This window comes from Salvelinus fontinalis, chromosome 10 (assembly GCF_029448725.1).
Source record: "Salvelinus fontinalis isolate EN_2023a chromosome 10, ASM2944872v1, whole genome shotgun sequence".
In the NCBI taxonomy this organism is placed as follows: Eukaryota; Metazoa; Chordata; class Actinopteri; order Salmoniformes; family Salmonidae; genus Salvelinus; species Salvelinus fontinalis.
In genome coordinates this window covers 28,882,310-28,953,041 of record NC_074674.1, presented here as the reverse complement: position 1 = coordinate 28,953,041, position 70,732 = coordinate 28,882,310, and the positions used below count along the sequence as shown (strand labels likewise).

General features: G+C 43.1%; 6 protein-coding genes across 7 annotated transcripts in view; 4 read left to right on the top strand and 2 right to left on the bottom strand.

Annotated features, from left to right (window-relative positions):
* The window catches only part of LOC129863937 (neutral alpha-glucosidase AB-like), a 9,713-nt gene extending 7,038 nt beyond the window's left edge, over nt 1–2,675 (bottom strand). The window contains exons 1-7 of one of the 2 annotated variants that reach the window (XM_055936394.1): nt 2,426–2,675; nt 2,065–2,166; nt 1,802–1,910; nt 1,504–1,631; nt 1,173–1,352; nt 800–865; nt 13–79 (exon numbers count right to left, since the gene is read on the bottom strand). In XM_055936394.1, the coding sequence (XP_055792369.1) occupies nt 13–79; nt 800–865; nt 1,173–1,352; nt 1,504–1,631; nt 1,802–1,910; nt 2,065–2,166; nt 2,426–2,445 (672 nt within the window). In that variant the 5' untranslated portion in view covers nt 2,446–2,675. The remainder of the gene's footprint in view (nt 1–12; nt 80–799; nt 866–1,172; nt 1,353–1,503; nt 1,632–1,801; nt 1,911–2,064; nt 2,167–2,425) is intronic. The other variant, XM_055936395.1, reaches the window with a different exon arrangement.
* A 3,474-nt stretch (nt 2,676–6,149) lies between these two features.
* Nucleotides 6,150–7,773, top strand: LOC129863270 (phospholipase A and acyltransferase 3-like). The gene is made up of 4 exons (XM_055935165.1): nt 6,150–6,203; nt 6,378–6,474; nt 6,728–6,996; nt 7,660–7,773. Exons 1-4 carry the CDS (start codon nt 6,150–6,152, stop codon nt 7,771–7,773), a joined length of 534 nt encoding a protein of 177 aa, XP_055791140.1.
* A 4,265-nt stretch (nt 7,774–12,038) lies between these two features.
* Nucleotides 12,039–15,818, bottom strand: LOC129863936 (zinc finger protein-like 1). The gene is made up of 8 exons (XM_055936392.1): nt 15,672–15,818; nt 15,289–15,405; nt 15,061–15,172; nt 14,760–14,953; nt 14,424–14,499; nt 14,011–14,217; nt 13,057–13,180; nt 12,039–12,854 (listed from the first exon to the last, which is right to left on the bottom strand). Exons 2-8 carry the CDS (start codon nt 15,388–15,390, stop codon nt 12,668–12,670), a joined length of 1,002 nt encoding a protein of 333 aa, XP_055792367.1. The 5' UTR covers nt 15,391–15,405; nt 15,672–15,818; the 3' UTR covers nt 12,039–12,667.
* Nucleotides 15,819–18,795: 2,977 nt separating this feature from the next.
* On the top strand, nt 18,796–24,099 carry LOC129863935 (sororin-B-like). The gene is made up of 5 exons (XM_055936391.1): nt 18,796–19,121; nt 19,557–19,624; nt 19,760–19,828; nt 19,932–20,450; nt 21,608–24,099. Exons 1-5 carry the CDS (start codon nt 19,088–19,090, stop codon nt 21,725–21,727), a joined length of 810 nt encoding a protein of 269 aa, XP_055792366.1. The 5' UTR covers nt 18,796–19,087; the 3' UTR covers nt 21,728–24,099.
* Nucleotides 24,100–39,436: 15,337 nt separating this feature from the next.
* LOC129863232 (RDS/peripherin-like protein xRDS35) lies at nt 39,437–41,960 on the top strand. Its single transcript, XM_055935142.1, has 4 exons — nt 39,437–39,586; nt 40,707–41,137; nt 41,319–41,565; nt 41,769–41,960. Exons 1-4 carry the CDS (start codon nt 39,437–39,439, stop codon nt 41,958–41,960), a joined length of 1,020 nt encoding a protein of 339 aa, XP_055791117.1.
* A 1,775-nt stretch (nt 41,961–43,735) lies between these two features.
* On the top strand, nt 43,736–63,870 carry LOC129863934 (ribosomal protein S6 kinase alpha-4-like). The gene is made up of 18 exons (XM_055936390.1): nt 43,736–44,741; nt 45,338–45,409; nt 45,617–45,684; nt 45,790–45,940; nt 46,105–46,220; nt 46,390–46,497; nt 46,745–46,825; nt 46,959–47,062; nt 47,418–47,568; nt 47,684–47,845; nt 52,352–52,477; nt 54,267–54,400; nt 55,130–55,223; nt 58,381–58,551; nt 58,902–59,093; nt 59,189–59,357; nt 60,826–60,989; nt 61,680–63,870. Exons 1-18 carry the CDS (start codon nt 44,648–44,650, stop codon nt 61,902–61,904), a joined length of 2,382 nt encoding a protein of 793 aa, XP_055792365.1. The 5' UTR covers nt 43,736–44,647; the 3' UTR covers nt 61,905–63,870.
* The last annotated feature ends 6,862 nt before the right edge of the window (nt 63,871–70,732 follow it).

Sequence of the window (70,732 nt, the reverse complement as noted above, 5' to 3'; positions counted from 1 at the left end):
AACACCACACACCTTTTCCTTGTCATGCTTCTCTGTGTCCTCTTTCTCCCCAGCTTCCTCTGTGTCTGTTTGGCTTTTGCTGCGTCACACAATAATACATATCAATGTCAAAAGAGTGGTTGATTACTATAGAAACCACATGGAGAAATGTGAAGGACAAGTAAAGCAATATAAACTGCATCTCATCACCTGGATTGACATGTTGTTAGTGATCGAATAAAGGACAAACTCTTTCAATTTGATAATTGTCATTGAGTTAAACATGCATTATGTACTGGCATCTTGTTGACATAGCAGTTCATCTTAACTTATGTTTGCATTGATCTTAATATGGGGGTTGCACAAAAATGTGCAGATTTTAAGTTAGGATTCAGCCCATAGAAAATGATTTGGTAATGGGTACAGATATACCCACATTTCTAAACTTTGCAGGACAATGATTCAGAAGATTTTTTATTTGTTAATAATTATCAATGGGTAAACCAATCAAATCACTGAACAATAAAATATGACATGCAATAATTTGTTTAGTTTAGAGGGTGGTGGGAAGCTTAGTAAATATATGTACACTACACTGAGCAGTAGAGGCTGTACAGACTTATGGAGAAATTGCACACAGTAACATGTTTACATATATTTATTGTTGCTCTGGTAAAGTTAAGATCAAAAGTAAAAATCTGTTGACTTCATTTTTGACTTGTGGCATTTCTACTATAAGACAATACAGCCACAAGCTATTTCAGTAGTTCAACTCAGGTCACACAAACATTACATCAAGAGGCAAGCTAAGACCAGTTACCTAGAGAAAACGCTCTTGATCTTATCCCACATGCTACCGACTGTGCTACTTATTTTGTGGGAAATACTGGAGGACATGGTGAGAAACAGGAGGGAAAGGAAAGGAACAGAATAGGATGGGATGGGAAAACAGATCAGTACAGCACAGCTAAGTGCATTTTAGAAAACCTTTGAGACAATTATCAAATTCAGCAGGAGAGCACAAGTGGAAGCCTTCATTAAAAGCCTTCCATGAAATTACACAACATATATTACACGGCAATATTCCGTCAAAGTCCATCACAGGTCTAGTATACGCATTCAATTGCATTGTTCCATGTGATATAAATGCATGGTTTCGTTCCTGTACATGCAAGACTGCATAAGCGACTCACGTGTCCTTGCGTATGCGGAGCTGCTCGAAGGCTAGCAGGCCCCGGGAGTTGAGGGACAGCAGCACCTGTGGGCCCTCCATGATGTCCAGGCGGAAGGGCTGGGCACTGAGGATGAGCCTCCAGTCCTCCCCACCCAGAGACAGCACCACCCTGTGCTCATCCTGGGCCACCACTGACATACTGCATTGGAGAGAAACAGCCATCACACCCATGCCAACACACCCACTATGGACCTTCTCTATACTTTACATCCGTTACAAAACCGCCCCAGAATGTGAGACATCAATAGTGGGCTGATATTGACATGTATAAAATAAATGGACAAACTCACAGTTCAGTGGGAGGGTCAGTGATGAGAACATCAGGCACCTCATATCGAGGCTTGATGGGCTTCAGCTCATTGATCTTCACTCTGGTCATGTTCCCCTGAAGGCGATACAGCTCGAGCAGCAAGAGCACCTGAACACAGGCAATGAAATGATCACACGGTTTGCACGATGTGGAAGAACAAAGTGTATGGTGGGTTTCCATTGTGTGCCATCCAAGTATTCCATTATCAAAGCGAAGTAATTTCACCCAATCTCCATGACAACTTATTTACGTGTGCAGCAGGTCTTGTTCATTCTGACCTTATTATTGTTATTCAGGAGCTGCACTGTGAGGTGGGAGTCACTGAGTTCCAGGGTCTCCAGTAAGGCTGTGTATGATGACTGGCCTGGCTTCATTGCCCTTTGACGACTACACACACACACATTATATACTTGTATTAGCTGACACACAAATTACATTACACAATAACGTTATTTCGTTTTGGTCTCAAAATGCCCATCTAGGTAACGTTATTGTTGTTACACATTTTTCTACAAGTGAATTGATGGTAGGCAGCCATCACCTGCAGAAGGCACTCTGGTCACATGTTTTGAAGTTACTACGATCCACAGCTTGAGTGATGCTCAGGAAAACAGACAGCACGAGCACAAGATATAGGCACATCCTAGGGAAGAATGGAAATAAACAGTGATGTAACTACGTTTGCAATTATCATATTCCAGCTAGCTAAGTCATGTTGCTGCTGAACTGATTAGTTAGTTAGGTCGTTTTCCTCTAGGTAGCAAGCTATCCGTGACAAAAGACAACTGACCAAATGCGGCATTTATAGATAATATCCACAAAGACTGATGCAATAGTATACATGTTTTCTGTTGTAATGGCTAGCTAGCAGGCTAACTGAACCTGAATTCTGAAATAACTACCGTTCAATGAAGCTCGCCATCTTGATTCAGCTTGCTTAGCTCTCAAGCCTCGCCCCTTCAAATCATGTGCACGCAGATGATTTGACAAATATAAAGTATAGATGCCTGTAAGCAACAAAATGTGTTATTTGGGGGACAGTCAGAGCCAACCCTGTCCATCTTGTAGATGTTATTGCCTTAACTTGAAATGGTAGTGGGATGCTATAATAATAAACGCTCTAAACATGGTGCTTTCTGTTAACCGTGGCTTAGCGTTTCGATCTTGAATGCGCTCCACATTGCCGCGAGTCATTCAATGATTGGTCAGTTCATTTTGACGAGGGAGGCGCGTGAGCATAGCAAAGGCGAGTTAAACACGTTGGGGTTTTGGAACGTTCAGATAGAAATATACTATGTAGAATAGGAAGCACGTCGGCTCTATTCGTTCATGTCATTTCTACTTGCAACGTTCGGCGAATGAAAGTAGCCAGGAGTCCATCCCAAATTAATGGAAAAGATGGGTATGGTACTGTCTAAAATTAAATGAGAAAAATGGCACGTGGCATGGACTCAACATTAGACAATTTCTGAAGTTTGACAAACTTTGGAGTGTGTTATCATGGAAAGCAGGAAAGCAAAGGCTGGCTTTTTCAAACAGAATCTGCATCCACTAGCTCTAACTCCCCAAAGTTTTGGGACACTGTAAAGTCCACAGAGAACAAGGGCACCTCCTCCCAGCTGCCCACTGCACTGTGGCTAGGTAACACTGTCCCCACCGATAAATCCATGATAATCGAGAATTTCAATTTCTACGGCTGGCCATGCTTTCCTCCTGGCTACCCCAACCCCGGCCAACAGTTTCCGCACCCCCCGCAGCTACTTGCCCAAGCCTCCCAGCTTCTCCTTCACCCAAATCCAGATAGCAGATGTTCTGAAAGAGCTGAAAAACCTTTACCCATACAAATCAGCTGGGCTAGACAATCTGGACCCTCTCTTTCTAAAATGATCTGCCGCCAACCCCTATTACCAGTCTGTTCAACCTCTCTTTCGTCTCGTCCGAGATCCCTAAAGATTGGAAAGCTGCCGCGGTCATCCCCCTCTTCAAAGGGGGTGACACTCTAGGCCCAAACTGTTATAGACCTATATCCATCCTGCCCTGCCTTTCTAAAGTCTTCGAAAGCCAAGTTAATAAACAGATCACTGACCATTTCGAATGCCACCGTACCTTCTCCGCTGATCAATCCGATTTCTAAGCTGGTCACGGGTGCACCTCAGCCACGCTCAAGGTACTAAACGATATCATAACCGCCATTGATAAAAGATTGTACTGTGCAGCCGTCTTCATCGACCTGGCCAAGGCTTTCGACTCTGTCAATCACCGTATTCTTATCGGCAGACCAACAGCCTTGGTTTCTCAAATGACTGCCTCGCCTGGTTCACCAACTACTTCTCAGACAGATTTCAGCGTGTCAAATCGGAGGGCCTGTTGTCCGGACCTCTGGCAGTCTCTATAGGGGTACCAGAGGGTTCAATTCTCGGGCCGATTCTTAAACGCTAGTAAAAATAAATGCATGCTTTTCAACCGTTCGCTGCCCGCACCTGCCCGCCCAACTAGCATCACTATTCTGGACGGTTCTGACTTAGAATATGTGGACAACTACAAATACCTAGGTGTCTGGCTAGACTGTAAACTCTCCTTCCAGACTCATATTAAACATCTCCAATCCAAAATTAAATCTAGAATCAGCTTCCGATTTCGGACAAAACAAAGCCTCCTTCACTCACGCCGCCAAACATACCCTTGTAAAACTGCCTATCCTACCGATCCTCGACTTTGGCGATGTCATTTACCAAATAGCCTCCAACACTCTACTCGGCAAACTGGATGCAGTCTATCACAGTGACATCCGTTTTGTCACCAAAGCCCCATAAACCACCACCACTGCGACCTGTATGCTCTAGTCGGCTGGCCCTCGCTACATATTCGTCGCCAGACCCACTGGCTCCAGATCATCTATAAGTCTTTGCTCGGTAAAGCCCCGCCTTATCTCAGCTCAATGGTCACGATAACAACACTCACCCGTAGCACGCGCTCCAGCAGGTATATCTCACTGGTCATCCCCAAAGCCAACACCTCATTTGGCCGCCTTTCCTTCCAGTTCTCTGCTGCCAATGACTGGAACGAATTGCAAAAATCACTGAAGCTGGAGACTTATATTTCCCTCACTAACTTTAAACATCAGCTATCAGCTAAACATGAGCAAGCAATCTGAGCAGCTAACCGATCGCTGGTTTTAGCCCATCTGTAAATAGCCCATCCAATCTACTTACCTCATCCCCATATTATTTTTATTTACTTTTCTGCTCTTTTGCACATCAGTATTTCTACTTGCACATCATCATCTGCACATCTATCACTCCAGTGTTAATTTGCTAAATTGTAATTACTCCGCTACTATGGCCTATTTATTGCCTTACCTCCTCATGCCATTTGCACACATTGTATATATACTTTTTAATTAAAAAAAATAATATTGTGTTATTGACTGTACGTTTGTTTATGCCATGTGTAACTCTGTATTGTTGTTTGTTTCGCACTGCTTTGCTTTATCTTGGCCAGGTTGCAGTTGTAAATGAGAACTTGTTCTCAACTAGCATACCTGGTTTAAATAAAGGTGAAATATATATATATACATATTTTTTAAAGATTGTTGTATAATGGCATTTTATTATGGTTAATTGAATTCCTTCTACTATTGGATAGCCATTAGCAACATTATGAGCATACATTGTATAGGAAGGCTTTCAGGTTTGAAACTCGTTGTGAGTATAGGCTTCCGAGTGGCTCAGCGGTCTAAGGCACTACATCTCAATGCTAGCGGTGTCACTACAGACCCTGGTTTGATTCCAGGCTGTATTACAACCGGCCGTGATTGGGAGTCCCATAGGACAGCGCACAATTGGCCAAGAGTTGCTTGGGTTAGTGTTTGACCGGGGTAAGCCATCATTGTAAATGAGAATTTGTTCTTAATTAAGTGACTTGCCTAGTTAAATAAAGGTTAAAGAAAAAATAAAGTTGAACTATAGTTGATATAACTGTATTTGCTTTCCAAATTCAGGTCGGAACATTTTCATTATATATTTAAAAAATACTAATTTTAAAAATCTTATTGTTGTGAATTTATATATACAATTGTCATTAGTATTGCAGCGCTTAAATCGTTGCTGCTTCCTTCTTGCCTGGTATGGATTGTTGTTACTTTTATGATCACTTTATAAACAATCCTTAACAGGCAAGAAGAAAGTTTCATAAAAGAAGCCAACCATAACACACCAGACATGTTACATAATTTCAATCCCAAACCTGATCTAACAGTGGAATCTGATGGTCCCAAGAAGGCACCAATCACTCATTACCATTAAACATTTACATAGATTATCTCATTGACAAAGGAAACTCTAGTTTAAGGCCGTCCATATTTTGAGAGGTCAGCTCTGCATATTTTGAGAGGTCGGCTCGACACAACTCACAAGTACTACTCCAACAGTCAGAGATCAGTGTTTACTACCCAAAATAGACTGTGAAAATCCAATTAATGGCTTGATCCACTGTAGCCTAAACAACACACAGTAGCCTTTAAGTTAGCATGTCTGTTTTAATCAACAGAGGAGCATATTGCAAGTATGAACTTTTTTCGCATGCTGGATAAATACAGTATACGCAAGAACAAATCAAAACCTGGATATGTTATGTTTTTGCCACAATCTTATCAAAAGGAATGACATTGTCCCAATAATGGTAAGACAGTAACAACGTGCAGTGTATTTGACTTGACAGACCTGCTTTGGTATTTTTGTTGTGCTTGTGGGTTAATCTTTGTCAAATACTGACTTAACATTGAATATAGACTTGTGTACTAATTGCCAGTTGTAATGTAAAAATCTGATATTGTGTTGTCAATATCAAACAAAGCCTCAACCTGGGGACCTGATTGAGATATTCCGGGGGACCTATCAGCACTGGGCCTTGTATGTTGGAGAAGGTTACATCGTCCACCTCTGTCCCCCCAGTAAGTACAATTTGCTCCTGATCTTTAATACTGGATGTCATGACATAGAGAAGCCTATAAAGTACATGTATAAGGGATTCATGGACCTATAAAAAATATGCTTATGATTATGTTTATAAAATCGTATACAAACTCTATCAGAAAAACATAGTACACACCACTGATCTGATTCTGATACCCCCCTAAGATTTTCCTATCTGCTCTTTCCGCCACTCTCACGTGCCCCTGCCTCACCCCACTGATCCTACCTAAGCTGAGGCAGCTGGGGCTGGTGCCTACAGCCTAGTGTCTGTGTTGTGTGACACAGCCGTTGTGACCAAGGAGAGCCTGGAGGAGATAGTTGGGAAGGACAGGTTCCTTGTCAACAACCTGCTGGATGGCAAACACAAACCCCGGAGTGTTTATGACATACTGAGGGATGCCCGCAGCCTGCTGGGCCTGGAGATGCCTTACTGCATCCTGAGGGGAAACTGTGAACACTTTGTCACAGAGCTGAGATATGGGAAGGGAGAGTCCCGGCAGGTGTGTGTGCTGACAATCATGATATCCTTCTAAGGATATCATGACATATCCTGTGATGTTGGTAAAGCAATACTTTTGGTCTATGCCTTTGTTTATTGTTTGTGCCAGTTGCCAAGCTGGACTAATGGGCTCCCAAGTGGCACAGCGGTCTAAGGCACTGCATCTCAGTGTAAGAGGTGTCACTACAGACACCCTGGTTTGAATCCAGGCTGTATCACAACCGGCCGTGATTGGGAGTCCCATAGGGCGGCGCACAATTGGCCCAGCGTCGTCCGGGTTTGGCCAGTGTAGGCTGTCATTGTAAATAATAATTTGTTCTTAACTGACTTGCCTGGTTAAATAAAAATGTATTCAGTTTAGGAACAGTTGACCTGACCAAGGAGACTAGTTGGATAACCAGACACTACCTTGTAAAATGGGAGATGCATGTTACATATTAAAGCCCACATGGCTGCGTTTAGACAGGCAGCCCAATTCTAATATTTTTTCCACTAATCACATCAGATATTTACCCATCAGGGCTGATCTATTAGTGGGGAAAAAATTCAGAATCATTCTGTTTAGGACATGAGTTCTCTGTTTGCATTTTAAAACAAGATTATTTGGGGATAGGTGTTTCTCATCGGTTAGTGGTTACTGTTATGATCTAATCTCTTTTTGCAGGTATATTATGCTCTGGGCGTAGGTGTTAGAGCAGTGGCGATTGGCATGAAGGTCCTGAATGCAGCGTCAAACATCTCTTGTGTGAAGTCAAAACAAAAGAGGGTACTACTTTGAACCTTCGAGTCACCCTCCTCTTTCTACCTCTGGGGTGAATGCAGAGACAGCGGAACATTTTTTTTTGACAGGGGGTATAATTCCCGACATTTGGTAGGCTATTTGTAAGTCAATTAGTCTAAAATTAGACACATGCATTTTCTTTTCTGCCCTTCGCCTACTAGTTGCCCCTAGAACAGGGTTTCCCAAACTTGGTCCTGGGGCCTCCCCTGGGTGCACATTTTGGTTTTTGCCCTAGCACTACACAGCTGATTCAAATAATCAAAGCTTGATTATGAGTTGATTATTTGAACCAGCTTTGTAGTGCTAGGGGAAAAAACAAAACGTGCACCCGGGGGAGGGGGGCACTAGGACCACATTTGGGAAACCCTGCTCACCAGGATAATGTCATAAATTTATAGAACTAATGCATACATTTCTAGTTGGCAGTGTGCCTCTTGTCAAAGATACAATATTGTACTTGCTAATCTTATTGATTGGCCCTCTTTAGGAAAACTACAGCTTTTCAGAACAATAAGGAGATTGAGTGCCTATCCTGTTGTCCTATGTATTGTTACACAGACAGTGCGTAGGCCTAAATATGTGGTGTGATTCCATGCATGATTGTTGACAGATTGCACATGATGAATTTCTTAATGTTTGTTTAATTGACACATGAAAAGGTAGCTTTTTGTCTAATCACATTAAACTGTATGATGGTGAATCAAATGTCATTTTCATTCTTCTGATTGGTGAGTCTTCAATTTTGTTAATTAAAAACTACACCTGTGGTATGACTACAGTACATATTTCTAATTTAGAGGACCCTTCACTACACACATTATAGCCGATGATGTGGATGTGGATTAAGGCAGCCCCCCGCACCTCTCTGATTCAGAGGGGTTGGGTTAAATGCGGAAGACACATTTAAATTGAACGCATTCAGTTGTACAACTGACTAGGTATCCCCCTTTCCATGCCCAGAGCCTTCTATTTATTTGTAAATAGGCTTGTGTTCATTCCAATGAAAAGATTCAAGGCAAAAATGTTTATTTTGGTCTAATATTTAGAATCTTGGTTCTTGACGTTTCTGTGATGTCATAGCTGGAGAATATGAACATTCTATTACCTTCAGACAGATCCACACTTCATCACAGTAGGTGTGCTGCCAAATTACAAGTTGGAACAATTTTATCCAGTACAAGAATCTGTATCATTGTGCAAGTGTCAGTCTAGGTCTCAAGAGTGGACCACCAGTAGTCTGTGACATGGCAGAAAGTGGTGACCTCTTCGAGAATGTAAACTATGTTCTGTTTATCCTTTTACACACAAATCAATGCACAAATACATAAATAGTAAATGTCTTACAATCTGCTGGACAAAGACGATGCTTTACAAATCTAATCATATAATGATATGTATGATATTTATCCTAGATCCAGTTACTCATGATCCTTATTTTATATTCAAATACAGAAAATGCTTGTTCTCATCTCATCCATTTTGTGAGCAGGGCAACACCTCCGCTTTGATGGCATGGCTGTTTTCCCTGTCTGTGTCAAAGAGAGGGCTGTACACAACCATGTCGCTGCTCCTCTGCATCTTTCAGCTAGGCCTACTGGTCACTGATGTCATCCTGCACTTTGTTATCAAGGACAACAGCTTTCCAAGCCAGCACCACACAGAGGCCATACTGGTGGCTACTTCTCACTTGATAATTATCATTGATAGAGGTTATATGAAAATGGAGATATTTTGTCTGGGTATTGATATCAGGTTGATATTAAGACAATCCCTGATATATATTTTTTACTCAGTTGTTTCAGGTGGTGAGTTTCTACTGGGCACTGTTGGGCTCAGTGTATTCACTCCAAGAAGGAAATCGCAAGATGGGCTTCATTGCCCTACTGTCAGTCTGTGAGTCAATCAATGTCTGCATGCTCTTCACTTCTAACTTTTGAGATACAGAGCTTATTTGTTTTGCATGCCCCAGTTACTGTTTGACATGAGCGCCTTCATTTCTCTCTTTTTTCTAGTTTTTAACTTGGTCATTTTCATCACTCGCTTCTGTTATGAGTTATTTATGATCCAGTACAGAAGAGAGGAGTTCTGAGATACCAATAAATGAATCACCTTAACCTCAGGAAACAGAGACCACTTGCAAGGGTCATCATTATTTCTCAGAGGACATGTTGCCATGTGAAAATTATCAGTATGACATGATAAGGTCTACAAGTATGTGTTCATAGATTAATGAAGTATTTAATTGAGAAATATGTGAATAGTATAGAAAAACATAATGGGTGTTTTTTTTGTATGTCTGCTTTATCAAAATCACATATTCCTCAAAAATGACATATTGTTACACTGACAGAATCTCTCAGCAAGAGAGATGTTTGTTCCTCAAATAATTTAACATGTTTAATGTCACTTGGAGAAAAGTGCAGAGATATATAATAACAGCAGACTACATAGGTGGTGTAGAAATTTGATTTCAATACAGAAATGTCACTCCTCAAACATATATAGTGCATTCGGAAACTATTCAGATCCCTTGTCTTTTTCCACATTTTGTTACATTACAGCTTTATTCTGAAATTGGTTAAATAAAAACAATTCCTCAATCTACACACAATAGCCCATAATGACAAAGTCTAAACCATTTAGAATTCTTTGGTAATTTATTAAAAATATAAAAAACAAATACCTTATTTACACAAGTATTCAGACCTTTTGCTGAGACTCGAAATTGAGCTCCGGTGCATCCTGTTTCCATTGATCATCCTTGAGATGTTTCTAGAACTTGAGTGGAGTCCACCTGTGGTAAATTAAAATGATTGGACAAGATTTAGAAAGGCACACACCGGTCTATATAAGGTCCCACAGTTGACAGTGCACGTCAGAGCAAAAACCAAGCATTGAGGTCGAAGTTATTGTCCGTAAAGCTCCGAGACAGAATTGTGTCGAGGCACAGATCTGGGGAAGGGTACCAAAAAAGTTCTGCAGCATTGAAGGTACCCAAGAACACAGTGGCCTCCCTCATTCTTAATTGGAAGAAGTTTGGAACCACCAAGACTCTTACCAGAGCTGGCCGCCCAGCCAAACTGAGCAATCGGGGGAGAAGGACCTTGGTCAGGGAGGTGACCAAGAACCCAAGGATCACTCTGACGGAGCTCCAGAGTTCCTCTGTGGAGATGGTAGTCCTTCTGGAATATTCTCCCATCTCGGCAGCACTCCCCCAATCAGGCCTTTATGGTAGAGTGGCCAGAAGGAAGCCAATCTTCAGTAAAAAATGCACATGACAGCCCACTTGGAGTTTGTCAAAAAGGAACCTAAAGGACTCTGACCATGAGAAATAAGATTCTCTGGTCTGACGAAACCAAGATTGAACTCTTTGACCTCAATGCCAAGCGTCACATCTGGAGGAAACCTGGCACCATCCCTATGGTGAAGCATGGTGGTGGCAACATAATTTTGAGCGGCAGGGACTGGGAGACTCATCAGGATCTAGGGAAAGATGAACAGAGAAAAGTACAGAGAGATCCTTGATGAAAACCTCAGACTGGGGTGACGGTTCACCTTCCAACAGAACAACGACCCAAAGCACACAGCCAAGACAATGCACAACTGGCTTCAGGACAAGTCTCTGAATGTCCTTGAGTGGCCCAGCCAGAGCCCGGACCGATGAAACATCTCTGGAGAGACCTGAAAATAACTATGCAGCGACACCCCCCCATCCAACCGGGACAGAGCTTGAGAAGAGATGAATGGAAGAAACTCCCCAAATACAGGTGTGCCAAGCCTGTACCCAAGAAGACTCAAGGTTGTAATCACTGCCAAAGGTCCTTCAAACTACAGAGTAAAGGGTCTGAAATACATATGTAAATTTGATATTAGTTTTTTTAATACATTTGCAAAAATGTCTAAAAACCTGTTTTGGCTTTGTCATTATGGGGTATTGTGTGTAGATTGGAAAAAAATAAAAAAATAATGTAATCCTTTTAAAATAAGTCTAACATAAGTTGAGGGGTCTGAATACTGTCCGAATGCACTGTACTTATTTTAGAGGTCCCATCAACACACCTTTCGTAGCACTTCAAACTCATGAGAAAGTAGATCACTCTATCAAAGAGTGTCTGAGCACAGGGCACTTGTGGATTTAAGACTGCATTTGCCATTTTAATGCTAAACCAAGACCAATGGGTTAACCACTACTTGAATATCCTCACAGTATCTGTTGTACATTTTGTTTATCCACAAAATATGAACGTATATTGCATACAGAATTTGAGAATTGGTTAAACATTTATTCCAGTTCAACACAAAACACACACACCATCATCTCATTCAATTTATATATTTACAGACTCATTTAATCACCATACAATACAGTGTGTGAATGTCAGACGTAGCATTCTTCCAATTCAACACAAACATCACTCAGTCAATTAACTTATTGATGCACACTTCAAAAATGTGTTTTAGCAGATGTTGCAAAAAGCCATGTGTGTCATAGAATACAGTATTTCTGTTGTGAATCTGTTTCCCCCATCACCATTCACTCCAACATTGCAATCTCATTTGATGTGGAGTGGATCAAAATATATATAAATTCATTGTACATCTAAAAGCAACGTAAATAATAAATTTGAAAGTGTGTACACACACAAGTCAGTTATATATCCTATTAGTTCTGAGAAGTAGATGCTTAGGAAATCTGCACCTGCCTATCCCAAAGTAGGAAAAAGGGTGTAAGATTGCCATCATTTCCAGGACAAAATGCACCATCCCATCCTCTTTTCTTTCATGTCTGAGAGAGAGAGAAGGTATCTCTGCCTTTACTGGTCCCACCATCTTAGATGGCCTATATCGGCCCCATGTTCAACACTCACTAGGACTTGGAGGTGGGTGCTGGTCAGTTGTTGCCCACTCGGATGTTGGGGTTTAGTAGGGGGTCTAAGTTGGGGTCGGAGTCGGCTGAAGCACGGCCCAGTTTAGCCATAATGATGATCAAGGTAAAGAATCCCAGAACTCCAACAAGAAGGAGCATGAAGACCCTCTGCTTCCAGGACAGGCCTGTCCTCTTGGAACCCGCCCGGTTTCTGAGAACACAAATTAATTTACATTTTCAGAGCTAAGAGAAATTGGAAAAAGGACTACCTTTGGAGACAGAGTAATAGATCGGATCTATAAAAAATAAATCAAATACTGTTGTCATATGTAAGGAGGTTTGCTAGGAAAGATGTGCTTTATGTGTAATAACAAAATGAAGCAAAACTTTAAATAAATAGTAACATTACTGACTTGAGAATCCGTGCAAACCAGCTGAGTGCTGGTCGTCGCCGGTACTTGTCGTCATCAAAGTCGATCTGTGTCACAGAGCTGTGTCCAGAGTCCCTAGTGTCATAGATCTTCCTTGGGGATGATGCTGGAAGCAATAATTCACATTAAATGAATAAACCAAATATGAGGATAAAGCATACACCTGCATCTACGTGAGGAATATCAGATGCGTCATCAAAAATGTCAGGAACTAGGATTAGAGTTGAGGCTAAGGTTTGGACTAACATGTATGGAGGATGAATCAGAATTAGTTGGGTAACATAGATAAATAAGATGTTTATTTACATAATATGCTTATGTGAGATACTTGTCATTAGAATGTATCCCTTTGGACTATACTGTTGGCAGTTGCACTTTTACCTTCTCAGCTAGGGCTCAGTCACTTGGGGCCCAGAGAGGGGAGAGGTCAGGCTTGTCTTTTACAATGTCTTTGGCCAATAAATCCTAAAGAGCATTCCAGATAGTAAAGGCAATGTTTTGGTACTATGAAGTACCAGGAACGAGATTAGAACCTCGTTTTAGAGACCAAACTGAGCGATAATTTATAGCGAATGCAATCTGGCTAAGGAATACTCCTTTCTTAAGTAAAAGGCCCTTTGTGAAGAGTTCCTAAGATCTGTGGTTCGTCATGTAACTTGAGGGGTGTATCTTTTCTATAAAAGATCTCAGTTGCCATTATGTTGGGACTCTCAACAATTCATTATAGATAGTGAATTGTTGAAAGTCACAGGGCTATGGTAAAGCGCATATTATTAAAGATGAAATTTAAGTATAACTCTGACTGGTGTGTGGTTTGTAACTCTCCTTATTTGGTAATACAGGAAATTGCCACGACACATGACAACACTGTGTAGCTGGTAATGGTTAAGATTAAGATAGCTCTACTAAACCTGGGTACCATTCATAGTCCTTTACCTGTGTGTAGGGTGATGGTGTCACTGGTGGTTGCAGTGATCATGTTGACCAAAGAGTGTTGTTCATGAGCCACCATCTCCCCGTTGTTGTGGAGACTTCCATGATCTTCCTGTACTGTGTTTGGAACTGGAGTAGGGGTGAGGCTAGGGTGTGGTTGGGAGGCGTAGGAGTGGGTGGGGTAAGCTTCAGTAGGCTCCAATGCTGGTGCTAGCAGAGTAGGGGAGAAGGGAAGGCAAATGTAAACTCCCAGATTCAAACAAACAATTCCAACATTCAGCTTAGCATATGTCATGACGCCCTAGATAAATTTAAAAAACACATCTGATAAATGGCATATATTATTATGTATTGCAACACAGGCTCCCTTACTGTGGACAAATAAGGCAGTATCAAAAGCAGAAACAATAACTTACCATCAAACGTGGACCAGTCAGCATAATCAGTGACATCCTGTGTGCTGTCTTGAATAGCTTTTACAGGTTCTTCAATCTTGCAGTGGAGAAATTATGTACCTGTTAGAGTTGAATTGTCACAGAATACCTATTTCATAATATATGGGTCTTCTCTCTAAAATAAACACTTGATTTATGGGGTCCTAAAAAGTGAATATTGTTTAAGCTCTAACATACAGTATTTTACACTAATATAATACACAACTGAATGTCAGCCAGCATTTGAACCAGTATCCCCCTTGTCACTATTCAATGTCCCTGACTGCTAGTGTGACTCAGCCCACCCATATTCCTCACCAGAGGTAGGCCTAGTCCAGCTCTGGCCCAGTTGACTACGGACAACTGTTCCCTCAACATGTCAGCTATTGGGCTGGCCAGGTTGGAGGGGGGGAACACTGGACCCTGGCAGCTGGGACACTGGTATCCTGCAGGAGCAGTGTGTAGGGGCAACCGGGCTGCCAGGTGATGAAGACAGGCCCAGTGGAATACATCTTGGATAGAGAGAAAGAGCAATGAACCAGAGGGTTTGAGCAAATCCCATACAGCAGTAATATCAAGCAACAGCAATAAGGATCTAACCTAATGTTGACATTCTTACCATAGCAGACCAATCTGACAGTATCCTGGGAGATCAGTAGGTTATTACACAGTCGACAGTTAGGGTTGTAATCACTATCCTGAAGCCACTGGAGGTAGGACTGCACTATACACTTGGGATCAGACAGGTAGAGAAAATACCTTAGTTTAATGGCAAACACAACTACTATGTGGTCTATATTTAATTTAACATGACACATTGGGTACTTAGAACTGCCCATCCACTGACCTTGTTGTGGTTGGAGACCAGGCAATGCTCACACACATTCACCCGATGTTCAAAGCAGAACAAGTTGGTCACCTTCCTCTTAGGACACTTGCACAGACCCATGGTCTGTCTGTCGTGCTGTAGACAAGTGATCACCAAAACAATCTTCAGCAACGACATAACTAGTTAACGTAATAGCTATTAACTAAGCAATAGTCTGATAACCAAGGCAAATCTACTCATGGTTCAAATGTAGTTTGATTATTACATATTGCATAGGTGCAAGACACTACTTGTATGTATTGACAATGTAGATTTATAGTTAGAGCTAACGTTAGCTAAGCTAGTTCACGAACATCAGATGCTTTTCGTGTCGCTTTAGTTGTAAGTTAACTCAACCTTACCTGTCACACACGTGTTCTCCTCGATGATTTATCGTTTGAAGGAAAAGGTTGTACAAATAACTAAAGCTAGAAAATGCGAATGTTTTCAGAAGCGGACATTTTGCCACGTCTCTTCCGGCAGTCGCAGTATAATGATGTCACATAAACGCGGAACATATACGGTTATGTTAAGAAAGGATCCAGGTTTTATTCAAATTAAAAGTCAAAAGTTTCTATGTTTTTGCATTTTAGCTAACATTTTACCTAATTATCCTAACCGTGTACGTTAATTCTCCTAACCTGCTTTGAAAAATCAAATCTGACGTTAATTTGACAAAAGGTGGAACCATTCTAGCCAGTGACCCACCATTTATACCAGCTGGTCCACGGTCAGGTTTTACAGTTTGAACTTAGGTTGTCATGTTACGATTGGTTTGGCGAGAGCTGATCATCAATTATATTTTATTTTACATTAGAAAGAATCGTTGGCGCACTTAATGGGCGTGTCAGCCTCACCCACATTAAAGTTCGATTTATTCACTAATTTAAATCAAAATCAAATTAAATGTTATGTCACATGCGCCGAATACAACAAGTGTAGACCCTTCAGTGAAATGCTTACTTGCAAGCCCTTATTAACCAACAATGCAGTTATAATAAAATACCTAAAAAAAAGTAACAAATAAAAGTAACAAACAATTAAAGAGCAGCAGTAAAATAACAATACTGAGGCTATATAAAGGGGGCACCAGTACAGAGACAATGTGCGGGGGCACCGGTTAGTCGAGGTAATTGAGGTAATATAGATGTTCAGGAGTCTTATGGCTTAGGGGTAGAAGCTGTTTAGAAGCCTCTTGGACCTAGACGTTGCTGTGCGGTAGCAGAGAGAACAGTCTATGACTAGGGTGGCTGGAGTCTTTGACATTTTTTAGGGCCTTCCTCTGACTCCGCCTGGTATAGAGTTCCTGGATGGCAGGAAGCTTGGCCCCAGTGATGTACTGGGCCGTACGCACTACCCTCTGTAGTGCCTTGCGGTCGGAGGCCGAGCAGTTGCCATACCAGACAGTGATGCAACCCATCAGGATGCTCTCGATGGTGCAGCTGTAGAACCTTTTGAGGATCTGAGGACACATGCCAAATCTCCTGAGGGGTAATAGGTTTTGTCGTACCCTCTTCACGCCAAGGAACTCTCAACCTGCTCCACTGCAGCCCCGTCGATGAGAATGGGGGCGTGCTCGGTCCTTAATGATGGTGTTGGAGTCGTGCCTGGCCATGCAGTCATGAGTGAACCAGGAGTACAGGAGGGGACTGAGCACGTGTAACAGTATAACTTTAAACCGTCCCCTCGCCCCGACACGGGCGCGAACCAGGGACCCTCTGCACACATCGACAACAGTCACCCACGAAGCAGCGTTACCCATCGCTCCACAAAAGCCACGGCCCTTGCAGGGCAAGGGGCAACACTACTTAAGTCTCAGAGCAAGTGACGTAACTGATTGAAATGCTACTAGCGCGTACCCGCTAACTAGCTAGCCATTTCACATCCGTTACACTCACCCCCCTTTCAACCTCCTCCTTTTCCGCAGCAACCAGTGATCCGGGTCAACAGCATCAATGTAACAGTATAACTTTAAACCGTCCCCTCGCCCCGACACGGGCGCGAACCAGGGACCCTCTGCACACATCAACAACGGTTGCCCACGAAGCACGGTCGTTACCCATCGCTCCACAAAGGCCGAGGCTCTTGCAGGGCAAGGGGCAACACTACTTAAGTCTCAGAGCAAGTGACGTAACTGATTGAAATGCTACTAGCGCGTACCCGCTAACTAGCTAGCCATTTCACATCCGTTACACACGCACCCCTAAGGGGCCCCCGTGTTGAGGATCAGCGTGGCAGATGTGTTGTCACCTACCCTTACCACCTGGGGGTGGTCTGTCAGGAAGTCCAGGATCCAGTTGCAGAGGGAGGTGTTTAGTCCCAGGGTCCTTAGCTTAGTGATGAGCTTTGAGGGCACTATAGTGTTGAATGCTGAGCTGCAGTCAATGAATAACATTCTCACATAGGTGTTCCCTTTGTCCAGGTGTGAAAGGGCAGTGTGGAGTGCAATAGAGATTGCATCATCTGTGGATCTGTTAGGGCGGTATGCAAATTAGAGTGGGTGACCAGCCTCTCAAAGCACTTCATGGCTACAGACGTGAGGTCGGTAGTCATTTAGGCAGGTTACCTTAGTGTTCTTGGGCACAGGGACTATGGTGGTCTTCTTGAAACATGTTAGTATCACAGGAGCGATTATTATAGAGGAAACCAAGTCTAGATTTAACTTTAGCCTGCAGCTTTGATATGTGCTGAGAGAAGGACAGTGTACTGTCTAGCCATACTCCCATGTACTTGTATGAGGTGACTACCTCAAGCTCTCTTAACCCTACCTCAAGCTCTAGTGTTTTAAAGGTCCCAAAAGCATACACATCCCTGGGTCGCTTTTCTTTCAGTTCACTGCTGCTAGCGACTGGAACGAGCTGCAACAAACACTCAAACTGGACAGTTTTATCTCAGTTCTATCTTCAAGACTCAATCATGGACACTCTTACTGACAGTTGTGTCTGCTTTGCATGATGTTTTGTTGTCTGTGCCCAATAAAGTTTGTACCATGTTTGTGCTGTTGCCATGTTGTGTTGCTACCATGTTGTTGTCATGTTGTGTTGTGTTGTTACAGTACCATGCTGTGTTGTCATGTGTTGCTGCCATGCTATGTTGTTGTTTTAGGTCTCTCTTTATGTAGTGTTGTGTTTGGAGGATCTAAAATGGCGCCAGAAGAATGGCAGCTGTTTTACGGGTGCCCAACCAATTGTGCTATTATGTGTCACCTTTTTTTGCACTATTGGTTAGAGCCTGTAAGTAAGCATTTCATTGTATTCAGCGCACGTGACAAATACACTTTGATTTGATTTGATTTGTTGTCTCTCTTGTCGTGATGTGTGTTTTATCCTGTATATTTTATTTAAGTTTTTATTTTTAGTCCCCCCTGCAGGAGGCCTTTTTGTAAAGAAGAATTTGTTCTTAACTGACTTGCCTAGTTAAATAAAGGTTAAATAAATAATAAATAAATAAAAATAACGGACAGGAACTGCACTCCAATGTCTTTTCCGGTACTTCCAGGCGGGTAATTTTGAAACTTTTGAGGACTGACCAATTATATCAAAATGAACTACTCTCAAGTTATTCAGTCGTAGTTTTGCATTGGTTATTTGTTGCCTAATTATCTTGTGTGATATATTTATTTGCTAATTAATTAATAATTTGTTTTACTAATTTCTCAAGTTAGCTAGCTTGTTGTCGATAGCTACTAGCCAGATAACGTTCATGTGTATTCTTGCTAGCTAATCACCCACCGAATTCATGTATTAACGTTAGTAAGTAAGTTGGACAGACGGCAAGGATGAGCAACGAGACACATCAATCCTTTTTGGCTGGTCAGTATGTTTGCTATTTTGTTCTTTATTTCTTAATTTAGAGAAGTGCTTCTGTTTATAGTAGTGCTTGTCTGTAATTAGCAGATGTGTGGTTCACTCAAATGGCGAGATAATTCTAAATCAGTAAAATTGTCAAATGGTGCCTATTGTGCAGACTCAGTTAGACAGCTAGCTATATGCATCAATCTCAAATCAATGGCGAAGATGGACAGTACAATTATGGAAATAGATGGTAGTCTTCATATTGAGGCATACAGCTGGATCTTCACAGCATCTCGACATTACTCCCAAGTTTTTAGATAACAAAAAAAAACGGTCATTTCAACTTTACCAGTCAAGTCATGTTGCTAACTAAAGATCTCACATCATTATTAGCTGTATAAAGGGAAGCCAATAATGTTGATGGTTGTGCCATTCTTTGTTTTATCATACCAGATTCTACCAGCCAGCCACGAAGGAGGTCAGCGCGGTTGACCTCTCCAAATCAAAGTGTCCCCAACTCAGTAAGTAGTACATTTTGTCAGCACAACCAGTAACATTTCAATTTACCTTTTGACATAGTCAAACTGCATCATGCAAGTATCTTCAGTCTTGTCAGTGCTTTGTCTAAGTATATATAATGTTACTGTAATCCACAGGCTCCTACAGACACTGTGAAACGCAGCATCACTGTGAGGAAGATTGCGCCCAGGAAAACACAATTCAATGTGAGTTGAAAGAACACAGCAAATTCATTTCCAGAATAAGCTGCAAAGCTACCTGCTATTTCATATCAGCCCAGTCATATGTGCACAATTGCTTTTGTTTCAGGTACCCTCAGAGGACAACAAAGAAAATGAACAAAGATTGTCTGAAGGCAGTCTGAAGAAGGCCAAAATTTCTATCCCAGGACCTGCCCAGGTTCCTCCACCAAAAGCCACCATGCTCTCCCTGATCTTGCCCCCCTCACCACCCTTGCCCCCCTCACCACCCTATCCCCAGGCTGCAGCGAACTCTGAGGACTCAGCATGGTCACAGAAGGTGCGTCGGTCCTACAGCCGCCTAAGCCTAGGGGGCCGTTCGTTTGAGCGTCCCCAAAGCCAGGACGTGTCCTCCCCATCTTTGCGTCGGGAGACCCTGTTTGGGTTTGAGAAGCTTCAGACACCCCAGGTTCTCCGCAAGGTGGAGGGTTCCAGGGTGGGCCCTGAGGCCTCCAAGTCATTCTGTGGAGTCAGCTCCTTCACCCTGATAGAAGGGGACGACAGTGCTGCTCCTGTGCCAGATGTCAACATCCCTGGTGTTGCTGTGGTAAAGGAGAAGAGGAGGAGGAAGAAGGTTCCTCAAATAAAAGTGAGACCATAACTGTATCGCATTAGTGGATACCCACTGCTCTCAGAGCAGGCCTGACGGATTTGACTAGCAGAAGTGACTACGTAGGAGGTTAGGAGAACTTATGCAGCAGGTTAGGACAATTATGAATAGGGTTAGCTAAAATTGTCCACAACTTGAACATATCTAGCTATAACTACGCCTGCCTGAGAACAGTCTTGTTTTCCAATAATGTGATTCTGTGAGAACAGAGGGCATATGATACTACTGCGGTCACTGTTGACAACATTGATAAACAACTTAACCATAGTGGACTACAGTGTACATTCAATCCAACTTATTCATGAAGCCCTTCTTACATCAGCTGATGTCACAAAGTGCTGTACAGAAACCCAGCCTAAAACCCCAAACGTCAAGCAATGCAGGTGTAGAAGCACGGTGGCTAGGAAAAACTCCCTAGAAAGGCCAGAACCTAGAAAGAAGGAAGGAAGGAACCAGGCTATGAGGGGTGGCCAGTCCTCTTCTGGCTGTGCCGGGTGGAGATTATAACAGAACATGGCCAAGATGTTCATAGATGACCAGCAGGGTCAAATAATAATAATCACAGTGATTGTAGAAGAGTAAATGTCAGTTGGCTTTTCATAGCCGATCATTCAGTGTCTCTACCGCTCCTGCTGTCTCTAGAGAGTTGAAAACAGCAGGTCTGGGACAGGTAGCACGTCCAGTGAACAGGTCAGGGTTCCATAGCCGCAGGCAGAACAGTTGAAACTGGAGCAGCAGCACGACCAGGTGGACTGGGGACAGCAAGGAGACATCAGGCCAGGTAGTCCTGAGGCATGGTCCTAGGGCTCAGGTCCTCCGAGAGAGAATTAGAGAGAGCATACTTAAATTCACACAGGACACCGGATAAGACCGGAGAAATACTCCAAATATAACAGACTGACCTTAGCCCCCCAACACACAAACTATTGCAGCATAACTATTGGAGGCTGAGACAGTGTCTCCCAACTCCTCCTAAGGCACCGTCTGACGATACCCCCAGAGAGGGCCAAACACAATCAAGAAAAGAGAAGTAACACTTATTGCTCACTTAAACTATTTTAAAGATGGAGATGTGTAAGACCCTATAACATATGTACCTTTGTGTTGATCTACTTTTCCATTTCCTTCCTACCCAGCTGGCAGAGCTGGACGACCTTGCGGCAAAGATGAATGCAGAGTTTGAAGAGGCGGAAGGATTTGATTTGGTGGTGGAATCAACTCATAGGTCATCCTCAAAGACTTTGACATGTAACTAGAAATCCTTTTTGCCAAGATTGGAGAAAGTAAACTTTTTACACTTCTATGATTGCATTTCAAAGGTGATGAGGTGTGAAAGTAGTTGATATTTGCATAAATATGGCACCTATGGGAACAACAAACAGGATTCATTTACAATACAGAAATGTAGATGTAGGCCTTTTAAACGTTCTAAATGTGAGATTGGTTTAAAAAGTGACTTAATACGAGTTGTGTAATCTTAAAACCAGCTTCTATCTTCACTGATGTTCCTGTCACTTTGATAGGTTGATATTTCTTGTCTTTTTGAGATGACAACTTCATTAGGTCACAGGGACATTATCTTGTGTTGAAGAGCACCCTTTTATATTTTAAATGATTGTAAATTGGATAACAGACATCAGGTGTACGATTTGACATCAACTTGTACGATTTGTTTACAAAGCATTTTCTGTGATGTTGTTAGTTTTTCTTTTTTCTTTGTTAATTTCCAAAGTGTTAGAATTTGGGACAAAAGATGTCCAAACTAAGAATCGTTATCATGGCAGATTGTCATGTCCTACTATGATTTCAGAACTTGTGCTTTTGGATTTGATTGAAACCTGTATGTCATGCATTCCTTTATCACATTTGATCTCTAGGGGGTGCTCTCACCCTCATTGTGGTTTCTTCCATCACTGTTTTTACATATAAAATATTAGTTTAATTGTCATTGTTTATTCCTCTCATATACAGTTGAAGTTGGAAGTTTACATATACCTTAGCCAAATACATTTAAACTCAGTTTTTCACAATTCCTGACATTTAATCCTAGTAAAGAATCCCTGTCTCGGGTCAGTTAGGATCACCACTTTATTTTAAGAATGTAAAATGTCAGAATAACAGTAGAGAGAATGATTTATTTCAGCTTTTAGAATTTTGGCCCATTCCTCCTGACAGAGCTGGTGTAACTGAGTCAGGTTTGTAGGCCTTCTTGCTCGCACACGCTTTTTCAGTTCTGCCCACAAATGTTCTATTCGATTGAGGTCAGGGCTTTGTGATGGCTATTCCAATACCTTGATTTTGTTGTCCTTAAGCCATTTTGCCACAACTTTGGAAGTATGCTTGGGGTCATTGTCCATTTTGAAGACCCATTTGCGACCAAGCTTTAACTTCCTGACATGTCTTGAGATGTTGCTTCAATATATCCACATAATTTTCCTCCCTCGTGATGGCATCTATTTTGTGAAGTGCAGCAAAGCACCCCCACAACATGATGCTGCCACCCCTGTGCTTCACGGTTGGGATGGTGTTCTTCAGGTCGCAAGCCTCCCCCTTTTTTCCTCCAAACATAACAATGGTCATTATGGCCAAACAGTTCTATTTTTGTTTCATAAGACCAGAGGACATTTCTCCAAAAAGTACGATCTTTGTCCCGATGTGCAGTTGTAAACCGTAGTCTGCCTTTTCTATGGCGGTTTTGGAGCAGTGGCTTCTTCCTTGCTGAGCGGTCTTTCAGGTTATGTCAATATAGAACTTGTTTTACTGTGGATAAAGATACTTTTGTACCTGTTTTCTCCAGCATCTTCACAGAGTCCTTTACTGTTCTGGGATTGATTTGCACTTTTCGCATCAAAGTACGTTCATCTCTAGGAGACAGAATGTGTCTCCTTCCTGAGCGGTATGACGGCTGCGTGGTCCAATGGTGTTTATACTTGCGTACTATTGTTTGTACAGATGAAGTGGTACCTTCAGGTGTTTGGAAATTGCTCCCAAGGATGAACCAGACTTGTGGAGGTCTACACATTTTTTTCTGAGGTCTTGACTGAAATTTCTTTTGATTTTCCCATGATGTCAGGCAAAGAGACACTGAGTTTGAAGGTAGGCCTTGAAATACATCCACAGGTACACCTCCAATTGACTCAAATTATGTCAATTAGCCTATCAGAAGCTTCTAAAGCCATGACATTTTCTGTAATTTTCCAAGCTGTTTAAAGGCAGTCAACTCAGTGTATGTAAACTTCTGACCCACTGGAATTGTGATACAGTGAAATAATCTGTCTAAACAATTGTTGGAAAAATTACTTGTGTCATGCACAAAGTAGATGTCCTAACTGACTTGCCAAAACTATTGTTTGTTAACAAGAAATTTGTGGAATGGTTGAAAAATGAGTTTTAATGACACCAACCTAAGTATGTAAACTTCTGACTTCAACTGTATGATGGTTTAGATTTTAGGGATTTAAGACTTTATCTGATCAAATTTATTATCAGATTTAACACTTCTTTATTGCCTGTCTTCTTCATGACTGACTCCAGTATATTGAATTTTTGTTGTTGTAAGGTCTAGCTTATAGTGGTTGCTTTTTTGCAAATTTCTGTTTCATGAATATAATAAATAGTTTGAGCTATATTCTGTCTAATAATGGTTGTACGAAACACACTGAGTTGTAGATGTTTTGTCCTTTTGTATGAGTTTGGTATTAGAACTGTACTACATGATGCCATCATTAAGGTAATTAATTTTTCTTTAAACAGTTTTTGAAGGAACATTTTACCAGGCCAGTGATCCTGAATGTCAATTTGTTTATATTAAGTATCAATGTTCTAGGTCTCTGAAAAAAGATTGTCCTTAGAATTTAAGGAGTCACTTGATTTCTGAGTTATCTAACCTATATTTGGGTTGGGTCTCACATTAGCCCCACACTGCTTTGTCCTTCCCTTCTCTTTGCTGGAGGGTCTCAATGCAGTACTGCCATTGATTGTGAGTGGAGGGTTGTGCTGTATCACACAATTGGCAATCGATTCGGGGAAAGGGGCTGCGGGCGATGGACAACTACAGACAATAGGATTGTATTGCTATAACCTCAGAGCTAGAAATTAATTAAAATTAATGTCTATATAACTGGTGTCAAACATCCCGAAAGCACTTGTGTCCCTCTGTACTTACCAACTGTCAGGGTCTAGTGATATGGTAATTGAATGTGATCATTAATTGCAAACAATCATGTTTCTTGGTATGTGGTTGCTTAACATGCTATTGTAATTCAATAGGGTTCTCAAAGCTTTCCTTAATTTTCGTTGTCATGGTGTCTTTTGCAGTGATACAATAGGGACAGGCATGTCAATAGCAAGCTGGACATTAATAACCAGTCAATCTCCTAAACACTGGAATCCAAACAGTTGAATTGTATACATAACTTAAGGGCAACTTTATTTGAGAAAATGCACAGACAACATATTGGTTTCAGTCTAAACTTCCTTGACATGAACATAACAATAATGAATTCTTGAATATTGTTATTGAGTAAACTAAGCTTGTTGCACAAATAAGTATTTTTTTAAATGAACATTGCCCATACTATGTCACTTGAATAGATTAGCTGACCAATGTTTAATTTTATCGGATAAAAATAGAAAAAGAGCACGTGTTTTGTCTATGAAGTAGTTTTCACATGAGATTTGAAAAATCGCTTGGGGCTAGTGGATGGGTGCAAAGGATTTATTGATGTTTCATGCATGCTCCACCGCAATTGGAAAATTGTTACATCAGATGGAGGGTGCAGGCAGAATCCTGGTACAAAACATCAATGATCATCTCAACCTGTGTCATTCTTATGCGTCCTCTGACAGAGTATGTGCTAGCACTCACTGCTTATGTGGTTTAGGATATCAGAATTAATGATTAAGATCAAGTTAATTGAGTTAAGTAGATTTTTTATGTTTCTTGATTTAGACAGATTAGGATTCTTGAATTACTGGCACGTCTAAAACATTTCACACCATGTTTTCGGTAAGTCTGACTGTGATTTGAGATTGATAGTATTTGCTGAAATATTATGTTTGTGTTGACTTAAAGTATTTCAAGAATAACTTAACAGATGTTAGTTAGTAGCTGCATTTAGGAAGAAAATAGTTGTAGTTGATGTGGTTAATGGCCTGTTTTAAGTTAGCATAACTATTATGCCCTTATGAAAGTGCTCAGTTAAATTAGCTCACAGAAAATGTATTCAGCATGTAGTAATGGCCTAACTTTGCTATAATTCTGTTATTTTTCCAAATAGTTGATTCATGGTCCAGAAAATATATTTGAATCATCAGAAAGTATCAAGGAAATAAAACAGGGAGAGGAATAGTTGCAGACCACACTACCACACGAAAGCAGTGGAGGAGGACTTGGGTTTGGGGAAGCAGCAGGTGATGGAGAAGTACTTCACTCCCGTACAGCATAAGCAGGGGACCAGGAGCCACAGGCACAACAGGCCCCACTTCCATGACCATCACGAGAGGGACCACAAGCATTGCAAGATGGCTGACCAAAAAACTGATCACCACAAACACCATCTCCGCCATCACCACAACCATGATTATCATCACCATCCTCATCACCAGCATGAGCTAGATTGGTCAAAGGATCACAATTGTCATGGGTATGTTTGATTAAATGAGTTTATTAGTTCACTAATTTCTGAAATCTTGGATGGAATTTCTTGTTTTTATATTCAACATTTTGGACATTGTACATATTTTGAGAAATATTAAAATGTGAAAAAATTTAAATTAAAAAAAATTATCTTATCCTGTCCTAGTTAATTTAACCAGCACTGCGTTATTGTAAAACGTGTAACTCACAGGAGGTTGGTGGCACCTTAATTGGGGAGGACAGGATTGTTGTAATGGTTGGAGCGGAATAAGTGAAATGGTGTCAAATACATCAAACACATGGTTTCCATGTTCCATGCATTATTATGAGCTGTCCTCCACTCAGCAGCCTACACTGGTGTAACTGAGCCCTAAGAATATGGTCTCTGAACACTGCTGTCATCCTGTTCTCCTCTTGCAGTAGCAACCATTCAACATCAGAGGGCAACATCGTCTGCCACCATCACCATGGCCACAACAATCAACCTCACCACCACAATGAGAGAGCACACCACTCTCCCCCTGACCATCCTCATCACCAACACCAACCGCATCACCATGCTACAGATGATGTGGCCTCCCACCCTCAGATTGCAGCAACTTCCTCCAGCTCCTCCTCTGGTTCCTCATCATCATCTTTCTCATCTTCCTTCTCTTCCTTAACATCATCCTCTTCCTCCTCGTCATCCTCTGGCTCTTCATCCACCTGGTCCTCTCAGACCACTATAAATGAGTCTGTGAAGGATTACAAACATCCACTGCAGAACCCAAAGTACTCACAGTCCTGCACTGAAATCTGTGAGGGGAGGAAGGCCTATGATGATGAGGAAGATGAGACATCTCCTTTAATAGATGACGAAGGCTATCTCCACAAGTCCCCAAGCCAGGAAAGGAGCCTGAAAGGAAAAAAGAAAAAGAAAGCTGTGTCCTCTCATCTGACCCCTGCCAAGATCACCCTGAAGAAGCAGGAGAGTGCTAAATTGGTAGGAATGGCTGGCAAAGTCCGCAAGGCAAAGTCAATGGAGGCGCTGTCCCATTGTGAGTACAGGGATGGAGATGCAGATACCATTGTAGATCAGGAGGAGTTGGGGGAAAGCAAGGAGGTAGCCAATAAGAACTTAGTGAAGGACAAGCTGAAGTTCTCTGCCTTTCTGAACGAGATCACCAGGCAGGTGCTCAGCCCATACAGACTCACCTCTCTTGGAGTCACAGCTGCTCACAGGCCTAGCAGCCCAGAACAAGCCTCCCTGAGGTTCCCCAAGGTGGAACGCACAGGGGAGCAGAGGCAAAGACAGAAGAGTAGTCGGCCTGGCAGTGCAAGCTCTACGACAGTTAGTGTTCACTCCCATATCAGTAGGCATTCCCATTCCAGGAAGCACTCTCATTCCATCAAGCACTCTCGCTCCCATCTTGGCGCAAACCAGCATCACCAACACCATTGCCACCATCAGCCTGCAAGAGACATGCACCACAGTCCTAGCAGCCACACCGATGACAGCAGTAGCCCAGAAAATAGCCCCTCATCAAGACATCACTCCCGTTCTTCAACACCACACCATCATAACAAGCATCTCTCCCATTCTCAATCTCACCACCATCACAGAGGTCTTCAAAGTTCATCTCATCACCATGGAGACCACCAAAGCCCAAAGCATCACCATGGAGACCACCACAGCCCAAGCCATCCCCATCGCCATGGAGACCACCACAGCCCAACTCATCTCCATGGAGACCACCACAGCCCAACTCATGCCCATGGAGACCACCACAGCCAAACTAATCATCATGGAGACCACCACAGCCCAACTCATTCCCATCATCATGGAGACCACCACAGCCCAACTCATTCCCATCATCATGGAGACCACCACAGCCCAACTCATCCCCATCACCATGGAGACCACCACATCCCAACTCATCACCATGGAGACCACCACAGCCCCACTCACCCCCATCACCATGGACACCACCACAGCCAAATTCATCCCCATGGAGACCACCACAGCCCAAGCCACTCCCGTGATCATGGGGACCTCCACAGCTCCAGTCATCCCCATCTCCATGGAGGCCAACACAGCCCAACTCATCCCCATGGAGACCTCCACTGCCCCAGTCATCCCCATCACCATGGGGACCTCCACAGATCCAGTCATCTCCATCACCATGGAGACCACCACAGCTCAACCCATCACCATCCCCATGGAGATCACCACAGCCAAACTCATCCCCATGGAGACCACCACAGCCCAACTCATCCCCATCACCATGGAGACCACCACAACCCAACTCATTCCCATCATCATGGAGACCACCACAGCCCAACTAATCCCCATCACCATGGAGACCACCACAGCCCAAATCATCCCCATCACCATGGAGTCCACCACAGCCCAACTAATCCCAATCACCAAGGAGACCACCACAGTACAACTCATCACCATGGAGACAACCACAGCCAAACTCATCCCCATCACCATGGAGACCACCATAACCACACTCATCACCATGGAAACCACCACAGCCCAATTCATCACCATGGAGACCACCACAGCCCAACTCATCCTCATCACCATGGAGACCACAACAGCCCAACTCATCCCCATCACCATGGAGACCACTACAGCCCAACTCATCCCCATCACCATGGAGACCACCATAACCACACTCATCACCATGGAAACCAACACAGCCAAATTCATCCCCATGGAGTCCACCACAGCCCCAGTCATCCCCAACACCATGGAGGCCACCAAAACCCAACTCACCCCTATCACCATGGAGACCATCACAGCCCAACTCACTCCCATCACCATGGAGACCTTCACAGCCAAACACTTTCCCATCACCATGGAGATCATCACAACCCTAGTCATCCCCATCACCATGGAGACCACCACAGCCCAACTCATCCCCGTCACCATGGAGACCACCACAGCCGAACTCATCCCCATCACCATGGAGACCACCACAGCCTAAGCCATTCTCATCACCATGGGGTCCTCCACAGCCCCAGCCATCCCCATCACCATGGAGACCACCACAGCCCAACCCATCACCATCACCATGGAGACCACCACAGCCCAACTTTTCACCATTCCCATGGAGACCACCACAGCCAAACTCATCCCCAACACCACGGAGACCACCAAAACCCAACTCATCACCATGGAGAATATCACAGCCCAACACTTTCCCATCACCATGGAGACCATCACAGCCCAAGTCATTCTGATCACCATGAAGGTCACCACAGCCCAATTCATCACCATCACCATGGAGACCACCACAGCCAAACTCATCCCCATCACCATGGAGACCACCACAGCCCAACTCATCACCATGGACACCACCACAATCCTCTCCACCCAGATTCACACCATCACCACGTCTCCCATTCAGAATCTCAGCATCACCACGGCACCCATGCAGAATCTCTCCATTCCCATGGCTCCCATCCAGAATCTTTCCATCACCATGGCTCCCATCCAGAATCTCAGCCTCACCACGGCTCCCATCCAGAATCTCTCCATCACAACGGCTCCCATCCAGAATCTCTCCATCACCACAGATCCCATCCAGAATCTCTCCATCACCACAGATCCCATCCAGATTCTCTCTATCACCACATCTCCCATCCAGAATCTCATGATCACCAGGGCTCCCATCCAGAATCTTTCCATCACCGCGGCTCCCATCCAGAATCTCTCTATCACCGCGGCTCTCATCCAGAATCTCTCCATCACCGCGCCTCCCGTCCAGAATTTCTCCATCACCGCGGCTCCCATCCAGAATCTCTCCATCACCGCGGCTCCCATCCAGAATCTCTCCATCACCAGGGCTCCCATCCAGAATCGCTCCATCACCGAGGCTCCCATCCAGAATCTCTCCATCACCAGGGCTCCCATCCAGAATCTCTCCATCACCAGGGCTCCCATCCAGAATCTCTCCATCACCAGGGCTCCCATCCAGAATCTCTCCATCACCAGGGCTCCCATCCAGAATCTCTCCATCACCAGGGCTCCCATCCAGAATCTCTCCATCACCGAGGCTCCCATCCAGAATCTCTCCATCACCGAGGCTCCCATCCAGAATCTCTCCATCACCGAGGCTCCCATCCAGAATCTCTCCATCACCGTGGCTCTCATCCAGAATCTTATGATCCCCATGGCTCGCATACAGAATCTCACAATCCCCAAGGCTCCCATACAGAATCTCTCCATCACCGAGACTCTAATCCAGAATCTTATGATCCCCATGGCTCCCATCCAGAATTTCACAATCCCCATGGCTCCCATCCAGAATCACATGATCCCCATGGCTCCCATCCAGAATCACATGATCCCCATGGCTCCCATCCAGAATCTCACGATCCCCATGGCTCCCATCCAGAATCTCATGATCCCCATGGCTCCCATCCAGAATCTCACGATACCCATGGCTCCCATCCAGAATCTCACGATCCCCATGGCTCCCATACAGAATCTCACGATCCCCATGGCTCCCATACAGAATCTTTCCAACACCATGGCTCGCATACAGAATCTCTCCATCACCACCATAGTTCCCACCAAGATTCCCACCACCACCTTTCTCATTCAGGATCTCACCATTCACACTCCCATTCTGAACCCCATCACATTTCTGCCAACCCAGAATCTCATAATCACCACCATCCTTCCAATTCTGAATCTCACCAACATCCCTCACCTGCAGACACACAGCACCACCATCAGCACCATGATGGTCACCACAGCCCATCAAGCCATTCTAAGGAGCACTTTCCTGTCAGTGCCACAGCTACAGAGCTGGAGTCATTGTCCCATTCCAGCAAGTCTGGTTCTTCCAGGAATACCAGCAGCCCCACGAGTCAGGACGAGCGGCAGACGGGCTACAGCGGCTCAACTACCTCTCTACATAAAGTATGACATTGCTCCGGGGGTTGGGTTTATCATTATCGCTAATTATGTCAAGCATTATCTACAGTATACTGTATATTTATTGACCATTTGGTACTGTTGAACGTGTTTTACATTCTTAATTAAGCAATTATGTAAGAATGTTCCACTCATTTGTTTTCCATCGATTGTGGAATTAAACATGCAGGCTCCTTCCTAACTACGTAATCATGGATGACACATGGAAAAAGTGATCACATGCAAACTCATGCACATCAAATTATCACACAATGTGTCCCTATTGGTTATCAATGTCTATTAACTAGAAGCTACAGAATCAATTTCTATTTCTGAAATGCACGTTGTGGACGACTGTAAAACTTTTTTTGTTTTTTGTCCTTCCTATACAGGAAGCATCCGAGGTTAATCGAATAATGTGAGTTTGATTTTGTTTAATTTGATCTCCGTCTTATTGTTTATTGGGGGAATAATTTTTAATTGAGAAAATAAAGTTTTTTTTAAAATCCTCTCTTCCATATGTTTGTTGTTTAACAATAAATATTTTTCTTGAAGATACACATTATTATCTAACTGAGCACTAAACCCCTCCCCCTCCGCTCCCATACTTCATTCAGGATGCTTCAGGAGCAAAATGAGGATCTGCACCACAGTTTGTGCCAGACTGTCGTGCGAATGGAGTGCATGGGCACAGAGTTTAAGAGCAGTCACCAGCTCCTTGAGTCAGAACTACAGAACACTTGTGTCGAGCTGAGCAACCTCCTGGACAAATTCAAAAGGTCAGGGGTGGATTGAGACGTTGGGACGGGTTCCTCCAGAATTATGAAGGGGTTCAGAGAGGAGTGGCAGTTCCAATCCATTTTATTTGCCTTTTACAGGAACTCATTCAAAAGTTTACAAAAATTCAAATCAGCATTCATTTTGAGTTAATATGCATGACATTGTCAAGCTTAGATAGTGCTATTATTGTACCTCTTACAGTCCTTATGTATCTCTCTCCCATTTCAGACTTACAGATAACAACTCCTACACTCAACAGACCAAAAATCTCCTGGAGCAGAAGCTTCATTCAGTGGTGAGGCACCAGAAGATCAAAAGCTCATTTTGCATACAAGTATACATTAGATACGTCAATAGAAGGGATTTTGTTCACATATCTGGAAAATTGTATCACCATTTTCATCATGTTTATGTTTGTTCTGTCTTATGTGTGTGGTCTGTCAGGCTCAGAGTATGGATGGGGAGCGTGAGCATCTGAACCAGCGCATCACAGCCATGACAGATCAGCTGTCCTCAGCCAAGAACACCATCCACAGCATGGAGACTATTAACGTGAGAACTCCTGATGAACAGATCTAGCCGAGACAAAAAGACAACCTAAAACGTGCGCAAAACCAGACCAGAGTGGCCAAGTACAGAAAAATACTACTAGTACAGGCCCTGAAACAAATTTGCCTGACCTCTATGATCCCCTGACCCTCGAGCCCCAACCTAGGAATGCATTGCAATAAGAATCAGCTATAGTGCATGGTATGCACTTACACAATGTAGCAAATTGTAACTATGTTCCTCTTTGTATAGTATAAAATGTCTCCTACCTTTCACCATCCAAATCTCCCTTTAGTTTGACCTTCTGTTTATTCATCATGCCCATTTTAGTTGAGAGTAAAACCACCAATAGAAACCATTGTTTTTGTTTCGAGTGCATGTAGTTAATAAATGTTGTTTTACATAACCCATTGTTTCTAAAAAAAAACATTGTTATGAAGCTATGATTTGTCTTTTAGTGTTGATTTTTTTCTCTTTTTTTCTTGATGTATAATTGTGCGTTGTTCTCTGTCAACAACATGTCTGTATTCTGTTCTGTGTTTTTAACGTTTGATCATGATTGACGAACCGATTGATTACTCCTTCACCCTTTAGGTAACATCATTGCTGCAAGAAGCCTTGGACCAACATTTCCACCGAGATGATTCTGTCAATCAATTAAATCTCCCAGTTGCGCCACCACCGGTCCAGTTCATGGATAGTCAGCATTATGGAAAGGTCACCGCCACAGGGGAGGACCTATCGCTGGGAACATTGCCAGAAGAGGAGGAATCTGATTGGTCGGAAATGGGGGATGAGGCTCCAAAATGTGTTCTGAGGTCAGGGGGAGATCATCATGGTGGTACAGCGTTTCAACCGTGGAGACAAGAGCGTATTCGCAGGGCAGGGCAGGGAGAGGGAGAGACAGAGAGTGAGTCAGGGAGTGAGGAGATTGTCAGACAACACCCTCTCCGCTCCCAGCAAGTCCCCCATCTCCATGTTACCATTCACTCTGAGACCTTACCAGCCCCCATAGATGGTGTCACCCTCACCACCATTTTCAGGAGCTCAGCTGATGGCCCAACAGAGGATGTGTACAGGGCCACTGCGAGCCGCAAACTAGGCTCTCCCATCCGCATCCTGTCAGCCAGTCTGGATGAGATCCCCTCCTGTAGGGGGAAGAATCAAAGACAGGAGGAGCAGCAGCATGGCCAGCTGAAGGGCACAGAGGCCATGATGGACCTCCACCAACCAGAGGACGGTACCATGGATGACTCAGAAGATGAGATCATCCATAACTGGAGGACAAGGAGCGGGGACATGGCTGATGATGGCGGTGTGGATACCACGGAGGCAGATCCTGGCAGCAGTCTGGAAAACTTGCAGTCGGCCCAAAATATGCTCAACCACTTCATCTGCCAGCTGCAGCCTAGCGAGGGGGAGGACAAGGGATACCGGACAAAGTGCTGAATGGGGAAAGAACACAGCTGTGACACCTGATCTCTTCACAGAGACACAGATGTTGACTGGGTTGGTGCATGGTTGTTTAAGTAATTCAACTTAAGAGTGATTTTTATTACATTTGATATTCATAATTCATCTATGAGTATGTTGTATTTTAAACATAAAGCAACAGAATTGGTCTTTATAACCAATTTAATAATAATAATTTAAATTATAATTCAATTATTTAAATCTGATTTGAAAGTTTCCAGGCCTAAATATTATTCATCATTAAAAAAACAGCCAGCAACAAGTAAGAAAGAAACTTTCAAACATTATTTTTGTTCTGCACCTGAAGCTATTATTAAGGCAAGCGGCCCAAGTTGTAGATCGAGGATCCCCAGCTCCACGTTTTGATATATATGATATTTTTCTCTATTCATAGTCAAAAACATGTCCTGGTGTGTTTTTGTTGTTGTTGTTACGCTATGCAGGGAATGGCTTTGATGTCCTCCAGAGGTAACATCAAACAAAAATCACGTCGCTTTGATACCTCCTGTTCTCGGGTGCAATCTCTCCGGGAAACACTGTCCAGGCCTCCCTCCCGTCTCAGCATAGCAGAGCACCGAGAACTTCACAGCCCAGTGCTTTCCCATCACCATGGAGACCACGGCCGAATCTCGCCGGTTCCACTGATTTATAGAAAATAGATCCTTTCAGAACCTCTTGTGCATAATTCATTATACTGGTTGGTGTGTGTCTTTCTCTCGGTGTGTGCATGTTAGATAAGACGACAAGTGTTTCACAGAATGTAGGTCCTTAGGTAAGATGTAAGACATGTATATAGATATACTTTGTTTGTCCTCATAAATTAATTCACCTCCAGACAGACATAATGCAAGGTGTAGTTTGGACAATGTATACCATCAAATATTTACTACAAATAGTATCCGTTGGACATTCACGGTGGATTGGAAACAAGCTTTCTTAAGACCGGTTTTAGTTAATGGTGATAAAATGAAAACAGAATTTGGGGATGGATCGTGTGGTCTGGTGTGTATGGTTCCAACTGCTAAAATATATAAAGGTTTCCTCCCTAAAGTAATAGTTAAGAATCCTTGGAGAAAACAAAGAAACATATTTATTCTTCTTGCATGCAAACTATGTTTTATCTTATAATATTGATGTTTATGTCTCCATGTTGATATGATGGAAAAAGCAACATGACATAATGTAAAACTGAATCACCATTATAATTGTGGTCACCAGAGGCATGCAACAGTCCAGTGAGATACACTACCTTTCAAGAGTTAGGGGTCACTTAGAAATGTCTTTGTTTTTGAAAGAAATCCCCCCAAAATTGTCCATTAAAATAACAAAATTGATCAGAAATACAGTGTAGACATTGTTAATGACTATTGTAGCTGTAAACGGCTGATTTAAAATTAAAATAAAGGAATATCTACATAGGCGTACAGAGGTCCATTATCAGCAACCATCACTCCTGCGTTCCAATGGCACGTTGTGTTAGCTAATCCAAGTTTATCATTTTAAAAGGCTAATTGATCATTAGAAAACCATTTTGCAAGTATCTTAGCACAGCTGAAAGCTGTTGTGTTGATTAAAGAAGCGATACAACTGGCCTTCTTTAGACTAGTTGAGTATCTGGAGCATCAGCATTTGTGGGTTCGGTTACAGGCTCAAAATGGCCAGAAATAAAGAACTTTCTTCTGAAACTTATCAGTCTTTTCTTGTTCTGAGAAATGAAGGCTATTCCATGCGAGAAATTGCCAAGAAACTGAAGATCTCATACAACGCTGTGTACTACTCCCTTCACAGAACAGCGCAAACTGGCTAACCAGAATAGAAAGAGGAGTGGGAGGCCCGGGTGCACAACTGAGCAAGAGGACAAGTACATTAGAGTGTCTAGTTTGAGAAACAGACGCCTCACAAGTCCTCAATTAGCAGCTTCATTAAATAGTATCCGCAAAACACCAGTCTCAACGTCAACAGTGAAGAGGCGATTCCATAGATGCTGGCCTTCTAGGCATTTCTTGCATTGAATAGCCTTCATTTCTCAGAACAGAAATAAATAAATAGTTTCTTGCCATTTTGAGCCTGTAATCGAACCCACAAATGCTGATGCTCCAGATACTCAACTAGTCTAAAGAAGGCCAGTTTTATTGCTTCTTTAATCAGAACAACAGTTTTCAGCTGTGCTAATGTAACAGTATAACTTTACACCGTCCCCTCGCCCCGACCCGGGCGCGAACCAGGGACCCTCTGCACACATCGACAACAGTCACCCACGAAGCAGCGTTACCCATCGCTCCACAAAAGCCACGGCCCTTGCAAAGCAAGGGGCAACACTACTTAAGTCTCAGAGCAAGTGACGTAACTGATTGAAATGCTACTAGCGCGTACCCGCTAACTAGCTAGCCATTTCACATCCGTTACACTCACCCCCCTTTCAACCTCCTCCTTTTCCGCAGCAACCAGTGATCCGGGTCAACAGCATCAATGTAACAGTATAACTTTAAACCGTCCCCTCGCCCCGACACGGGCGCGAACCAGGGACCCTCTGCACACATCAACGACGGTCGCCCACGAAGCATCGTTACCCATCGCTCCACAAAGGCCACGGCCCTTGCAAAGCAAGGGGCAACACTACTTAAGTCTCAGAGCAAGTGACGTAACTGATTGAAATGCTACTAGCGCGTACCCGCTAACTAGCTAGCCATTTCACATCCGTTACACTAACATAATTGTAAAAGAGTTTTCTAATGATCAATTAGCCTTTTAAAATTATACACTTGGATTAGCTAACACAACATGTCATTGGAACACAGGAGTGATGGTTGCTGATAAATCGCCTCTGGACGCCTATGTAGATATTTCATAAAAAATCTGCCGTTTCCAGCTACAATAGTCATTTACAACGTTAACAATGTCTACACTGTATTTCTAATCAATTTTATGTTATTTTAATGGACAAAAATTAGCTTTTCTTCCAAAAACAAGGACATTTCTAAGTGACCCCAAACTTTTGAACGGTAGTGTATGTATGATACACTATAAGCAATGTTATTATGCCACATGACATTTCTGTTTTGTCCTGTATGGGATTTCCTGCTGGTGACCATAGTAAAGATGTTTGGATGGATTGGAAGAAGCATATAGGCAAAGTTGAAAAAATACTATAAGCAACATTTATTTATCTTCAACCTAGCAGAGACATGTTGGGAACAGATTTTCAACCAAAATCATAGTCACTGTGTCACATGTCAACATTTGAGGAAAGCACAGTGTGTTGTGATGTCTATGCTGCCATGCTCTCTGCTGCCTCGCCCTCCAATCCATACCTCTGTCCTCCATGGTGTATTACAGGACCAGTGATAGATAGATTTCCACTATTTACAGTATATGTTACATATTTATTATTTAGAAATGGCGGTTGCTATCACCATATTTCACCCTGTTCTAATTCCCTAGGTTGATCATAATTGAAATTAACCTTGTGTGATATGGTTTAGCACTGTAGAGCTGCTACTGTCTGTATTTTTATCGTTGTGTTGTGTCCTATAAATGTGTCTGAATGTTCTCAATAAATATAGTCACCTATAATTTACAAATTTATTAACATCAAATAATTCCATAAAACATCTATCACAATTGATTCAGTTGAATATGTTAGAAGGTGACAGCTTTAGATTGAGGGGGAGGAGAGTTAGTCAGTCAGTTATCACCAAGGGGAGCCACTCTTTGATTTATGGTTTCTCTGCATGCAGCAGCTTTACTGAGATATGAGTAATATATGGGTAAATGTATTTTCTACCCATTTCTCAGGCCATTTTAGTGGCCTGTTAACTTAGGGGCACTCTCCTAAGTTAGGAGAGTGCCCCTAAGTTGGCACTAAGTTGGCAAAGTTGGCAAGGTTGGCAATGAAGCGGATGTTTCCAGGGTATTTTCAACCTAACTTCCGTTTCCCCTGAAAAACGGATGTGGGGACTCCACTCAAGCATATTTTTTCACCTGCTATCTTAACTTAGGGGTTGGCTTGTCCCAAGGTTTTATTAACACTGATGTACTTTCATAAGGTCATGTCAGTCCACCTTCTTTATGGTCGTTACTAGTTACCACAGCCACAAAGTGAAAATTGGCTATATCGTAAAAATTCATGAAAACAAAAATGTTCTTTTTGGTATTAATGTAAGATTAGGGTTAGGTTTAAAATCAAAATTGTAGAAATAGGCAGGTTTTAGCCATTATTGTGGTTGTGATAACTAGTGGCAACCCATTGAGTGTGTCACATGTATATTCTTCTGAATTGTCAAGAGCAAGCCACATCATGGCAGTTTAAAATGTGTGTTACTGTCACAAAACCACCCAGTAAACAGAGAAGTCCATGTCCTCTATCTACCTTAGGTTTTTAGGCTGGAAATGGTTTTCCATGTTAGTTTAAACTCACCCTGTTGAGGCTGTTACAGGAGCTTTAGACAGGATTATCCTCACTTTCCCCCTCTCTCCCTGTCTCTCTCACTCTCTTTCTTTCTTTCCCCCTCTCAATTCCATCAAGGAAGAGTAACTTGGTATAGTATATCCTTGGTGAGTTTATTACCAATATGCTTGTAGATCATTTTCACTAGTGCTTACCTGCATCCTTTTCAGACTTTACAGTATATTCATGATAACCAGATGTGTTAGTAAAACATATTGATTTGTGGTCATGGGATATATATTTGACGATTTCAATCTAATCAAAATTGATATCAATCACCAATAAATGTTGACCACAGTGCTTGAGAGCAAGGCCATACACATAGTTAAAAATATATATAATTATTATTAGCTTCATGTTAACATTTCAGAGAGGTTATAGGTTATAGAGTGGCAAATGTATCAGTGCCCATGCTTATACAGTATCTTTCACCCTGTCATCTTCAATTTGGTTAGTCAGAGCTCATCTATGTCCCCACCCCTGGTTCAAGGGAGGCTGGCTTTGCTGACCAGACAGTGGCCTGGATTCCAATTGGAAAGGCCTGTTTAATAGGACAGGTGAGGGATTAGTGCTAAGACTCTCCCGATGTCCAACATTGTCCAAATCCATTGTGTCTCATCTACCTAAGCATGGGCACACAGGTGCTAGAACAGGACTAAAGGGTCACCTGGACTTTCTTTAATAACTTTTTGGGGGGATCAAGCAGGTGAACTTTGACACACCGCCACTAACAAATCCAGGAGATACCAATTAAGATACCAATTAAGATACAACGTTCAGTATTTTGTGGCTTTTATTTCTCCCCACAGATTTTGTTCACTAAACCATTTTGGTCTGATTATTCCTTATTTGCTTTTGGATTACAAACCCTTCTTTCTCCTACAAGAATCCTCTTACCATCTCTCCTTTGAAAAACACTCATCGAATCAGTCAACTCCATTTAAAATTCTGAATTCTACCTGTTGCACTTCAAGTTTTTCCAGACTTACTCTTCTTCACCTTTGACCTTACCCACCCTTTCCAGGTCGCCTCTCAGATCATTCCAGCAGTCAGTCGCTGCACTCTCCTCCTTCCCCTCAGATCCAACTCATCATCCCTTCATCACCACATTCCTAATTTATTTCTCCCAGTAACCCTCGGAGCCTCCGTGGGCTGCCACCACCACCATGGTGCTGATGAAGATGAAGTTCCCTTTTGAGAAGAGGGTGAAGCTGGCCCAGGGGCTGTGGCTGCTCTCCTGGATGGCCACACTGGCCGGAGCGTTCACCTTCACCCTGGGCTGCTTCCTCAAGACCGAGCTCCGCAGGAGGGCAGAGGTAGGCTACTGCAACGCTCTACAGCTTTACACTGTACGCTCTTAGAAAATGTTTGCTATTTTAGAAACTAAAAGGGTTATTCGGCTGTCCCCATAGAAACCCCTTTGAAAACCATTTTTGGTTCCAGGTAGAAGCCTATTGGGTTTGATGTAGAAGCCTTTCCCCAGAGGGTTCCACATGAAACCCAAAATAGTTCTACCTGGAACCAGAAATGGTTCTACCTGGAACCAAAAAGTGTTTTCCTATGGGGACAGCCTAATATCCCTTTTGGAACCCTTTTTTCTAAGCACGTACAACGCCATTAGGGTTCTTCCAATACAATACATATGACTTATCCATAAGCTTCACTTTCTCAGGGTGTATTCAGTGAAGTTCTACAGTATGCCTGAATCAGAGTGATACTTGTAAACTTCTGATCATACACTGCAGGAAAAGCATGAGGGTGAAAGGGGGGGAATTTCATTACACCTTATTTGAGTGTATTGGAGCTTAAATTAAGAGTACATTTTTTGAGTGTTTCTAGATGACAATGACATGCATTGGAGTGTTGAAGATAACATCTCATGTAGAATTCAGGAGCCTTTGATAATGCTCTCATGAGTGGGATTGGGATGAAGTATCTACAGATCTATTGGATAGGTGGTTAGATGTGAACTTTATGAACAAGGGGAAACTGTCTCTGGTCTGAACATACCGGTGATAAGCTCATAATAGGGATAAGATGAGCTGACCAACAGAATGTGGAGTGACTGAGTGATTGACAGTTTTATTATGATCCTATTCATCATCTATCTCTTGAGATTACAGTATTTGGAATAATATACGGTCAATTATTGCACTTGTTGAGTACATCAACAGAAACAAAATTCCTCTCAATGCAGCCTTTTGCAGCAAATATTTATGTTCAATTTCAGTAAAAATAAAAACAACCTAATTGATTTCCTCCAATATACAATATAGCCTTTAGTTATGTTCCCCACTGTAAACCATGAGATTATTCACTGACCTCTACATGTTCACTTTTCCTTAAATATGGGATCAATGGGTTGACAGCCTAACATATCAGTTTATACTGTATAGTTTGCTGCATCACTGATGCATGAGGTTCTTCTGCCTACAGGTAATGGACAACACAGAGATCCATGCTGTGCCCAACACCCTGATGATAGTGGGTCTGGCCTCTCTGGGTATCAACTACTTCGCAGGCCGTATGTGCCAGGATGCGCTGGACGCCGGACGCTTTCCCCGCTGGAAAACCTTCATGCAACCCTACTGGGGTGTTTCCCTCCTCTTCACCCTGCTCATGTTGATGGCTGTGATCATGAGCTGTGCCATGAAGGGGAATCTGGAGTCCTCCCTGAAGATCGGCCTGAAGAACGGCATCCGATTCTACAAGGACACAGATACCCCCGGCCGCTGTTTCCAGAAGCAGACCATTGACCGCCTGCAGATGGAGTTCCGTTGCTGCGGAAACACCGACTTCAAGGACTGGTTCGAGGTCCAATGGATCAGCAACCGCTACCTAGACTTTAGCTCTAAGGAAGTGAAGGAGTGAGTATTAGAGGACCGGGAGCAGTCTGACAGTCTTTGGTAAAGGAAGAATCCCATGTCAGATTATAACTTAAATAAATAATTAAGGTTATAGGAAATGAGATGGTTGAGGTAATACAAAGGCATGACGTAGACCGTTTATTCTCTATTTACTTCCCTTCTCTCCTCTCTTCTTCTTTAGCCGTGTTAAGAGCAACGTGGACGGTCGTTACCTGTTTGATGGGGTCCCTTTCAGCTGCTGCAACCCCAGTTCCCCAAGACCCTGCATCCAGGACCGCCTCACCAACAACTCAGCCCACTACAGCTATGAGCACCAGACCGAGGAGCTCAACATCTACATCCGCGGCTGCAGGGAAGCTCTAGTCAACTACTACATGGGCCTGATGAACACTATTGGTGCTGGGGTCCTGTCTGTCTTCCTGCTGCAGGTACTGTGCAGATATACAGTACATATCAACCTATACACTTAAAAGTAAGCTAATGTCCTGTGTGGCAATCAGAAGGCTCCCGGACTCCTGTGAGTGGCCACAATTATACTTGTAGCTCGCTGTTGAGTACTAATGCAGTATATCCAACATCCTCCTGTATAACCTTTCTCCGTTCTCTTCCCTCTCCTATCCTTTCCCTCCAGTCATCTGTGCTGGTAAGTCTGCGGTACCTGCAGACAACCATGGAAGCGTTGGCAGGGCAGGAGAACACTGAGATTGAGACTGAGGGCTACCTGCTGGAGAAAGGGGTGAAGGAGACGATCATGGAGTATGTGACTCCTGTGCTGGTTTTCCTTCAGCTGAACCAGGTGGGCAGTGAAGACACTGAAGCTTAGGCGACCCCCGCCAGATAAAGTGGAGAAATCAAAATGTTTCAGACAGGGTGGTGTAGGGGACAAACGTGGGATTTTATTGGGTGATAAATAATCTAACTAGACACTGGTCAATTAATCTGGTATTTTTTTGACATCACAATCCATTTTAATGCTGATATATTTCTGTGTTTAATCTTTTACCTCTAAATGCAGTGTTTCCCAAACTCGGTCCTGGGGACCTCAAGGGGTGCACGTTTTGATTTTTGCCCTAGCACTACACAGCTGATTCAAATAATGAAGTCATCATCAAGCTTTGATTATTTGAATCAGCTGTGGAGTGCTAGGGCAAAGAGTTTGAGAAATTCTGCCTAAACGAGTGACATGAATGTTGTAATCTATTTCAGTCACTTGAGGGCTAATATATTTTTTGCATCAGTTGTCCGGGGACAATGCACCTCAGTCTTAGGTATCCATGGCTGCGCTAACACACACACACACAATACAGGCACATATTAATCACATTAACCTCACCCCAAACCCTCCACAATTCTCCATGATTAAACAAGCTTTTCGATTGTTTAATCAATTACATATACTCCCCAAAGGAGAAATAAAAAACACATTATTATTGTAATTTTGTATTTTATAACTCGGGGTTGCTATGCATGGTTATTTCCACCTCACCATTGCAGTGTTTTCTCAGTTAATACCACAACAATATTATGGTTGACACTTAATAATGGAAAGATATCTCCAATTACTAAGGGATAGAATTATATGAACATTTTACATTTTTGGGAATATTTTAAAAAGCACATGTTACATTTTGCGTAAAAGACTAACAGCAATGTAAAGCTGACTGTAGAAACATTCAATGCTCTGCTATGTAACCCTCAGCAATATGACATATACAGCACTTTATTACAGAGCTATTATGACAGAGAATTATTAAAGGTTCAAGTTTTTAATTGATTTGTGGAGTTCTGTCATTTTGTCTATGTGTCTTTGTTTTGACCAGCTTTCCTTTCCCTACCATTTCCACCTTTTGACCCCCCCACCCACCCACACTTTGCTCACACACTTTATTTTTCTCATACTCTCGCATTCGACCTGTAACCCTCTCTCTAAGGGTGCATTCATAAATTCATCAGTTATTCTGCGCTCCGTAAGTGTCAGTCAGTGGGAGGAATAGAATTATGAAGATGATGATTGATGTCATTAATGCAATGAAAGCTGTGAGTAGGGCTATGTCTGTGACCTCTGTCCTGACACCTTTCACAACTCTGCTAATCCCTGGGATAATACTCCAACTGCTGCCCCAGCAGTTGCTGCTGCCCCAGCAGGCCATGCAGCGGAGAAGAGATACATACAGATGTGGTTTATTATGCAAAACAGCAATAAAACCAAGGAACATTATATGGAATAATATTAAACAACTGGCGGTTTGTTATGCAAACCAGAAATACAAGGAGCATTATATGGAATAAGATTAATCAACGGGTGGTTTATTATGCACGCCAGAAATACAAGGAGCATTATATGGAATAAGATTAAACAATTGGGAATAATTATGTGTTGGCCTATTTTATAATATTACTGAAGATTATGATAGCTGATAATTAATCAATATCATAACAATAATCATCAGCATCGTCATCATCCCCATTACTGTCATCCCCACAGTCAAATAAGCTATTATGAGCACAATTTCGAAAAGTTAGTAGAGCTAAAAGTATTACATGTAGGCTGTAGCAGCCCACTTCTAAGCGGTCTAACCAACAGGTCTCTCTCCAAAAAGTTCTTAAAACTGTGACATTGCGGCTTCCGTACTATGGACTACTCCAGCCACAACATCAACTATCTAGCTAATCTACTTTTACAATCATTGTTGTCAAATAACTTCAAAAGTGGTATATCACATCCTATCCCGGACGAAATAGCATAAAATAGGTATTCGCAACATGCTAGCTATAAACAGTACGCTTGCTATGAAATTAAAATTAACCGACAGTCAGCAAGCTAGCTAACGTTAGCTAGCTCTGACAGGGACAGCTAGCTTTCTAGTTAGCGAACGACGTTAACCGTTTGGTTGTGAAGTTGCCGAGGTTTTACATAGTTTCGACGTATTACTGAAGGTTAGTTAACTAGCTGTAATCGTCTATAACCGGTTAGCGTAGCTACAAATGAGTAGCTAGCTAGTTGCTAATTTCAGTTTGTCAAAAATATTGTTGCAAAAGGTAGCTAGCTAGCAAGAGATAGGCCACTCGCTACTATGTAGCCAGTTTAAAGCTGTCTGGTCAGTTCGGCGCTATATTGTAACTCAGTGCTAGAGAGATCAGCAGCAGTTAACGTTAGTCTGTTGTAGTAGGCAATAACATCCTAGTGGACACAGTTATCTGCTAGTAACAGACGTACGATTCTGGTTTATTATTAGTAACAGTGTTAGCTAGTATTTTCGTTTTAGTAGTAGATTAGGCGGAACAGCGGGATGTCCAGGGGATTAAGTCTAGCAATGATATTGTTTAGAAAATAAAGCAACAAAACTATGTTTATAATGCATGCAACGGCTCCCAAATGAATTCTTACAAAAGGCTACATTTGTTATTTTCTTTGACTACATAAAATCTGATGCGTCTGAGGTTATTATACAAAACACTTAAGCTAAATCGGTTTATTTATTTTGAAGAGTAGCCACATAAACATTTGAAATGTCTGGGGACGGCTCGGATAGTAGTAGTAGCGAGGACTCCGATACTGGGATCCGGAGGAAAGCCTGCACTGTCAAACATGAGATCACCAATGGTAAGTAACCATCAAAGTAAACTACTGTTTCATAATGTATTATTTGAACCTGTCAAAGGATTTGAATATGCTATACACTTTGGGTAAATGTTGCCCATCAGTATTTCAGTGAATGAATAGAACAGGCTTCCCCAATTCAAGTCGATGGTGGACTGGCGGACATTGCGGGTGTACCCATAGGAGTAAAGCAGGAAGTAAAAGCAGGAAGTATACCCATCAATATTTTTTTATTTAGTTCTACTGACGTTACAAAAAATGCATTCAATTGCATGAGCCACATCTGGTAACTTCATTTGAATGAACATTATGCATTACCATTGAAATTATTGCATCACAATACCAGGCAGCCATTGTGAGTGTATCCATGAGTTTAACAGTCAAAGGTTCCAAGCCCGTTCTATTCATTCTAGTTCTATGACCCGACACCTGGGACCACAGCAATGGATGAATGCAAGCAGACCATCAATCATGTTTGTTATGGTGTCACAAAATATTCACAGTTTACTGTGCTCAGCTGTGTTTCCTCAGTGTGTGTGTGCACGAGCGTGTGTTATGTGTGTGCAAGCACCGATACTGTACTCTCTCCCCCATGCCAGCAAACCTCACGGGCCATACTGAGAGAGTGGGCATGGAGAACTTTGAGCTTCTCAAAGTCTTGGGCACAGGAGGTGAGTTTCACTTTGCCGATCTGAGGTTAATAGCATAGGGTCATGGTGTTATTGGAGACCTGGAAAACTTAATTTTACTGTCTATTTTTTGTAGAACATTTTAGAATAACTGTATCAAATGTAGTGGAGGCTCCTGGGTGGGTGGTAGGGGCTACAATCAAATGTGATGCAGAGTTTTCCATTTCTGTGCTGTGTGTCTCTGTCTAGCCTATGGGAAAGTTTTTCTGGTCAGAAAGAACAGTGGTCATGATGAAGGGAAGCTGTATGCCATGAAGGTGAGTCTCTGTGACATTGGTCCAAAGACAACCCAAGCATTGACATTGTCTGATGTAGGGAGAATTTATGGGCGGGTTGACTGACTGTTGATGATTATGTCTCAGGTGCTGAAGAAAGCAGCCATCGTTCAGAAGGCAAAGACTGCAGAGCACACGCGTACAGAGAGACAGGTGCTGGAGCACATCCGCCAGTCCCCATTTCTGGTTACACTGCACTACGCCTTCCAGACCCAGACTAAGCTCCATCTCATCTTGGGTGAGCGCTGGGTCAAAAAGACCCATACATGGAACTCTCCGGCTTTGATCTTGAAGGGCTGAAAGTGTATCTTTGTGTGTATGTTTCTGTCTATATGCCTGTGTATGTGTGTGGTTTGTGTTTGTCTATTCAAATGTTATATGTATCTGTGCACGTGTGTATAGACTATGTGAGCGGAGGGGAGATGTTCACACACTTGTACCAGCGGGATCACTTCTCTGAGGAAGAGGTGCGGATTTACATCGGGGAGATTATCCTGGCCCTGGAGCACCTCCACAAGGCATGTTATCGAGCATTTCTGTCCTTTACATTACTTGGCAGATATTCCATTTTATTTACTTCCTACATGTTAATCTTACATAATTATGTGAAGGCTAGATTCTATCCTCTCTCTGTTAATCGTATGTTATCCTGTGTATGTAACTTCCTGTTCGGTATGATTCGTACAGCTGGGCATCGTGTACCGGGACATCAAGTTAGAGAACATCCTCTTGGACAGCGAGGGACATTTAGTGCTAACAGATTTTGGGCTCAGCAAAGAGTTCCTGGAGGAGGAGGTATGTAAAAAAGGAACCCTTTTTCATTGATACTTCTATTTGTGTGGACGCAATCTGTGCATGTATGTATCCATGCATATATTTTTGTCACTACAGACTAGTCTTATCTGGTTTTCAGGGATACATCTAATTCAATCTAACTTCCTTTTCCGCTGAAAACTGCATGTGGGAACTCAGACGTTTTCTTTTACACCTGCTACGTTAGGTTACTACAGACTGAGACGTGTGTTTGTTTTCCCTACTACAGAAGGAAAGGACGTATTCGTTCTGTGGCACCATAGAGTACATGGCTCCAGAGATCATCAGGGGGAAGTCTGGTCATGGAAAGGTAAGAGTTAAAACATCACACAGGGAGAGAACTTTGGACATGCGCTGTGAGCTACATCATTTTATTACACATCAATTACTGTAGAACACAAAGAGTCATCTTTAGTTTATTTTATCATCATTCCTTTCTCCAGTCAGTAGATTGGTGGAGTCTGGGGATCCTGATGTTTGAGTTACTGACGGGGGCGTCACCATTCACCCTGGAGGGGGAGAGGAACTCCCAGAGTGAGGTGTCCAAGTGAGTGCTGTGTGTCATACACCCCTCCTCACAAACACTGGTTCCGTCCCACTCTTTCATCATTGTCTATGGCCCTCGGCAACTTATCAAAATAATGACATCTATTGTAAAGGTGGCTCCTTTCACCCTCTCTTTTAGCTTGCTGTCTGAATACAATAACAAAGAAATTAGTTGTGCGGCGTCCTTTGTGTAACAAAGCCTGCAGCTTAATTAGATATTCTGTTAATGTGTTGCTTTGCAATCGTGTTCTTTATGGCCATAATGGTTGGCTTATAATTAGGGCTGGGTTTACACAGTGTATACAGTGATTGTTCTTCTCTTTTTCGTCCCTCCCCCCTTCATGCCCTTCTCTCAGGCGCATCTTACATTGTGAGCCGCCGTTCCCCTCTATGATCGGCGCAGTGGCTCAGGACCTGTTGAGGAAGCTGTTGGTCAAAGATCCCCACAAGAGACTGGGCTCTGGGCCCCGAAGGGCCGAAGACATCAAGACTCATGCCTTCTTCAAGGTGCTCGTCTTCACTCCTGCTCTGTTTCTAGGCCCATCTCACTCCCTCTCTCTATCTCCCAACTGCCACACACACACACTCTCACCATTCTCTTACCATTGCTCTATATTCATAGGGTCTCAGTTGGTCAGACCTGGCTGAGAAGAAGGTAGTCAGCCCATTCAAACCAGAGATCAGGAGTGAGCTGGATACAGGGAACTTTGCTGAGGAGTTCACTGGCATGAATCCTCTCTACTCTCCAGCCAGCACCCCACCAAGCACTGATCGACTGTTCCAGGTACCCGTTACACCCTACCCTCTGCAATACGCAGAATACATACTCTGTGCCTACACAGTCACAGAAAGACACCTTTTGATAGTCCCTCCACAAAGAAGACTCTTCTCATTATGGTAGGAGACTATAACATAGTGTTAAGTACCTCAATGGACCGTAAAGGAAATCACTCTACAAACTATCATCACCGTGCCCTTAAGGAAATCACAAATATTATGGACACATTCGAAATAGTGGATATTTGGAGACTAAAAAATCCTGACCTAGTGAGATATACATGGAGGAGACTTAATCAAGCTAGTCGTCTTGACTACTTTCTTGTCTCGTTGTCTCTTGCATCAAAGGTTAAAAAAGTTTTAATAGGAGACAGAATGCGATCGGATCATCATCTAATTGCCTTCACATAACTCTTATAGAATTTCCAAGTGTACGGGGATATTGTACATTTTAAGTTTACTGGAGGACAACTTATTTTTATCTAAGACAGAATAATTTATAACAGAATTGTTCCAGTATAATATAGGAACAGCAAATGCACTTATTGTTTGGCATACCTTTAAATGTACCATCGGAGGTCATTCAATTCAATATTCATCAATAATAAAAGGAGTTTCTGGCTAAAGAGACAAGACTAACAAGGGAAATACATGAACTAATAGTACAGGTAGATAGCAATAAAAACGATACTACAGAGCAGGGGTTCTTAAACTTTTTCAGCCTGGGACCCAAAATAGAAATTCTGTGTTTTCCTGGGACCCAAGCTTACAAAAACATGTAAATATCGATACTTTCATTGCCCTTATGACCATTAACAAATGCAACATAGACAAAGAACAATTAAATGAAGTACCCATATAAAATAGCTATTCATGTTTATTTTTCCCCATTAAAACACTCTTACATATGTGTCTAGGTTGGACCTGTTCCTGTTAAAATACAATAATTCACTGGAATAAACTGATTGATCACATCACGCAGATGTAGACCATAAAACAGACGCACACACACAGTCCTAATGATAGGTGTGTGACTGGTTGAAGTTTTCAACAAGCAGGTCTATTCTGGGCTCAGTTTTTGACAGTTGAGAACCCTGACTCGCACAGGTATGTGGTGCCAAACTGGATCAGAACATCTACTGCTTTCTCAGTCAGTTTCTCAGCCTCAAAAAGCATCTTGCGTCTATCGGTTTATTCCAGTTCAGAATAAAAATGATTGTTTGTATTTTAACAGCAACAGTTTTTTTTTCATCTTCATCTGTATGGTTACTAGGGTTGCACTACCAGTAGCTAGTTGGCTTGCTTTGGCTAATGTTAGCTATTAGCTGTGTACAAGGCTAGGGGATTGTTTGAACAAGAAACTCACATCGGCTACTTTGAGAGTAGTACTCCCTTATTTCCGCTTATCACCTGTTTTACAATAACAGCAATGCCTTGCTAGCTGACTTACTTTTTCACTGTCAAAGCACTGCTTCCTTAAGTATTCTGCCCTGTTCTGAAAGAACTCCCTGGGTTTAACGTCATGCTGTGGATGTTTGGTCAGGACCTGTAGTTTTAATTTGTTTGTTTTGAGAGACTCATTACTAAGCACTTCCCTGCACAAAACACATTGTGGGCGCTCCTCGTTATTTCTCAAAGTTTGTATGAAACCAAGAGAGAGAAACTCATCGCTGTATTTGCGTTTAATGACAATAGAACTTGTGGCTAACTTGAGGCGATTTGATGACAGCGGTGAGTGATGGCGAGTGGGAATTACATGCCAGTGGCTGACAGCGCATCATCTGCTGCTGAACAACAGCACTGCAGCGTGTGGGTCGCAGAGTGATCTTCAAGAAAACTGCAGAAAATATCTGTTAAACCGCGAAGCACACAGGCATCTCCCTCTCACGCAGCTGCCAAACTGAGCAGAGACATCACTGCTAAGCAGAGAGCGCACTGAACAAATCAAATTTTATTTGTCACGTACACATGGTTAGCAGATGTTAATGCGAGTGTAGCGAAATGCTTGTGCTTACAGAATACAGAATCAATAGACCATTTATTTTGGTATTGCCCTCAGGTAGCCTGTTTCTGGTCTCAGGTTCAGGAATGGCTGAAAATGCATGCTGTAGCATTGATCTAAAATTGACCCTAGCAATAGTACTGTTAGGAGATCTGGAGAGACTGGGTCAGCCAATTACTAATAAACTAATACTCTTAGTAAAAGTATTTATCTTCACCTCGCAATCTGTGGATTCTATTCGATTAGATAGATTGAAATTCTACATTAAACATCACAGCATAGTTGAAAGATATACAGTGGGGAGAACAAGTGTTTGAAACACTGCCGATTTTGCAGGTTTTCCTACTTACAAAGCATGTAGAGGTCTGTAATTTTTTATCATATGTACACTTCAACTGTGAGAGACGGAATCTAAAACAAAAATCCAGAAAATCACATTGTATGATTTTTAAGTAATTAATTAGCATTTTATTGCATGACATAAGTATTTAAGTATCAGAAAAGCAGAACTTAATATTTGGTACAGAAACCTTTATTTGCAATTACAGAGATCATACGTTTCCTGTAGTTCTTGACCAGGTTTGCACACACTGCAGCAGGGATTTTGGCCCACTCCTCCATACAGACCTTCTCCAGATCCTTCAGGTTTCGGGGCTGTCGCTGTGCAATAAGGACTTTCAGCTCCCTCCAAAGATTTTCTATTGGGTTCAGGTCTGGAGACTGGCTAGGCCACTCCAGGACCTTGAGATGCTTCTTACGGAGCCACTCCTTAGTTGCCCTGGCTGTGTGTTTCGGGTCGTTGTCATGCTGAAAGATCCAGCCACGACCCATCTTCAATGCTCTTACTGAGGGAAGGAGGTTGTTGGCCAAGATCTCGCGATACATGGCCCCATCCATCCTCCCCTCAATACGGTGCAGTTGTCCTGTCCCCTTTGCAGAAAAGCATCCCCAAAGAATTATGTTTCCACCTCCATGTTTCACGGTTGGGATGGTGTTCTTGGGGTTATACTCATCCTTCTTCTTCCTCCAAACACGAAGAGTGGAGTTTAGACCAAAAAGCTCTATTTTTGTCTCATCAGACCACATGACCTTCTCCCATTCCTCCTCTGGATCATCCAGATGGTCATTGGCAAACTTCAGACGGGCCTGGACATGCGCTGGCTTGAGCAGGGGGGCCTTGCGTGCGCTGCAGGATTTTAATCCATGACGGCGTAGTGTGTTACTAATGGTTTTCTTTGAGACTGTGGTCCCAGCTCTCTTCAGGTCATTGACCAGGTCCTGCCGTGTAGTTCTGGGCTGATCCCTCACCTTCCTCATGATCATTGATGCCCCACGAGGTGAGATCTTGCATGGAGCCCCAGACCGAGGGTGATTGACCATCATCTTGAACTTCTTCCATTTTCTAATAATTGCGCCAACAGTTGTTACCTTCTCACCAAGCTGCTTGCCTATTGTCCTGTAGCCCATCCCAGCCTTGTGCAGGTCTACAATTGTATCCCTGATGTCCTTACACAGCTCTCTGGTCTTGGCCATTGTGGAGAGGTTGGAGTCTGTTTGATTGAGTGTGTGGACAGGTGTCTTTTATACAGGTAACCAGTTCAAACAGGTGCAGTTAATACAGCTAATGAGTGGAGAACAGGAGGGCTTCTTAAAGAAAAACTAACAGGTCTGTGAGAGCCGGAATTCTTACTGGTTGGTAGGTGATCAAATACTTATGTCATGCAATAAAATGCAAATTATTTACTTAAAAATCATACAATGTGATTTTTTCGATTTTGTTTTAGATTCCGTCTCTCACAGTTGAAGTGTACCTATGATAAAAATTACAGACCTCTACATGCTTTGTAAGTAGGAAAATCGGGAGTGTATCAAATACTTGTTCTCCCCACTGTATATGTTGCGTAGAAATCCGAAGAGGGTGGTCAGCAGAGATAGGGGGGATGGGCTGAGGGAAGCTGAGGGTTGGGATATGGAATTGGAGACAAGTGGGAGTGGAGTTGCTGGGCAGGAGATAGAATGATGGTCAAAAATAAAGTATAAAAAATAAAGTCAAAATAAAACGTAAGTTTGAATGACACTGATGGGAAGTGTTTTTACAGCTAATGCTGGTTTGCCTGATGCTGATGTTTGTACACATGCAAATACACACACTATCATTCAAATACACACATACACGGACACACACATATGTAAATAGTGCCAGACATGCACTCAAACATATACAGTTGGCCTTGCTGTTTTGATTTTAGTTGTCCTTGATGTTCTTTGTTTTTTTTGCACTGTTTTCTGTTTACTTTTGTCTTTCTTTTTTCTCATGAGCTAATTTTCTTGGTTGTTGCATAGGGGGTGTTCTTGGGGGTGGTGAATGGAATTAATTTAATTTTTAATAAAAAAATTCTTGGGGGGGGTGACTGTGGGAGGGGTCTCGTAGTTGTTGAGTGGCTTCACTGCAAGTATATTGTATGTTTTGGATGTTCAATAAAATAAAAAGACTCTTCTCTTCCATTTCAGGGCTACTCTTTCGTTGCTCCCTCCATTCTGTTCAACAAGAACGTGGTGATGGGGGACTTCATGGAGAGCCAGATGGGAGCAGAGCGGCCGGGCTCATCCACTGTCCGTCGCAGTGCTATGTTAGCGGTATGGATCTAGTCCTCACATGGCTGTAGGAAAGCTAGTGCTATGTTAGAGGTATGGATCTAGTCCTCACATGGCTGTAGGAAAGCCAGTGCTATGTTAGAGGTATGGATCTAGTCCTCACATGGCTGTAGGAAAGCCAGTGCTATGTTAGCGGTATGGATCTAGTCCTCACATGGCTGTAGGAAAGCCAGTGCTATGTTAGAGGTATGGATCTAGTCCTCACATGGCTGTAGGAAAGCCAGTGCTATGTTAGCGGTATGGATCTAGTCCTCACATGGCTGTAGGAAAGCCAGTGCTATGTTAGCGGTATGGATCTAGTCCTCACATGGCTGTAGGAAAGCCAGTGCTATGTTAGAGCTATGGATCTAGTCCTCACATGGCTGTAGGAAAGCCAGTGCTATGTTAGAGGTATGGATCTAGTCCTCACATGGCTGTAGGAAAGCTAGTGCTATGTTAGAGGTATGGATCTAGTCCTCACATGGCTGTAGGAAAGCCAGTGCTATGTTAGAGCTATGGATCTAGTCCTCACATGGCTGTAGGAAAGCTAGTGCTATGTTAGAGGTATGGATCTAGTCCTCACATGGCTGTAGGAAAGCCAGTGCTATGTTAGAGGTATGGATCTAGTCCTCACATGGCTGTAGGAAAGCCAGTGCTATGTTAGAGCTATGGATCTAGTCCTCACATGGCTGTAGGAAAGCCAGTGCTATGTTAGAGCTGTGGATCTAGTCCTCACATGGCTGTAGGAAAGCCAGTGCTATGTTAGAGCTATGGATCTAGTCCTCACATGGCTGTAGAAAAGCCAGTGCTATGTTAGAGCTATGGACCTAGTCCTCACATGGCTGTAGGAAAGCCAGTGCTATGTTAGAGCTATGGATCTAGTCCTCACATGGCTGTAGGAAAGCCAGTGCTATGTTAGAGGTATGGAACTAGTCCTCACATGGCTGTAGGAAAGCCAGTGCTATGTTAGAGCTATGGATCTAGTCCTCACATGGCTGTAGGAAAGCCAGTGCTATGTTAGAGGTATGGATCTAGTCCTCACATGGCTGTAGGAAAGCTAGTGCTATGTTAGAGGTATGGATCTAGTCCTCACATGGCTGTAGGAAAGCCAGTGCTATGTTAGAGCTATGGATCTAGTCCTCACATGGCTGTAGGAAAGCCAGTGCTATGTTAGAGGTATGTATCTAGTCCTCACATGGCTGTAGGAAAGCCAGTGCTATGTTAGAGGTATGGATCTAGTCCTCACATGGCTGTAGGAAAGCCAGTGCTATGTTAGAGCTATGGATCTAGTCCTCACATGGCTGTAGGAAAGCCAGTGCTATGTTAGAGGTATGGATCTAGTCCTCACATGGCTGTAGGAAAGCCAGTGCTATGTTAGAGGTATGGATCTAGTCCTCACATGGCTGTAGGAAAGCCAGTGCTATGTTAGAGGTATGGATCTAGTCCTCACATGGCTGTAGGAAAGCTAGTGCTATGTTAGAGGTATGGATCTAGTCCTCACATGGCTGTAGGAAAGCCAGTGCTATGTTAGAGCTATGGATCTAGTCCTCACATGGCTGTAGGAAAGCCAGTGCTATGTTAGAGCTATGGATCTAGTCCTGACCTGGCTGTATGAATGTTGTTAGGTGAATGTATTACGTCAGGTCTTGCTGGTTGGCCTGAGCTCAATCTGAGCTGCTTTAATAAATATCCGTCCAGCCAGCAATTTAAAGATTTAACAATTTAAAGATTTGGACACATTCTACAGTTTCCTGTGCAGTTGTATTTGACTTCCCTCTCTTGTCCTCTGCAGGACTCTACGTTCTTCCAGCTGTATGAGCTGTGCCTGCAGGGGGCGCCCCTGGGCGAGGGCAGCTTCTCTGTGTGCAGGAAGTGTCGACACCACCAGAGTGGCCATGAGTACGCCGTTAAGATCATCAGCCGCAGGTGAGTCAGCCGGGGTGTGGCGCTGGCTGAGACTCTGTCACTTGCTAATGCAATGTGTCATTGTTACACCAGCATGATGAATTACACACTTCACGCTGCTGTGTTTTAATGCTTATTCCATGCCATTTTGTTATTTATTTATTTTATTTTAAGGGGGTAGGGCGCTTGGCATTACCAACCACAGTATTTTTCAGACCAGTTAGTACATACTAGCAACACGCATAACCACCAAACCAGACAGGCAAATTCAGGGAAGCTAAGACAACCCAAGCCAAGGACAAATCATCTTAAATCTACAGTTTTATATAGAGCCATAGCTGAATGGAACTCTTTACCAATCCATATTTCTCAGGCAAAAAGTAAATCCACCTTCAAGAAAAAAATAAAAGCGCATCTAATGTGATAGACCATATGACTGGACAGGAAATAGAAAGCATCAACTGAATGTTAAATGTGTTTCCTGTCAGGTATTTTAATTGTCTATATTGTCTACTTGTTGAATATTTGTGAAGTCTTGATTTGTGTTTGTAATGTCTTGTTAATTGGTGTTGGACCCCAGGAAGATTAGCTAGCGTTACGGCGTTAGCTAATGGTGATCCTAATAAAATTACAACAAAAAAATGACCACAGCTGTTTTATAGGCTGTTTGGCGCACTGAGGTGCTTTGTGTTGTTGATCTTTAATGTGTGAATGCCTTGGAACCCTCTCTCTCTCTCTCCTGCTTGTTAGAATGGAAGTGAACACTCAGAGGGAGATTGCTGCCCTCAGGCAGTGTGAGGCTCACCCCAACATTGTCAAACTGCATGAGGTCTACACTGATCAGGTATAGAAGGATGATATTATGCACATGCACGCACCTTCAAGCACTAACAACTACAGGCACGCACCTTCAAGCACTAATAACTATAGGCACGCACCTTCAAGCACTAATAACTACAGGCACGCACCTTCAAGCACTAACAACTACAGGCACGCACCTTCAAGCACTAATAACTACAGGCACGCACCTTCAAGCACTAATAACTACAGGCACGCACCTTCAAGCACTAATAACTAACGCACCTTCAAGCACTAACAACTACAGGCACGCACCTTCAAGCCCTAACAACTACATGCACCCACCTTCAAGCACTAATAACTACATGCACCCACCTTCAAGCACTAATAACTACAGTCACCCACCTTCAAGCACTAATAACTACAGGCACGCACCTTCAAGCACTAATAACTACAGGCACCCACCTTCAAGCACTAATAACTACAGGCACGCACCTTCAAGCACTAATAACTACAGGCACGCACCTTCAAGCACTAACAACTACAGGCACGCACCTTCAAGCACTAATAACTACATGCACCCACCTTCAAGCACTAATAACTACAGGCACCCACCTTCAAGCACTAACAACTACAGGCACCCACCTTCAAGCACTAACAACTACAGGCACCCACCTTCAAGCACTAATAACTACATGCACCCACCTTCAAGCACTAATAACTACAGTCACCCACCTTCAAGCACTAATAACTACAGGCACGCACCTTCAAGCACTAACAACTACAGGCACGCACCTTCAAGCACTAACAACTACAGGCACGCACCTTCAAGCACTAACAACTACAGGCACGCACCTTCAAGCACTAATAACTACATGCACCCACCTTCAAGCACTAATAACTACAGGCACCCACCTTCAAGCACTAATAACTACATGCACCCACCTTCAAGCACTAATAACTACAGGCACCCACCTTCAAGCACTAACAACTACAGGCACCCACCTTCAAGCACTAACAACTACAGGCACGCACCTTCAAGCACTAACAGCTAACGCACCTTCAAACACTAACAACTACAGGCACCCACCTTCAAGCACTAACAACTACAGGCACCCACCTTCAAGCACTAATAACTACATGCACCCACCTTCAAGCACTAATAACTACAGGCACGCACCTTCAAGCACTAACAACTAACGCACCTTCAAGCACTAACAACTACAGGCACCCACCTTCAAGCACTAACAACTACAGGCACCCACCTTCAAGCACTAACAACTACAGGCACCCACTTTCAAGCACTAACAACTACAGGCACCCACCTTCAAGCACTAACAACTACAGGCACCCACTTTCAAGCACTAACAACTACAGGCACGCACCTTCAAGCACTAACAACTACAGGCACGCACCTTCAAGCACTAACAACTACAGGCACGCACCTTCAAGCACTAATAACTACAGGCACCCACCTTCAAGCACTAACAACTACAGGCACCCACCTTCAAGCACTAATAACTACAGGCACGCACCTTCAAGCACTAACAACTACAGGCACGCACCTTCAAGCACTAATAACTACAGGCACCCACCTTCAAGCACTAACAACTACAGGCACCCACCTTCAAGCACTAATAACTACAGGCACGCACCTTCAAGCACTAACAACTACAGGCACGCACCTTCAAGCACTAATAACTACAGGCACCCACCTTCAAGCACTAACAACTACATGCACCCACCTTCAAGCACTAATAACTACAGGCACGCACCTTCAAGCACTAACAACTACAGGCACCCACCTTCAAGCACTAACAACTACAGGCACCCACCTTCAAGCACTAACAACTACATGCACCCACCTTCAAGCACTAACAACTACAGGCACGCACCTTCAAGCACTAACAACTACATGCACCCACCTTCAAGCACTAATAACTACAGGCACGCACCTTCAAGCACTAACAACTACAGGCACCCACTTTCAAGCACTAACAACTACAGGCACGCACCTTCAAGCACTAACAACTACAGGCACGCACCTTCAAGCACTAACAACTACAGGCACCCACCTTCAAGCACTAACAACTACAGGCACCCACCTTCAAGCACTAACAACTACAGGCACGCACCTTCAAGCACTAACAACTACATGCACCCACCTTCAAGCACTAACAACTACAGGCACGCACCTTCAAGCACTAACAACTACAGGCACGCACCTTCAAGCACTAACAACTACATGCACCCACCTTCAAGCACTAATAACTACAGGCACCCACCTTCAAGCACTAACAACTACGGGCACGCACCTTCAAGCACTAACAACTACAGGCACCCACCTTCAAGCACTAATAACTACAGGCACCCACCTTCAAGCACTAACAACTACAGGCACCCACCTTCAAGCACTAATAACTACAGGCACGCACCTTCAAGCACTAATAACTACAGGCACCCACCTTCAAGCACTAATAACTACAGGCACCCACCTTCAAGCACTAACAACTACAGGCACCCACCTTCAAGCACTAATAACTACAGGCACCCACCTTCAAGCACTAACAACTACAGGCACCCACCTTCAAGCACTAACAACTACATGCACCCACCTTCAAGCACTAATAACTACAGGCACCCACCTTCAAGCACTAACAACTACAGGCACCCACCTTCAAGCACTAACAACTACATGCACGCACCTTCAAGCACTAATAACTACAGGCACGCACCTTCAAGCACTAACAACTACAGGCACCCACCTTCAAGCACTAACAACTACAGGCACCCACCTTCAAGCACTAATAACTACAGGCACCCACCTTCAAGCACTAACAACTACATGCACCCACCTTCAAGCACTAATAACTACATGCACCCACCTTCAAGCACTAACAACTACAGGCACCCACCTTCAAGCACTAACAACTACATGCACGCACCTTCAAGCACTAACAACTACAGGTACTTTCTTTCTCTTCTCCTTGGCTGTGTTTACTTACAAGGTTTCAGGTCTTGAATCACAATAATGTTTGACATTTGGGGTATTTATTGGGGAACTTAATCAATCATGCAGCAAGAAACAATTTTCTCATCATACAACCTTATTATTTTCTCTCTCCCCACCCCCTCTTTTCCATCTCCCCCACCTCCCTCTCTTTCCACATCCTCCCTTCTTCTCTCTCCCTCCTCTCTCTCAGTTCCATACATACCTGGTGATGGAGCTGCTGCGTGGGGGGGAGCTGCTGGAGAGGATCAAGAAGAAGAAGCTGTTTGGGGAATCAGAGGCCAGTCAGCTGCTCAGGAGCCTGGTGTCAGCTGTCGGCTTCATGCACGAGGCTGGAGTTGTGCATAGAGACCTCAAACCAGAGGTGGGCCAACAGACAGACACAGACAGCGAGAGAGAGGGAGTCTAAATATATTCTATAGAAATGTATGGCCCGAAAGAAGTCGTTGAGTTTGCTGCAATAGTACTCTGTACCAACCAAAGCCTGTAGCCAGTGAGTATGATGAGATCAAAGTCTTTAGCAATGCTGTAAAAACCACTAAGCATGGCCTATCAGGTTTATGATTTTATTTTGTTGGTTCAGGCTAAAATAAATTGACATTTGTTGCTCCATTACATCAGCCAGTGACTGTAACCTTCTGATGACTGTGTTGTTCTTGCACGGCCCACTCACTTCTCGCTCTCTCTCTTTCTCTTTCCTTTTCTCTTTTTCAGAATGTGCTGTTTGCAGACGAGGGGGAGGACTCAGTGCTGAAGGTGATAGATTTTGGTTTTGCCCGGCTGTGCCCTGCGGGCAGCGCCCCCCTGCAGACTCCCTGCTTCACACTGCAGTATGCTGCTCCTGAGCTCTTCCACAGCACCGGTTACGACCAGGCCTGCGACCTCTGGAGCCTTGGGGTCATCCTGGTACTTACTCTCCTAACCTGACTCTGTAATGTGTCATTAGTAAAACTAATTATCGTTATGTTATTAATGACTGTGTGTGTCCGTCCGTCCGGCAGTACACCATGCTGTCAGGACAGGTGCCCTTCCAGAGTAAGCAACAGCAGCGAGCGGGGATGACCTCATCTTATGCTGTTGACATCATGCATAAAATTAAAGAGGGAGACTTCTCGTTGGCTGGAGAAGCCTGGAAGGGTGTGTCAGGGGAGGCTAAAGAGCTTGTGAAAGGTATGTTCTGAATCCCTTACATTATCCTTATTCACTCATTGACATGATCCAAATCACATTTCATTTGTCACGTGCCGAATACAACAGGTGTAGCCTTACAGTGAAATGCTTACTTACAAGCCCTTAACCAACAATGCTTTGAGAACTTTTTATAGAAAAAAAGGTGTTTAATAGAAAATAAAAAGTAACAAATAATTTAACAGCAGCAGTAAAATAGCAAGGCTATATACAGGGAGTACCGGTACAGAGTCAATGTGCGGGGGCACTGGTTAGTTGAGTTAATTGAGGTAATATGTACATGTAGGTAGAGTTAAAGTAAATATCCAAAGATAATAAACAGAGAGTAGCAGCAGCGTAAAAGAGGGGTCTGGGTAGCTCTTTGATTAGCTGTTCAGGAGTCTTATGACTTTGGGGTAGAAGCTGTTATTAAGAAGCCTTTTGGACCTAGACTTGGCGCTCCTGTACCGCTTGCTGTGTGGTAGCAGAGATAACAGACTAGGGTGGCTGGAGTCTTTGACAATTTTTAGGGCTTTCCACTGACACCGCCTGGTATAGAGGTCCTGGATGGCAGGAAGCTTTGCCTCATTGATGTACTGGGCCATACGCACTACCCTCTGTAGTGCTTTGCGGTCGGAGGCCAAGCATTTGCCATGCCAGGCAGTGATGCAACCAGTCAGGATGCTCTTGATGGTGCAGCTGTAGAACCTTTTGAGGATCTGAGGACCCATGCTAAATCTTTTCAGTCTCCTGAGGGAGAATAGGCTTTGTCGTGCACTCTTCACGACTATCTTAGTGTGTTTGGACCATGTTAGTTTGTTGGTGATGTAGACACCAAGGAACTTGAAGCTCTCCAACCTGCTCCGCTGCAGCCCCGTCAATGAGAATGGGGGCGTGCTCGGTCCTCCTTTTCCTGTAGTCGACAATCATCAATCAATCACGATGCAATTATTCCTTCTCCATTCATTCAATCTTTTAAACATTTCCCCCGTCTTTATCTGTCCCTGCCCTGCCCTCGCTCACTTTCCTCTTTTCTGTCATGCTTTCTCTGCCCCTCCCTGCTCCTTCCTTTCCTCTCTCTCTCCCTCTTCTAAACTAACCCCCCCCCCTTCCCAACCTTTCATATTTTTCATTTTTGCTTTCCCTCCCTAACTCTTCTAAACCTCCCTCCTTCCCTCACTAACTCTTCTAAACCTCCCTCCTTCCCTCACTAACTCTTCTAAACATCCCTCCTTCCCTCACTAACTCTTCTAAACCTCCCTCCTTCCCTCACTAACTCTTCTAAACCTCACTCCTTCCCTCACTAACTCTTCTAAACCTCCCTCCCTCCTTCCCTCACTAACTCTTCTAAACCTCACTCCTTCCCTCACTAACTCTTCTAAACCTCACTCCTTCCCTCACTAACTCTTCTAAACCTCACTCCTTCCCTCACTAACTCTTCTAAACCTCACTCCTTCCTGTTTGTGTTCAGGGCTTCTGACGGTGGATCCAGAGAGGCGTCTCAAGCTGTCTGCTCTGAGAGAGAACAGCTGGCTGCAGGGCGGGGCCATCCTATCCTCCACCCCCCTCTGCACCCCAGATGTGCTAGAGTCCAGCGGCCCCATCGTCCGCTCTTATGTCAACGCCACCTACAAGGTAATGGAATTCCAGTGGGAAGAAAGTATACATTTTCTATAACCAGTAGATTACATTCCTTGTGTTCTTTTATTTTTATATATGTTTTGTATTTTTTGAATCTCCCAATCAAATCAAAGTTTATTTGCCATATGCAGAGTATAGCGTATAGTACGCATTATAATTAAATGCTTACTCACTTGCCAGCTCTCCTCTCCAACAGTGCAACATCTATAAAGTATTCAATCAAAAGTTAAGTTAAATGTAGTAGTAAAACAAATAGAGAACACAATATAAAATAACACCATAGGAATATAATAAAGGGTATGCGCAATATAATGACAATAGAGAAATATAATGGAGGTGTATGTGCGTTGTAATAGAATAGGTAGGTTATATTTAAGCAGTAAGTCCAGAAGTGGGGCATATGGCCAATATACCACTGCTAAGGGCTGTTCTTCAGCACGGCGGAGTGCCTAGACACAGCCCTGAACCGTGGTATATTGGCCATATACCACAAACCCCAGAGGTGCCTTATTGCTATTATAAACTGGTTACCAACATAATTAGAGCAGTAAAAATAAAAGTTTTGTTGTACCCGTGGTAAGCGGTCTGATATACCACGGCTGTCAGCCAATCAGCATTCGGAGCTCAATTCACCCAGTTTATAATTTTGTATGTACTATTGTATGTACATCCTCTCTCTATTAGGCGTTCAACAAGGGGAAGAGGGAGGGCTTCTTTCTGAAGAGTGTTGACAACGCCCCCCTTGCAAAGCGACGCAAGCTCAAGATGACAAGTACAGGTGTGGAGACTCGACGGAGCTCCTCTTGCTCATCCTCTTCCTCCTCTTCCTCAGCTGCCTCTGCCGCTGCAACAAACTCAAAAACACAGCCACCACACCAAACTCTGTCCCCGAAGCTAGAAAAGCACTAGAAGGGGAGTAGGGGGAAGAGTGGGAGGATTAAAGTTAGGAGAAGGAAGCACATTAATTCAGATATGACAGATTGGGATACTGTCTCTGAAAGACCAGAGATGACTTGATTTGAATTCCAAAGTCATCTAGAATCTCCAAATTCTAAGTCTAAGAGCTTATTTATGAACCAACTAAGAGACTAGTTAAATATTTAAGGATTCACCTCCCTGTTTTCTAGAAAGATGATGCTATTTGCGTTATCGTAATGATGCAATGACTTTATCTATATGTGTTTATACCATTTGCAGTAAACTGCAGTAGCTTGTACCATCTCATTTAATTTTCTCAAGAAATTAACTAACATGTAATTTCTTGAATGGAAATAAGCTTTAGATCAGTGTTTTCATAACTCCGGTCTAGAGGATAAATATCAGTATGGTAGGTTATGGAAGACTGTTGGCTTTAAGGTCATACTAATGAATGTTTCAGTGACCTTGCCAGGGTGACGATGATGAGCATGCAGTTATCCTGATGTTAACATGTTCTCAGTACCAGAGGGAGGGAGGGAGGCAGGGTGGCAGGAGGGAGAGGTAAAGGGAAATGAGGAGCCATAATGAGCACAAGCCATATATACATAGGGAGGTCATGACCTCTACACCGGAGCACTTGTAGATACATACACAGCACTCATCGCATGACAAACCGAGGCAGTGGTTAGGAGTCTGTTGGAAGTCTCTCACTGTATCTAATGATGTGGTTGAGATTGAGAAATAATGGTGCTACTGTACGATATAAAATAAAATCTATTATTATTACTGCGGACAGCTGTTCAAGTGAACTTTGACCCTGCGTGATGATCCCAGTCCATGGGACGCAGTCTTTGTGACCCAGTCCCATACTGCCAATTTACAGGAACCTTAGTATCATTCCCTTTGGCTTGAGATTTCAGCGTTCTATTGACATTGGTCTCGCTGTGTATACTTAACTGGTTCACTGCAAATCAAATAACGGCATCCATTGTCCTGTGTGTGTGTACATGTGTGCTTCATTAATTAACAACCATCATGATTCTGACTAAATAAGATAAGACGGGGAAATAAAACACTGGGTTATGATAAACATTCTGATTTGATATTATATTATCATACACAGATGACAGTGCCCTACAGCTCATGATGTTGAGTTCTTATGTGCAGAGCAACTTTTCGCTATATTTCTCAAAGGGACAAATCAAAATATGAATTATTTTGTACTGTGAGTAAGAATTGTCACCCTGATTGAAAGAATTTAGTGTTTTTTTAAGACATTTCGGTATTTTATCATTGAATGTCAGTTACACTGATCATTTACCAATCACTTTTTTACCCAAATATATTGACTGTTGATTAGATTTGTACCTGAATATTGCACAAATGTAGTCATTTAATCAGTGATACACATTTCAGCTTTAAACACAGTGCTTATTTGAGTATTTATTACATTTTATGGGTTGTGATGTGTTTTTCTGATGCTGTGGTAATGGTTTTCAGACTGATTTACCTTTGGTGGGTTTGACTGTATGTACTGTATGCATGTTGATTGGTTTGCGTGTGCGCAGCGTGACTGGTTCTGGGTATTATATGTGCTCTTTTCCTTAGTCTCCAGATAAACCATTATTGCAGGTTAATGTAGTAAATATCATTTTTATTTGTTATTTCTTATAAACATTATTTTGTGTCGGGAACTGTGCTTTTGTTCTATGCTATTGTTTGTATTTTCATTTGGCTGTTGATGTCGTATGTTGTCTTTTTAATGTTATGAATTTGAGATACTATTTTTAATGAGCTACTGCCCATGCCATGTATTGTTGTCCTTTTTGGCAAAATATATTAAATGTTCTTCAAAGCATGTCATGATATTGAGATACACTATGTCACAATAACTTGTAATGCTTTGTTTTGTGTCGAACACTTAAACGTGGAGAAAAATAAATGATTTTACTCAATATTTATTCATTTTCTTCAGTTCTTAGTCTCTTACATAAATTTGCCGTGAGTCTTTTTGCTTAGGAGATAATGATTGATGTATATTTTTAATTCAACTTTGTCTTGAATTTTTTGCATCCAGGAAATATTTGTTACATGAGGTACAGTATCGGTTGTGACAGAAATTGACTTTAGTGTTAATGTAACCAGTAGGGGACAGTAGGGTGCTTACCAGTAGCAGGCCAACAGGCACAATGAGCCATTGAAAACCAATAGACAACATGGCTATAACTTATTATAATTTTGAAATTAATCAAAACTATACTTGAGTGGATCATTTAAATGGGAAATTGTGATATATTGAACGTGACACAGATGGATATGGATGAAACTGTAAATCAAAACCATTCCAATATTTTCAGTACAATCTGCAGTCTTGGAAATGACCCAAGGCAGGAGCCTGCTTTTGGTAAGAAGTTGGTTGTTGATCATTGCTGAACAGCCAATTTCAAGTCTTGCCACAGATTTTCAAGAAGATTTAAGTCAAAACTGTAACTTGCCCACTCAGGAACATTTACTGTCGTCTTGGTAAGCAACTCCAGTGTAGATTTGGCTGTTTTGTAAGTTATTGTCCTGCTGAAAGGTAAATTCCTCTCCTGGTTACTGGTGTAAAGTAAACTGAAGTAGGTTTTCCCCTAGGATTTTTCCTGAAGATGACTCACAGCTGTAATCGCTGCAAAAGGTGTTTCTAACATGTATTGACTCAGCGGGGTGAATACTTATCTAATCAAGGTATATTATTGTTTTGTATTTCATGAATCTTTAAAAAATGTTAGAATTTGTGGAGATCGTTGATAAAAAAAAATGACAATTCAATCCCACTTTGTAACAATAAAATGTGAAGAAATCCAAGAGGGGTGTAGACTTTCGATAGGCACTGTATGTTAGCCTTGCTTACGCATATTCCTTCCATGTTTTCCCCTGCGCCAGCAACACATCCGTCAATGTGACTCTAGTGCTTGGGCTTACAAATGAGCACTCACCACCAGTGACCTTGCATGCGGACACCCTCTTGGCCTCCAGTCACATGATTGCTGGTTTTGCCTTTTCTACCCGATAACACTGGAACTGTTTGGGTTCAGTATAGAACATGCTGGTGATGGAATGTTTCCTCCTCGGGTTATATGGTGCACAGAAGTCATGTTTAGGTACCGGTACTTAATAATGAAAGGTGTTTTTAGAAATAAATAATACAATTTTGATGGCAGAGAATAGAGAGTGGTTGGTCTGCCATGAAATCAACCTTGATGCATTGACACGAGTAGAGCTTCTCTACTGTTTTAATTATTTAAAAGCTTGGTGGAGGAATGTAAGACAAAGTCTATGTGTGGTGTTTGCAGGGCTCTGGGGTCTGCCAAAGCAGTTTGCGTAGATCTGTGTTAAAGGGCTAGCTGTATCTGCTCACGTATACATTTAATCCATCCCAGTGTGTGTGTGTGTGTGTGTGTGTTCGCGTGCTTGACAGAGTGAGGCTCCCTGGTCTTGTAGTTGAATCTGTGTTTGAAATTCAGTACTTGACTGAGGGACCTTACAGATGTTGTATGGGGACAGAGGAAGAAGTAGTCATAAAAAAATTATGTCAACCCCTATTATTTCACACATAGTGAGTTCAAATAACTTCTTATGTGATTTGTTAAGATACATTTTACATCTGAACTAATTTAGGCTTGTCTAAACAAAGGGGGAGAATACTTTTGCAACAACGATATTTTAGTTATTCTAAAAATGTTATTTTAACTTTAATATTATGGAGTATTTTGTGTAGATCAATGACAAAACATTACAATTAAATCTATTTCAATCCCACTGTAACGCAACAAAATGTGAAAAACGTTCAAGGGGGTGTAGAATTTCTATAGGCACTGTATAAGCTAAATCTACATATAGGCTATTTATCCATTGTGTGTGTGTGTGTGTGTGTGTGTGTGTGTGTGTGTGTGTGTGTGTGTGTGTGTGTGTGTGTGTGTGTGTGTGTGTGTGTGTGTGTGTGTGTGTGTGTGTGTGTGTGTGTGTGTGTGTGTGTGTGTGTGTGTGTGTGTGTGTGCGCGTGTGCGCGCGTGCGTGCGCACTTCTCCATACAGCATGTGTGGGTGGCAGTGTTAGTGTCCTTATGCTTTGGGAGATGTCTTGCTGAATACTGCATTAGCCATCTGTCATAAGGAGAAGAGGAGGTAAGAGTGATCCTCAGTGTCTGTCCTGTCCCCTTTTACCTCTCCCTACCTCTCACTCAATGACATTTACACAAGACACTTTAATATTGCAACAGTCAACATCTGTGAGTAGGTCTGAGACATCTGACTTAGAGAGTGTGTGAACAGTACACACACACCCAATCACAGTACACTCTCTCCTTTTCCTGTCATTGCGGTGAGCGTCCATTTTACCACTGGCAGTTAAATAGCTTGAAAAATAACAAAACTATCTTTCATTGTTTTTTATGCCAAGACTTTTTAAACGTTAATACACATTTCATTTGAATAGCTCGGCTGTTGAGAGCCTTGGCTTATCATGATCAGTGATCAATATTGAATTGGATTATATTTAGGAACAGATTTAAATTTAGGGGAGGATTGCCAAAATTGATTTGGATTATATTTAAGGACCGATTTAAATTTAGGGAGGGTTGTCAAACTGTTTGTTTTGCTTTGGGGAGGGTTGTGTTGTTTTTTATTGGGCACAGGGGAGGGAATTGCGTTTTTTCCCTGGTTTACAATTGCTCTTTTGCGAATATTTCTTCCATCCTAGCCAAATTTCCTCATCTGCTTGCGGGCACCATCCTTATACCAAGGTGTTTTGGTATTTCCCTTATGCACTACGCTTTTCCGCGCGCTAACTTTTACTATGCCACAGGTCAATATAGTCTACCAGTGTAACTGTATATCCTGCCCTGTATCCACCATTCATAGTGTCAATAGTGGTAGGTGGATCGTTTGTCTGGATCTGCAATAGGCCAACTAGCAATCATACCACACATAAAAGTATTTAAAGCTGCATACATTTTCAATATGAATCCACAAGAACAAATGGGAATAGCTGATAGGCAGCAGACCGGAGAGGCCAGGTGCATTATTGTGCATGAAAGAACAATGAAGACATGAAGCATGCAGTTCAAAAAGCCCCCCTATTGATTGGGACAATACAACTATCCTACCCAAGTCTAACTTACAACAACACCACAATTTAAGTTATAATTGCATTATTGTTTTCAAGAGTGCAAAATTCTGCAGTGAAAATGTCATTTGAATAGTGGCGCAAAAGACCTGTGATTTGAAGGTTTCATTCCATTTGGATCAGTTGTGTGCCTAATCTCAACAATTTATAAGGTCTAGAAAAGCACAGTAGCATTCTGGCTATATTTTTACTTCTGATACTGAATGCGCTGTCTGTTGCAGATCATGATTCTCCCAAGTCATCCTATAATAATATGGCCACATAGCTCCTGGCAGGCCCAGTTTTTCAGGAAAGCTTAATAAATTCTCTGCATCCTCCAATCCGAGCGGCTATTATGTGATAACCATCTTATGGGTTGATATAAATACTTTCCCCAAACCCTTCTCAATTAAATGTTAACTGCAAAGTAGGCTTACCTGGCAGAAATATATCACGAGTAAGTATATAAATTGTATCTACTATTTGTTATTTTAAAAAATTCCCATGAAATGAGCAGCAGCAGTACAGAACCATCACTAGCCCTTATATTAGATGCACATTCCTCACTTGCTATATGTGCAATTAAAGGGCAAGATGCGCAATTAAAGGGGAATTACACTCACAAATCCAAATGTGTTTGTTTTCTTCCAGACCTAAAATAAATGTGTCTTATGTGATTTAAGCATTGACATGGACTCAGAGCTGGTGCCTATATATGCAGGGAGTCAGGAAGCAGGTGCAGAAGGTGAGTTTATTAATAAGAAACATGATGATAAACAAAACAGGAGTAGCGTACTGAACGTAAACAAAACCAATACTGCCTGAAGACTGAGGCTACTGAAGGCTAAATAAAGGGGAACTAATCAAGGTAATGATGAAGTCCAGGTGTGCATAACGATGGGGAGCAGGTGTGCGTAATGATGGTTGCCAGATGTGCATAATACGGGTTGCTAGGACCGGTGATTAGTAAACCGGTGACATCGAGCGAGAGAGGGAACCGGAGTAAGTGTGACAGTACCCTCCCCTCCCATCTCCGATGCTCGGCTCCAGACATAGGACGGCCCAAGGGCGAGGAGCGGGCCGGTCCGGACGGCGCAGATGGCAATCGAAGACAATGTTGGGGTTCAGGATATCGGCCTCTGGAACCCAGCAGCGCTCCTCTGGGACATACCGTTCCCAGTCCCCCAGGTACTGAAGCCTACCCCCACAACGTTGGGAGTCCAGTAGGGACCTGATGGCATAGGCAGCGGGGACCACAAACCACCTGCCTGGGGAGGGAAACATGAAAGAGGGTGAGATCCGGTAGTTGGTGGGGAGTTGTAAATGGTAAGTTACCTCATTAACCCTCCGGAGGACATTGAAGGGCCCCACAAACCGGCGGCTCAGCTTCCGGCAGGGCATGCAGAGCGGGAGGTTCCTGGTGGAGAGCTACGTGGTCCGCCTGATCCTTCTGACGGCGGACAGCGCGCTCGAGCCTCACGTGGGCATCGTTCCATACTTTCTCTGCACGTTGGAACTACTCTGTCCACTGCAGGGGCCTCGGTCTGGCTCGGAGTCCACAGAGCCAGGGCCGGCTGATATCCGAGGATGCACTGGAAGGGAGTCAGCACGGTGGAGGAGTGACGAAGTGAGTTCTGGGCGTATTCTGCCCAGGGAAGGAACCGGGCCCACTCCCCCTGCCGGTCCTGGCAGTGACTCCCTTAGGAACCTCCCCAGCTCCCGGTTGGTCCTCTCCACCTGCCTGTTGGACTGAGGCCGGTGTCCGGGATGTGAGGATAACCGTGGCCCCCAGCTTCTTCATAAAGGCTTTCCAGGCCCGTGACGTGAATTGAGGACCACGGTCAGAAACGATGTCCTCCGGAAGGCCATCGTGCCTGAAGACTTGCTGGTCCGCCTTGCTTGCCTCAGAGACCTAGAAAGCGATAGGTAGACCGGAGAGAGGGATAAAACGGCAGGATTTAGAGAATCTGTCAACAACGACCATAACAGTGGTTAAACAATCAGAAAGGGCGAGATCAGTTACAAAGTCTTCGGACAGATGTGACCAAGGCCGCTGAAGCATAGGAAGGGGAAGTAGTTTTCCTGCTGGAGCGTGCCGGGGAGATTTGGATTGGTTACCAACGGTGCATGAGTTAACATAGAGAGAGGGACGTCCTGCACCAAGGTGGGCCACCAGTATTTACCGGAGAGGGATTGGATGATGCGGGTGATACCTGGGTGTCCAGCGGTGATGGATGTGTGTGCCCAGGTCAACAGCTGATCTCTCACCCCCGTGGGGACATAGATGCTCTCTGGTGGGCAGGTAGAAAGAGCGGGTTCGCTCTCCAGAGTCTGGCAGATGTCTACATCTACGTCCCAGTACACAGGGTCAATGATTCGGGAGGACAGATTGATAGGCTGGAGGGCACTCACAGCACCCTCCACCAACGCGGAACCACAAGGTGCAGGAAAGCAGGTCCTCCGGCATCCTCGTCCCCAGGCGGTGATTCTCATCCTCAACCAGGAGATGGTGGGGTTATGAAGTTGGAGCCACGGGAGGCTGAGGATGACTTTGTGACATGTGTAATTGTGTGTAATTGTGTAATTGTGTAAGTATTTATGCTGCAGTAGTTTATGTGTCGGGGGGCTAGGGTCAGTTGGTTATATCTGGAGTACTTCTCCTGTCTTATCCAGTGTCCTGTGTGAATTTAAGTATGCTCTCTCTAATTCTCTCCTTCTTTCTTTCTCTCTCTCGGAGGACCTGAGCCCTAGGACCATACGTCAGGACTACCGAGCATGATGACTCTTTGCTGTCCCCAGTCCACCTGGCCTTGCTGCTGTTCCAGTTTCAACTGTTCTGCCTGCGGTTATGGAACCCCTACCTGTCCCAGACCTGCTGTTTTCAACTCTTAATGATCGGCTATGAAAAGCCAACTGACATTTATTCCTGATTATTATTTGACCATGCTTGTCATTTATGAACATTTTGAACATCTTTGCTCTCTCTAATTCTCTCCTTCTTTCTTTCTTTCTCTCTCTCGGAGGACCTGGGCCCTAGGACCATACGTCAGGACTACCGGGCATGATGACTCCTTGCTGTCCCCAGTCCACCTGGCCTTGCTGCTGTTCCAGTTTCAACTGTTCTGCCTGCGCTTATGGAACCCCTATCTGTCCCAGACCTGCTGTTTTCAACTCTTAATGATCGGCTATGAAAAGCCAACTGACATTTATTCCTGATTATTATTTGATCATGCTTGTCATTTATGAACATTTTGAACATCTGGGCTCTCTCTAATTCTCTCATTCTTTCTTTCTTTCTCTCTCTCGGAGGACCTGAGCCCTAGGACCATACGTCTGGACTACCGGGCATGATGACTCTTTGCTGTCCCCAGTCCACCTGGCCTTGCTGCTGTTCCAGTTTCAACTGTTCTGCCTGCGCTTATGGAACCCCTACCTGTCCCAGACCTGCTGTTTTCAACTCTTAATGATCGGCTATGAAAAGCCAACTGACATTTATTCCTGATTATTATTTGACCATGCTTGTCATTTATGAACATTTTGAACATCTTGGACATGTTCTGTTATAATCTCCACCCGGCACAGCCAGAAGAGGACTGGCCACCCCTCATAGCCTGGTTCCTCTCTAGGTTTCTTCCTAGGTTTTGGCCTTTCTAGGGAGTTTTTCCTAGCCACCG

What these genes read in the sequence shown, in the direction of transcription:
- LOC129863270 (XM_055935165.1), top strand. Translation starts at nt 6,150, where the DNA reads ATGTTATGTTTTTGCCACAATCTTATCAAAAGGAATGACATTGTCCCA. An exon ending in ATGACATTGTCCCAATAATG is followed by an intron (nt 6,204 to 6,377) that starts GTAAGACAGTAA and finishes TATCAAACAAAG; the next exon opens with CCTCAACCTGGGGACCTGAT. An exon ending in CGTCCACCTCTGTCCCCCCA is followed by an intron (nt 6,475 to 6,727) that starts GTAAGTACAATT and finishes ATCCTACCTAAG; the next exon opens with CTGAGGCAGCTGGGGCTGGT.
- LOC129863936 (XM_055936392.1), bottom strand. Translation starts at nt 15,390, where the DNA reads ATGGGTCTGTGCAAGTGTCCTAAGAGGAAGGTGACCAACTTGTTCTGC. An exon ending in TGTCAGATTGGTCTGCTATG is followed by an intron (nt 14,954 to 15,060) that starts GTAAGAATGTCA and finishes TCTCTATCCAAG; the next exon opens with ATGTATTCCACTGGGCCTGT. An exon ending in TGGTTTGCACGGATTCTCAA is followed by an intron (nt 12,855 to 13,056) that starts GTCAGTAATGTT and finishes TTGTGTTCTCAG; the next exon opens with AAACCGGGCGGGTTCCAAGA.
- LOC129863935 (XM_055936391.1), top strand. Translation starts at nt 19,088, where the DNA reads ATGAGCAACGAGACACATCAATCCTTTTTGGCTG. An exon ending in ACATCAATCCTTTTTGGCTG is followed by an intron (nt 19,122 to 19,556) that starts GTCAGTATGTTT and finishes TTATCATACCAG; the next exon opens with ATTCTACCAGCCAGCCACGA. An exon ending in CCAGGAAAACACAATTCAAT is followed by an intron (nt 19,829 to 19,931) that starts GTGAGTTGAAAG and finishes CTTTTGTTTCAG; the next exon opens with GTACCCTCAGAGGACAACAA.
- LOC129863232 (XM_055935142.1), top strand. Translation starts at nt 39,437, where the DNA reads ATGGTGCTGATGAAGATGAAGTTCCCTTTTGAGAAGAGGGTGAAGCTG. An exon ending in AGCTCTAAGGAAGTGAAGGA is followed by an intron (nt 41,138 to 41,318) that starts GTGAGTATTAGA and finishes CTTCTTCTTTAG; the next exon opens with CCGTGTTAAGAGCAACGTGG. An exon ending in TGTCTGTCTTCCTGCTGCAG is followed by an intron (nt 41,566 to 41,768) that starts GTACTGTGCAGA and finishes CTTTCCCTCCAG; the next exon opens with TCATCTGTGCTGGTAAGTCT.
- LOC129863934 (XM_055936390.1), top strand. Translation starts at nt 44,648, where the DNA reads ATGTCTGGGGACGGCTCGGATAGTAGTAGTAGCGAGGACTCCGATACT. An exon ending in CCCTGGAGCACCTCCACAAG is followed by an intron (nt 46,221 to 46,389) that starts GCATGTTATCGA and finishes TGATTCGTACAG; the next exon opens with CTGGGCATCGTGTACCGGGA. An exon ending in ATAGAGACCTCAAACCAGAG is followed by an intron (nt 58,552 to 58,901) that starts GTGGGCCAACAG and finishes TCTCTTTTTCAG; the next exon opens with AATGTGCTGTTTGCAGACGA.